At 34.3% G+C, this 65,412-nt stretch overlaps 6 protein-coding genes across 7 annotated transcripts; 3 read left to right on the forward strand and 3 right to left on the reverse strand.

The window, feature by feature from the left end:
• The first annotated feature begins 701 nt into the window (after positions 1-701).
• Positions 702-4,170, forward strand: LOC133284012 (F-box protein At1g67340-like). Of its 2 annotated transcripts, XM_061480962.1 has the most exons (4): positions 702-709; positions 2,636-2,782; positions 2,910-3,072; positions 3,159-4,170. In XM_061480962.1, exons 1-4 carry the CDS (start codon positions 702-704, stop codon positions 3,876-3,878), a joined length of 1,038 nt encoding a protein of 345 aa, XP_061336946.1. In that variant the 3' UTR covers positions 3,879-4,170. The 2 variants fall into 2 exon arrangements, with proteins under 2 accessions (XP_061336946.1, XP_061336945.1); XM_061480961.1 differs by lacking the exon at positions 702-709 and having other exon boundaries at positions 2,355-2,782; positions 3,159-4,169.
• A 4,487-nt stretch (positions 4,171-8,657) lies between these two features.
• On the forward strand, positions 8,658-9,763 carry LOC133284022 (protein ALP1-like). The gene is made up of 3 exons (XM_061480974.1): positions 8,658-8,873; positions 8,963-9,203; positions 9,309-9,763. The coding sequence occupies exons 1-3, from the start codon at positions 8,658-8,660 to the stop codon at positions 9,761-9,763; spliced, it is 912 nt and encodes a 303-aa protein (XP_061336958.1).
• A 307-nt stretch (positions 9,764-10,070) lies between these two features.
• Positions 10,071-11,136, forward strand: LOC133284024 (uncharacterized). Its single transcript, XM_061480975.1, has 2 exons — positions 10,071-10,415; positions 10,519-11,136. The coding sequence occupies exons 1-2, from the start codon at positions 10,071-10,073 to the stop codon at positions 11,134-11,136; spliced, it is 963 nt and encodes a 320-aa protein (XP_061336959.1).
• An 8,613-nt stretch (positions 11,137-19,749) lies between these two features.
• Positions 19,750-20,991, reverse strand: LOC133284025 (uncharacterized). Its single transcript, XM_061480976.1, has 2 exons — positions 20,643-20,991; positions 19,750-20,558 (listed from the first exon to the last, which is right to left on the reverse strand). Exons 1-2 carry the CDS (start codon positions 20,989-20,991, stop codon positions 19,750-19,752), a joined length of 1,158 nt encoding a protein of 385 aa, XP_061336960.1.
• Positions 20,992-27,528: 6,537 nt separating this feature from the next.
• LOC133284048 (FCS-Like Zinc finger 15) lies at positions 27,529-28,334 on the reverse strand. Its single transcript, XM_061481000.1, has 2 exons — positions 28,052-28,334; positions 27,529-27,812 (listed from the first exon to the last, which is right to left on the reverse strand). Exons 1-2 carry the CDS (start codon positions 28,276-28,278, stop codon positions 27,659-27,661), a joined length of 381 nt encoding a protein of 126 aa, XP_061336984.1. The 5' UTR covers positions 28,279-28,334; the 3' UTR covers positions 27,529-27,658.
• Positions 28,335-31,332: 2,998 nt separating this feature from the next.
• Positions 31,333-39,278, reverse strand: LOC133284026 (protein DETOXIFICATION 55-like). The gene is made up of 5 exons (XM_061480977.1): positions 39,231-39,278; positions 37,614-39,118; positions 32,448-32,901; positions 31,989-32,208; positions 31,333-31,772 (listed from the first exon to the last, which is right to left on the reverse strand). Exons 1-5 carry the CDS (start codon positions 39,276-39,278, stop codon positions 31,333-31,335), a joined length of 2,667 nt encoding a protein of 888 aa, XP_061336961.1.
• Positions 39,279-65,412: the final 26,134 nt, after the last annotated feature.

Here is a 65,412-nt window from a genome sequence, read left to right on the forward strand (position 1 = left end):
AGTTGAAACATGGCATAACTCGTGTGTGTATCATAAAAAATACAATTATTATTATATAAATTTTATTGAATCAAATAATAATTAATATAATAAATTATTTTTATTTTTCTATGCAAAAATCTTCCAAATAAATAAAAAATTAATTTATATCAATAAAAATAATTTTATTATTTTTCTTCGTTTTACTAAATAAATAATTTAAGTTGAATAAATGATATCATGATTTCTTAAATGGTATAGTTAACGGTGAAACAATTCATTTTTATGGTATTTTTTTTTACATAATCAATATAACATGCTAATGTTTTATTTTTAATACATTCAAAATGTGAGAAATTAAGAGAAATTTATGCTTAAATAGACAAAAAATTTGGTCACTTGAGATCATTATCAAAATCTACTTCTCTTACAACATAAGTTTCTTTTGGTTTCTCACACCTGGAATATATTAAAAATAAAACAATAGCAGGATATATTGATTCGTCAATAAAAAGATAGAAACATAACAAATAATCATAATGTTTCACAAATTAATTTATCATTCAAGAAATAATAAATTATTCACTCTCCTTCAATAAACTTAGCACTAATTTATAATAAAATATTACATGTGAATATTGAAATAGGAGGAAGGAGGATATGGGTGCGATGTGCGAAGCAGACTATATATTAGCATGTAACAATGGCAAGAAAGCTAGCGTATGAGCTGGTATGCTAGACCAATTTGCTTACATCATCTGACTTTTTTTTTTTTTTTTTTTCTAATCTCAATAACATTTCTATATATTGTACTTCGTGTGTTTTGCTCAGAAAAATCTCGTGTCCCTTTAGTCTTTTCGTGCAATTTATTCACATATCAAATAGTTTCTCCCATTGGTAATACTCTTTACTATCAATTACATATTATAATTCTTATGTTATAATCAATAATTAAATTAACTAAGAAAAAAACCGTCCTTGACACAGTAGCATCCGTACTCCACCGCTTAAAATAAAGATTGTTAGGTCAGCAATTGTTTTTTCTTTTATAGATCGGTTAGTAGAAGAGAATTTATTTTTTTTTGTCAAGAATCTCTATTTTAAAAAATATAATGAAAATATTCCGTTTACGATAATATTCGAAAATTAATAATTTAGAAAAATTCAGTTTTGCGAGAATCATGAAAAATACCTCCTACCAAACGGCCCCTAAGGTATGTCAACAATTGTCTCTCCGCGATATTTTTAGGGGAAGGATATACTTACCACCAAAAAAGTTTACCACTTTTACTATCAACTTAATCACCGTTGATTTCTGTTAATCTAACGGTTATAATTTATTGGATTGTATTTATTAATTAATTTTTAATTTTTAATAAATCCAATAAATTATAACTGTTAAATTGACAGAATTTATTAAATTAGTGGTAAATTTTTTTAATGCTAAGTATATTCTGCCCATATTTTTATATAAAAAATAAGCCTAATCGTAGAATAAAAATATATAAATAGAAGAAAAAAAAGAAACGGGAGGTAATTTTTCTTTTTATGATACTCGTTTAAAAAATATAAGTGTAAAAAATAATATTTATCTTATATAATGTAAAAAAAATATTACCCAAAATAATAATTACACGTTACTTTTTTATCTCACATTTCTTACAAAGAGGTGATAAAGTTAGAATAAAAATATATAAAATTGGGATGAGACCATAAAAACGCAAGTGAAACAGACGAGTATCGGAACCAGTTGCCAAATCGTAGTTTTGACCTTCAAACCAGTGCTCAGAACTCGGTACCTGAATTTACCCACTCTTATGCTACTGGCTGTTGGGTGGTTCACGCGCGAAAGCATATAAGTGGACCTCACGCGCACGCGAGAATCGCGTACGTTGTTTCAAACCTGGGGTTTAAATTCCAGAAATAAACGAAGTTAGTTGTTTTACTAGCAACAAATTTAACCGCTTTTGAAACAAACTCAAGCATATATTTAGAGAGGGTAGGTTACTTTACTCTCTCCCTTCTATACCTCCCTCTCATTCCCTCCTTTTTTCCTTAATAAAACAAACAAAAATAAAAAAGAGAGAGTGTTCAAAATCAAAAGCGTGCAGACAAGGGAGAAGCATTTGGTTGGCAGTACAAAAAAAGAGCCAATTCCATATTCACAGCATCGACAACTCAGGCACGACGACGGTGCGGATCTGGGTCAACGTCATTTGACCAATATAAACGACAACGTCAGGGCTGTTTCTGTAATTAAGTACTTCCCTGACCCACTTTAACATTTCCTGTGTTGTGTCTGGTTAAAACTGTATATATATATATTTTTAAGAGGTTTTTAAAACCTTCGGCTGTGTCGTTGCTGTTGTCGTGGTCTGGGGTCAAGGCCTTTGTTGGGTTGAGAGACTCACATCACCGATCTTATATATAACTCGTTGCTTTGGTTATTTTATTTTCCTCTTTATTTCTCAAGCTAGAGATAGAGAGAGAGAGAGAGAGAGAAAAAAAAGATAGAGCGGATTAGGGATATGAGAACGAGGAGAGGGGCGTGTTATCCTGGACCTGGAATAGTGACGAGGATGTGTTCCGATGTTGGGGTTGTGAAGAGAAAGAAGAATATAAACATGCATGTGACGACGGAAGACTCCTTTATTAGCCGGAAAAAGCAGAGGAAATGGCCGGAAAAAACCGCCGGAGAATACGATTTTTTCGAGTCTTTGCCGGATGACCTTGTAATCTCTATCTTCTGCAAGCTTAGCTCAACTGCAACTTCCCCTTCCGATTTTGTCAATGTTTTGATAACGTACGTTACTAAACAACACACTTGCTCCTCTCGCTTGTACATTTTTTTTTCCATTTTTTATTCTCTGTTCTGTAACGTTATTGGGGATTTGTTTGTTTGACAAGAGTTGTGGTTTTTTGTGGAACAGGTGTAAAAGATTAAACAGTTTAGCACTCAATTCTCTTGTATTATCCAAAGCCTCCCCAAGAACTTTCTCCATTAAAGCCAAAGATTGGTGTGATTCCGCACATCGCTTCCTTAAACAGTGTGCAGATGCAGGAAACATTGAGGCATGTTATACTTTGGGCATGGTTAGTACTAATTACTCTAAAATCGAAATATAATTTTTTTTTTTTATTTGTCAAAAAATTGAATGGAAAGTGTTTCTATTGTGCAGATTCGGTTCTACTGTTTGCAAAACAGAGGAAGCGGGGCTTCGTTTATGGCGAAGGCGGCGATAAGTTCTCACGCGCGGGCTCTGTACTCGCTTGCGGTTATTCAGTTCAACGGCAGCGGCGGTTCAAAAAGCGACAAGGACCTCCGTGCCGGTGTGGCTCTCTGCGCCAGATCAGCCTTCCTCGGCCACATCGACGCGCTGCGCGAGCTTGGCCACTGCTTGCAAGACGGTTACGGCGTTCGACAGAACATCGTCGAGGGCCGGCGTTTCCTCGTCCAGGCCAACGCACGGGAACTCGCCGCCGTGCTCTCTGCCGGCGGTGCCGCGCGCAACTTGCTGAAGTGGAACCACCGGCATCTCCGGCAACTTGCGGGGTCTGGGTGCCCGTTGCTTAGTGATTTCGGATGTAACGTGCCGGCGCCGGAGGCCCATCCAGCGTGCCGGTTCATGACGGAGTGGTTCGCGTCTCGGGGCGGGTCTCCGGGGCCGGGTCTCAGGCTCTGCTCGCATGCGGGCTGTGGTCGGCCAGAGACGAGGAAGCACGAGTTTCGCAGGTGTTCGGTGTGTGGCGCGGTGAATTACTGCTCACGCGCGTGCCAAGCGCTTGATTGGAAGTTCCGGCATAAGGCGGAGTGCTCCCCCGTGGAGCGGTGGCTCGATGAGGACGACGAAGACGCTGGCGACGAAAACGACGACGGCGATGTCGAGGTGGATAGTTAGACAATTTTTCGAACAGGTAATGGCCATTGTAACGGTAACGGGAACGGGAATCTGTTTGGACGGTTAGAAAAAATCTATTTTTGTTGAGGTGTATGAGAAATTAAATATGATTTATTCGGCCGTCTCAAAAGGTAGATAGCAAGGCTTCCTTTTTCTTTTTTCTTGTATAGTGGGAAAATTCTCTTGAAAAATGAAGGGGATTACTTGTGTTTTTTGTTCTCTTTTTTTGGTGCATTCATCACAGTTTAATGTTAATTAGAATTTAAATTATTGAGCATAATTTATTATCTCAAATTAATCTACTTGATACTAATTAATATTAAATAAGTGCTAACATTTATAATGTAGTGTCATATAAAAGCTTGACAGTTACACAAATCTACACTTTTTTGTTCTGTCATAACTTTTACCGAAGAAAATTGTTAACATCATAGAGTATATTTCTTTTTGCAAGTTTATCTACAATTTAAATTTACATAATTTGTTTTTCAATATTCCTTGTTTTGTTATGTTGATAAATATAATAAAATTTAAATGCAATTTGATTGATATTAGGGATTTGGTGAGCTGTACTGTATCTCTCTCTTGATCTAATGCGGCCCCATCAGATTTGTTTGAGAAACAAAGTAATCGACAATTTTTTCTTTCTAATAACAGACATCCTAAGGTCTACTACCGTTGATCTCTGTGATTCAACCATTTGTTAGTAGCTTCAAGAAAATTGATAAATGAAAAACAGTGTTAACAACTTCTGCTTAACCTAACATGCTTCTAATAAATTTTTAAATTCCTAAACTGCACTTAAAATACGTCTTTGGTTAAAATTCAAGAAACATTCTCCACCGAAAATTCATGTAAAAAATATCTCTTGTACTTTAAAATTCGCTAGCATGACTCCCATATAAATGTGTATTGACCCTATCGCAGCATGGTCGGAAAATCTGTTGATAGAATCAATCCGTTTCGTAAATGTATGATGTAGTATTAGTAAGCTAAATCGAGAGGTTTTGTGTCCATAATGGAAAGGACTTCCTCAATTTTAACCTACTTTATTATAACTCAAACAAAGTTGTACATAAAAGATATGCAAATGACGTGAAACCATTATATATCTACAAGTATTGCTCCTACAGAACACACTTTTATCTAGCTTTAATTATGGCCTCTCTTTTTTTATGGTCAAAAGTGATCAGATATATCTAGCGACTGACCAATATGCAACCAGAAAATATGCAAAATAAAGAAGCAGGCGAAACATGCAATTTGTAAATTGCAAGTTGGAGTATGTTGGTCTGCGATATGTGCATATCATATAGAGTGGTTTTGAACATGCTTACCTGGCTGGAGTTCTGGACATATAATAAGCCTAACATAAAAAATAAAAAAGATTCCATTTATGACATAAATTATTAATGTCAAATGGGGAAAACAAAATAATTTAATGGGTTTAGCCGTTTAGGAAGAAGGTGAGGAAATGGTGGGAGCGCATTCATTTCTTTCTGCAATGCTCATTATTTATTCCAGTTGCATTTAAACCCTACATAAGTGAATGGGTGGTCCAAGCCCAGTCCAATAAGTAGGCCCACTATCAGGAGTTCTAGTTGTTGAATTATTGACAGTAATTAAAAATAAATTCATAGATTGATCTTCTTAAATTAGAAATTTTAAACCTGTTCAACTAGACTTTGTTATGAACAAATAAAAATATGAAAGAGACTTAAGTTTTATCATTCAATTTTGACTCGGACAGCTTCAGAATTAAAACAAGAAATAACCTCACATTCCTGTGGGAGACCTAGCAAGACAAACGAAAATAATAATAATAATCAGATTGGGAGAACCGAGATGTTAGGTGGTGCAATGCTGCTAACTACCATTATTTTATTGATAGTGTCGACGATTTATTTAGAAGCTTCCACCAGGGGTAGAAGGCATTGATTTTTATTTTTTTAAAAGTGAGGGATTTGTTTTAGAGAACAAAATGTAGGATTGATATCGTTTTAGCCAAAAATTTACAGTTAAAATTTTAATAAAATACATGTAGATATATATCAAACAATAAAATTAATAAAATATTTTTTTAAAAAAATTAAATAACAAATAATTTACACTTTGTTTTTAAAATTTTCCCTCACTTTATTGAATTGCGAAAAACATAGTTCTGCCTTTGAATTGAGAATGAGTTTCCTTATTTTTTTAAATAAATGTCCTAAAACAGGTTATATGATAAAAGTATTTTTTTTTCTATCAAAGTTTATCCAAACACACAAAAAGAGGAGAAATTTGGCATTAAAGTCATGCTTAGATAAGTTTATTCTCAAACTTGTTTAAATTTCTTTTTCATTAGAATAAGTACTTTTGGAACCTTTGAAGCTTACATAAATAATTTTAGACTTGTAATATTTTATTCTATACTTTGACAATCCAGGTTGGAATCCTGAGCTAGTACAAAAGGAGATTAATCTATTACTTTGATCGGAAAAAAAATAAAATAATTGAGTTGATTTCTTAAAATGTTCGAGGAAAACAAAATAGTCTTTTCTGTATATAAGGTGGTGTTTGGTTGGGGAGAAGTTAAAACTTTGGTGGCAAAGTGGGAGTGGGATTCTTAGCCAACCACGTTTGGTTGAAGTTTTGTTGCCAATTTCCCCAGCAAAGAGGCTTCCCCTGCAATCGAAGAAGAAGAGTAAAAATTTGATATGGTCACTGTTGAAGAAGCCGATTGAAAAGGTGGTATTGGTTGAGGGAATCGGATAAGTGAAAAAGGTTGAAAATACAATGACAAATATACCCCTCTTTCCTAACCACACATTCACTGATATCCAGAACCATCTATCATTTGACAAACACACGAGCAAGGGTTGCAACATTTATCAGTCATCGCGTCAGGTTCGTTCGAAGTGAAGCTCTCGTCCCTCTACCACCGATTGCTCAGGTTGCTGTTATTTTGTCACTGCCTTGGTAACACTGTTCCGGTAAGATTTTTCGAAGTGGTTGGACTCATCCTCTGTTATTAAGTTGTGGGTCATTTTTTGCAAACACAAAATGGATGTCCTGGTCACCTTTAACTTTGTTTGGGTTGTTGGTCAAATTATGTGCATTACATATCCGAGGAAAAGGCTGTGGTTTATCTAGTTATACTGATTTAACAAAATGATAATGGGTCAGTTTCTATTCTACACTAACGGTCGAAGTTTTAGTTCACACTGATAGGGTATATAGTGAGATATAATTTTAATTTTTTTAAACAACTTGTAATTAGCATTAATATATCTGAATGGAGTGGTAAGTCCCATTGCGTTTTCATGCTGAAGCTAAGTAAAAAATAGGTGTCATCTTTTATTCTATTATCATTTTGTGATTTGTGATTTGTGATTCTGTCGTCATTTTGAAAAAAGATCCCTTAAAAATAGCATCACGATATAAATGAGCATTTTCTGTCCCATTGCCATTGCCATTGTAAACTTTGCCATTTTCTCATTTTCTGTCCCATTGTGATTCTGTCCCATTGCCATTTTCTCAATTTCTGATTTTGTGATTTCTCATTCTGTCATCATCTTTTTAATGGCCCACAAGCTGTTAGTTGGTATTGTAATCTGGAGTAACCACTACTTGGAATCTTTGGAAAAGTAGCATCACGATATAAAAATGGAGAAATTTTAAATGTTGGGCAAAAAGTCAGAGAAATATGGGATGGTTCTTTGTGTTGCCTACTCCATTCATTAATTTAAAGCACAGTAGGTGATCAGTTTAGTTATTTTCACCTCGGACAACAGAGTAAAGGGAGACAACAATAATGGGCCGAATCAAAGGGCTAGTGAGGGCCATATTTTTGATTGGGCATACCCCAAAAATTGAAAATTTTCATTGACTGTCGCACCCATCCCACAATCTTTGTTGCCATCAGAGAGTCCACCAAAAGGGCTAGTAAAAGGTCAGGTAGAACTTCCACTTTGAGTAGTTCATGTTGATGTAGGTCACCTCCAATATATCTAGTTTCTTTGTAGGGCTCCTCTAGGCTATTGGTTCAATGTCTTTCATTCAGATTCCACTCTCCTGCACTTTGTAGTTGCTTAATAAGAATGAGAAACCATGCACGTTACATAATTTAGTAATACAGGGTCTTAAGCACATGACTTTTGGGGTTTTCAGCATCAATTGATAGTCGTGATTGTTGGATATATCACCTATTAGGTTTCTATTTTTGCATGCAGCTGAATTGATGTTACACTGAAATTTCGCCTATTACAACTATTGTAGTTGTTACAATGTGTATTAGAAATACCTATTCGGTGAAAGTAATACGTATTTGTTTGGTTAAATGCTTTTAATGGTTATGCTCCACACTAGTATGTTATGCTTTATCTGAAATACAGCCCCCTGTTATGTCCATAGTTGATGGTACATGATATTTGTTATGATAAAATATAAGGTTTTTAATTTTTGTATTTTGTATGTTAGATTGTGGCAATGAACAATGGAATGGAAGTTAGTGTGGTTGTTGTACTGATTGCTCATCTGGAGTGTATGCAACAATTGATTTTGTTGTTATTTAGTATCTGTGCGATGTTATTACACCATAACGATATCAGGAGAAATAGAAGGAGGAGAGTATCATGGAACTTGTTTAATAGGGCTAGGGTTAGGGAAGTCAACTTCCATAGAATAGTCCATGCAAGTGACAGGGCTTGTATTGAGAATACAAGGATGGACAGAAGGGCTTTCCATAAACTGTGTTACTTGGTGAAAAGTGTTGGGGGGCTGCAGCCGACTAGACATATGGGTGTTGAAGAGATGGTATCAATTTTTCTACACATTCTAGCCCATGATGTGAAGAATAGGATAATTAAAAGACAGTTCATGCGATCTGGTGAAACCATAAGTAGACAGTTCTCCAAAGTGTTGCTATATGTCATACGGTGTCATACACTTTTATTTAAACGACCAGAACCAGTTCCAGAGAACTCGACTGATGAGAAGTGGAAGTCGTTCAAGGTCAGAAACATTTCTATACGTACTGTTACATTTAAACGTACATATGCTAATGTCCATTGTATTTGGAATTGTGGTCAATAATTTTTTAGTTGGTTAATTATCAGAATTGTTTGGGAGCACTAGATGGGACACACATCAAGGTCTATCCCTTGCAAGCCGAAAAGGCTAGATACCGGACTAGGAAGGGTGAGATAGCCACCAATGTGTTGGGGGTTTGTTCCCAAGATGGTCAGTTTATTTATGTTTTGCCTGGATGGGAGGGTTCAGCTGCAGACTCAAGGGTACTCAGGGATGCCATCTCTCGTCCGAACGGTTTAAGGGTCCTTAAAGGTAATATGCTTCCAGGTTTATGTTGTTGTAATGTATTGTAAGGTAATTAAAATTTTTTCAATCCCGATCATAGGATAATTTTTGGATGTTGTTTGAATGTTGTAGGATACTATTACTTGTGCGATGCTGGTTACATGAATGGTGAAGGTTTCCTCATTCCATACAGAGGTCCGAGATATCATCTGAGTGAATGGAGACACGGGGCACACCCAAGAACCGCACAAGAATTCTTTAATATGAAGCACTCTTCTGCAAGAAATGTCATAGAACGATGCTTTGGAATGCTGAAGGGTCGTTGGGCTATTGTGCGATCAAAGTCTTTCTATCCGGTTAAAACTCAATGCCGAATAATTATCGCATGTTGCTTGCTTCATAATCATATACGAAAAGAAATGGATGTGGATCCTCTTGATGATGAAGAAGTGGATCAAACACACGAAGTAGATGCTGATCTTGGAGGAAATGACTTCATCACTCACATTGAGTCTTCTAATGCATGGACTGTTTCAAAGGATCAAATGGCGAATCACATGTTCAATACATGGAGGAATCGCGTTTGATTTCCAATTTTAGAGCAGACTTTGAAAATGATATGACTTTATGTGTACTAAGTGTCATTTGTGGACATCAAAACTGAAACAGTAAAATGTGTTTATGTTGTAATGTTATGTAATAGACTGCTTATTTTAATATGTCGTATTGAAAGCATGGAAAATGCTATGTTGCTATATTTATGTGAACCCTTAATTTAAGTGTCCAACAGTGTTGTACAGTATTTTGCTGAAATGGTTCCCACTTTATTCATGAATTTAGTTTACTATGTTTTTTCATGTTTCACAGATATAATCCAATAAAGAACCAGGCACCATGGCTGCAGACAGCCAACAGTCAACTAAACGCATTAATCATCAATGGACTGCAGAAGAGGATAAAGTCCTCGTAGAGTGTCTTAGTGATTTAGGTTTATGTTGGAAAGGAGACAACGACTTTAAGGCAGGTTATTCCAATGTCGTAGAAAAGATGATGCACAATAAGATACCAGGATGCAACTTGCGAGCTAGCCCACACATCACTTCTAGGGTGAAACTGTTGAAGAAACAATATAATGCCATCGCTGAAATGGTCGGTCATAATGGTGAGAGCGGCTTCGGCTGGAACGATACCAAGAAAATGATAGATGTTGAGAGGCAAATATTTGATGACTGGGCGAAGGTAAAGAAATCTCCATTATTATTTATTCTTTCATTACATATCTTAATGCATTTGTAATTGACACTGAAATGTTTGTAATAAATGTTGTGTGTAATTTGTGTAGTCTCATCCCAGTGCTAAGGGTCTTTACAACAAGCCTTTCCCGCACTATGACATTTTGGGAACTATCTTTGGTAAGGATGTTGCAACGGGATCTCATTCAGTGGGTGCAGACGATGTAATACGCGAAATGGAACGAGATCCTGCCATGTATGATGACAGTGGGACCCCTTTCGATGATTACCTAGACATCAGTGGTGACTATATTCCCACTCATTTAGAAGATCCTCCTATGCCTGACATCCCAGCTGAAGAGGTAGTGCAGCCAAGTAGTCCGGTTTCAACTGCATCTGCCAGAAAGGGTAAGAAAAGGAAAAAGAGTGAAGATCCTTTCTCTGTTGAAATGGTTGATGTCATGAAAGATCTAACTCAGGTATACCGCAAATCAACTGACAACATTGACAAATTGGTGTCATGCTTTCAACACCAAGCTGATGGAAGTAATAGACGAATGTCAATTATGGATGAGATTGAGAAATTTGATTATTTGCCTAGCCCTCAGATGGTTCACATAGGTGTGCAGTTTGGTAGGGACAGAGACTTGACAGACATCTTCATGCAATGCAGTGAGGAGAAAAAAAAGCAAATACTGGCAGGGATGTTGGATAACTTTGATAAATAGCTGGTTTGGTGTGACTGTTCTACTTTTTGGGTATTTTGTTGTGGCTGTGATTGTGTTTTGGTGTGACTGTATGTTATGTCAAAAGTTTTTTGTGTGACTATATGTTGTGTCAATATTTTTTGGTGTGACTGTATGTTGTGTCAATATTTTTTGGTGTGACTGTAGGTCCTTGTTGGATTATGTAAATACCACCATGTTAATGTAGGTTAAGAAGCAGCTATAAGGTCATCATATTTGCATAACATCGTAATTGGGCACACTTTTTTTGTTGGCTGATGCTGTCATGTTGTTGCCTAATGTCTGCAAACTGGTTTAACTATGCTCTTTGTGAGAGACAAAATCTGCAGGAATGGAGTCAGTATGCGCAAATATCAGGTATTACTTCTAATAAATGAGTGAGTTTGTATTATGACATAGTAGTTATCTAAGTGTTGAATTTATGTGAATATGCAGGTGTAGGGTTGTTGGATTGATATACATCGTATGACATTGGCATCTCAGTAAAGGCAGTCTTTGTTGTGGCATCAAAGCTCTGTGTCCTACAATCCAATGAAGGTCTCACATCCAGCATTGTGTTGTTCACTACATTACTTGCATCCATGTGAAGAATTAGGGAGCAGAACCCCCAGAAGATTGTGATGAACACAAGTCTCCCATTTACAAGACATACATGAATAGGCTTAATCTGTTAACCTGATATGTATAGTATAGGGATTATGTTATTACGTTTAACTGTTGATGTGTAATGGTGGGATATATACATACAAGGTGACTATATAACTTTCTGAGTAATCATGTATTGAACTAGCACAGTTAATGAATCAGTCTATGAAGCACAATCATTCTTTATTAATCTAGATTTCTTCTTGAATGTATTTAATTCAGGAAGTAGAATTCAGTAACCCAAACCAGTATTTAAATCAGTCACTATATAGCAGTTCCCTTAATTTAAATTGGAACATGCTGGTTACAAGTTTGGATGTTGCATAGAAAGAAATTGAGTTTGGTCATCTGCAAATCATGCAGTTGAACTATGACAGGCCCTCATTCAGTGAACTATCACAGGCCCCAAGAATAAATTGTTGAACAACCTGATGTCATACACGTGTGAAGCATTAGAAAGGAAATAAATTAATTATGTTCATGCATTTTGTCAATACCTAGTAAACTATTACCATCATCTGACTATCTTACAATTTCTGTTAAGAGATAAAGAAAGAAGTTGTTAATTTCTTGAAATTGTGTTGTATTTGGTATAATGAAAGTGTGTAGCCCATGATACCAATTTTTTTATCAATATAGAGTGATGACAGCAATTTAAGTAATCCACTCAGGTAGACATTGTCATGTTACAAACTAAATCATGATTCTTTTTTAAAAAAACTATGTAATTGTAACAATTATTGTTGTTCAACCCCTTCCCAAAGGTTCACAAGGTTACTAACTTGTATACATTGACTTTCAGATTTATGGTACTACAGATTGGTAAGTACCATGGAATATACAGCAATACTATGCAATTTGAAGTCATCTCATTTCAAATCTTAAACTTTCATTACCATTTACATTGTACATCAAAAGGTTTGCTACTAACAAAGGGTACAAATAGAAGTTTAAAAGGTACAACACAGCTATACTAATACAAAATGATAAATGAAACAGGTCTTTCCATCAGTACATAACTTTACAGGTACAAGAACCTATTGAATTACTACTATGCTAATGCAAACCGTGGAACCCCATTTTCCTAAACAACTTAATGATATATTACAAATGCCGTCAGAATAATCCCAAATGTTATAATAGTAATCATTTGGGAAACGGCTAATAAATTAACAAGCTTCTCGTTCTTCTTGTTAATCGTACATGTAAGGCACGACGGTTCCGCAAACCATTCGAAAAAATGGCAGTCCTCTGAGGTTCGGAAGTTACGACAGCCAAAAAATTGTCTTCCTGGATTCCTTGGCGTGGTGGACGTACGCAAAGCAGCCGGGATACCACAGTAGCACATCTTCACTATCGATGAGGATAGCGATGACGAATGCCTGGAGATCATGCTATCATTGCCCCCTGCTCCAGACCCACAGCCACCCATACTTCCTCCGTAGTCAAAGTTTGGTATGTTTCCAATAAGCCTCTCACACTTTTAGACTGCCTTGTGGGTTACTGAAACAGAGACAGAATTTAATACGATTAATAGTTCACATTGTGGTCATATAAGGATAAATAAGATAAGAAATAAAGATATACCCCATAAAGTTACAGTACTAATACTTAAAGAAAATATAAGAGAGCATAAATTGAGATAAAAAAAAGTTTGTTATTGGTCATATATATACCAATTGATTATTCTTATTATTAATAATACTTCCATTATCTATTCTTGTCTCCATTTAGGATTCATCCATTGTCAACCACCTCTGATGTAAGATAAAGATGATATTGATGTTGGTGATTGTCTTTACATGAAACACCAATTTTATTATACACTGACATATTATCTCAAGCAATATCAACTAATTGAGATGTAGGAAAAGGCAACCATGACTGTAATACCAGCAACAGATTCATAGAGTCAAGGGGACATCCCTGGAAAAGCTTGCTTCAGGCAGAGAAATTATCAACCTACTAGTTCGTGGCAGCATCCATCTAATCATACACAATCATAATTTAATATTCAACTAGATAACAAATGGGTATGTTGCCCATTTATTCAAGAATAAAGTCTTCAACTTCAATGTTCATTATTTTCAGAGAAAAGGAAAATGGACACAACTATAAGGTTTTCTTTCTTTACATAGAGCAGAGAAGTAAAATTGATAATTAACTTGACTTCTCAAATTCAAATATTATTTCACGGAGATGATTAAGCGACTGGTAACTAAATACTTAATGGATTAGTTACCTTGCGGACAACTTTTGCAGCAGCAGCTACCCCTTTGTCAATGAAGTAACCCAAACAAGGCTGCATCAGCAACTCCAACCTGTTTCACATGTCCTGGTCAGTTCATGTTTTAAATAAGAAGTAACCAGTAAAACTGACTAATTCAAGCATCAAAGAGGGAACAAACCTAGCATTCACATAGCAATTACATCTTCACAGGCTCTAAAATTACTGAGTTTATCCACCCAGCATCCTAAACACATAATTACATATGCGCTTTACAATAAATAATTATAAAATCCCTATTACATACTATTCAATTGGTCTCAAATTAGGCCTCTATTGGGTATACTGAAAAAATAAAAAAACAGAACTCAAGAGGAGGTCCCAAAAAGATAAATTTATCACCAGCCCGTGCAATTCATGGTGAACCAAATGGTAGTAATGTTCAGAAGATTGCTCAATCCAGATAAGGAACACCAATAAAACGACAACCTAAGCAACAGTACCACCACATACTATTATTTAACTTAAAATAATTATTCTATATTCCTTACAGCACTTCGAAGCTTGTTTGGTATCTAAAATTGAATATTTATATGCCATTTCACACGATCCTCTTACATGGTTCAGTCAATCATAATCTAATCAGTTATCCATTAGGATGATGTTATGGGTGAATAAAATAACTAAGAAGCTAAACATTACCAACTAGCTTAAGGGAAGCAACTATCGTATAACAAAATGACAATCTTTTGATAAGGAAAATAAATGGTGAACGCAAAATGGTGAACCAAAACCGTACCTTTGGAAAGAAGAAGAAGAACCACTTCAAGAAAGAAGAAATCAGAAGACAAGAACAAGGAGTCGAACAACCTTTGTGAAGAAGAAGTACTCAGAGAGGAAGAAGAAGAAGAAATGTCGTCATGGAAGTCGAAGCCCTAATATATGCGACAACATAAACAATGCGGACCAACCGCGTCATCTCCAACCTTGGGGTTTTCTCAAATGTCCCAGCGATTGGAACCACAATCGGATCACAGAGGTGAAAATGGAACCACAGAGACGGTGACAAAGTGGGACAGATACAGGGATACCAAACATAAACAGAGATGTGAAGATGTGGATATTGTCGTTGGCTCAATGAACTTGTTGAATAAAAGGTTATTTCAAAAAAGGGTTATTTTGTAATTTTTTTAAATTTACCCACCAATATTTTATCTTCAACCAAACACACTTTCAAAAATTATAATCAATTTTCCCGGTAAAATCTTGTCCAACCAAACAACTTTTTTTTAACTTTCCTACCAAACTCACTTTCCAACATCTTTCCTACCAAAGACAACTACCCACTTTAAAAAAATTTCTCCCCAACCAAACACCACCTAAGAAAATCTTTGAACCCCTTTCTAGCCAATTCATGCTCACCTTTGAAACTATACAAGTGAGCCTTCAACTGTGACCATTCTAACTCCATCTGTTCGAGCTCAATTACATAGTCCATAACCCAAATTGCCTGTCGATTTTTCGAGCTCTGACTTTAACCTCGACGAGGGACCTAGGAGCTTCGGCTTCAACGAGATTGTTTCACAATTACTCTTCTATTGCCCTCTCGTTTTCTTCATTTTGAAAGATTCTCTGTTGCGACGAACTTCGCTAGCCGCAGGCAGCACGAGGGTGGTGGCGGCGACGGGCTTGAGCTGAAGGCGCATGAAGAAGAATGCAGTTGTGGCTATGGCGATGCAGGTTGGTTCGACGAGAGGTGAGAAAAAAAGGTTTAGGGTTTGGACAAGGTGGGTTAAGGGTTTTGGGGTTTGTGAAAAGTACGGTGTTTGGGTAACGGTGACAGTGAGGCTCTGGTGGATGATAATTGGAAAGATGAAGAAGAATCGGAAGAAAGGGGATAGAAGAAGAAGATGATATAAGGCAAAAAAATTAATTTATTACTTTTTTAATAAAAAATTACGAATAAGTTGTCATTTTGCAAAAAATTACGAATCTATAGCACTCAAACACACCCACATGGGGCGTGTTCTGATGGAGAGAGACACGCCCATGTGGGGCGTGAGCTTGTGAAGGAAATACGCCCAACGTAGGGTGTGTGCGGCAGGAGAGAGACACGCCCAATATAGGGCGTGAGCTTCTGAACAAGACACGGCCAAAGTAGGGCGTGTTCTAGGAGAGAGACACGCCCACGATAGGGCGTGTTCTCCGCGGTGTATATAAATCCGTTTTTCACTTTTTACCTCATTTCCACCCTCCCATCCTCTCTCTAAACCTCATCCTCCTCCTTCTCTCTAAATTTCTTTTGGAGGGTTTTGCGCAGCGAAGCTCTGTCTTTCTCTCATGTAAGTCCCTATTTATTGTTTATTTTTTTATTAACAACAATTAATATATGATAGTTATTAGCGACTTAGATAATTGTTAGGGGGTTAGAAAAATATTTGTGACTTTATTTAATTGTTAGGGGGTTAGAAAAATATTAGTGACCTATGTAAGAGAATTGTGATGTGACTTATATATTATATGGACTTGCAAATTAATTAGTTACTTCTAAATTGGTATATGTTGGTTTTATGACTTATTTACACACGTAGAAATTAGTTTGTGACAATTAATATTTTTTTATGAATGACACTTGCAAACATATTGACCTTTCAATTAACCACATTATAATTAGGGTTAAAGACGAATGAATAACGTATGCAATATTAATTTAAATTGAATTTGAATTAATATTTGTATTGAAATATATTGATATAGAATAATGTAATGTTAAATGAATTAATTGTCAATGATGTTAATTTAATTGAAATTAATATAACAATTGAAGTTATTAGTTAAATGCTATTTAATTAAGTGCAATTAAATTTTATTTAGTGTAAATTAATATAATATCAATAGTAATTTGGGTACATCTTTATCATCTGTAGTAGTATTCTATTATGGCCCATTCGTCTTCATCAGAGTCCTCACGCTCTGGATCCGATGGTGATCTTGAGCCATCTGATCCTTGTACGCATGTACTTCCTGGTCCATATAGGTGGGAGGTACTCCGTAAGAGGACACAGCGCAGTCACGTTTCACAAGTTGTGTGGAACGAGGATACGGTAAGGGGGTTAAAGACGAGGCGAGGGAAACTTCAGGGGGGACCCCATCACGATGATATACCAGACGTTGTCGCTGACTATTTGACACAGGCTGGGTTCATACACGTGGCACGTATGAGTCATGTTCAGGTATGTTATGTTTAAATAGCTTAATTAAATTACCGTATGTGGACTTTGTATAATTGTTGTTTTTCCTTCAGATCGATACCCCATTGATCTCTGCTTTGCTTGAGCGTTGGAGACCGGAGACATATACATTTCACATGACGCAGGGAGAGATGACCGTTACATTACAGGACGTGGCTGGTATACTTGGTTTGCCTACTGACGGGAAGGCAGTTACCGGATCTACAGCGTTGGATTGGATTGCTATGTGTGAGCAGGTTTTTGGGACTGCCCCAGTTACGGGCACAGACATTCACGGAGGCGATCTACGTATTTCTTACTTAGACAAGATATATGTTGATTGGTTTACAGTAGCACACAATCCAGAGGAGGTGAGGCGTTACACCAAGGCACACATTTTGCGGCTATTAGGCTCATGGTTAGTGTGTGACATATCAGGTGGCAGCAAAATTGCTTGTCGTTACGTTCCACTGCTTGCAGGGGACTTTACGGACATTGGCAGATACAGTTGGGGGTCTGCGGTTCTCGCCCATCTCTTTAGACATTTATGTGTGGCAACAAACCCGCGCACTGTAAATCTGGGTGGTTGTCACGTATTACTGTAGATATGGGCTTGGATTAGATTCCCCCTCATTGCACCACCTATCCCGCAGCCTACCCACCCGAAGTGGCATTTTGGTCACAGGTATATTTTATTAACTCATATTGACTAATTTATTACATGTTCATTTGTCGAATGAGTATGATAATGATTTACACATTCCCTTACAGGTTTAATTCCCTACCTCCCTTTAAGCCACATGAGCAGACTTGGTATCGGGCAAACCTTGACACGCTTTATAGAGACGAGGTTTGTGATATTTATTATTAATTGTTTTTCATTTATTTACATATTATAGTTGGTGGTAATTGTGTTTTCTGAATTACTAATTTTTTTATATGTAGGTTGTGTGGCAGCCATACGGAGAATACCATACAACATTGTTTGTATCTGATCATGAGCGGTACTTATGGTTGGTCATTACTCCTATCATTTGCTTCCACACAGTTGAGTACGCTCAACCGGATCGATGTATGCGACAATTTGGTTTTGATCAGCCCATACCGCGGAGACCAAGAAAGCTTAAGGGTGTTCATGATCTAACTCTGCGAGGGAAGAAGGATGATAATTGGGAGCGTAAGTTGAGGCCCTTCATACATCGATGGACGATCAGGGATACGTCCATATGTATTCCCCCTGCATTGGTCGGGTTGATGTCCCCGAACCATGAGTACCTACACTGGTACAGACAGCGAGGGAAACGGTTTTTCGCCAGGAAAGCTGCCAGGGTTGGACGAGCAGTAAGTTTTGACACTTCAATTATGAATATGATTCTGTGTTTATAAATTTTTAATTATATCATGTTGTTTCATTTCTTTATAGATTGATGGGTTGGAGATGCTATATTTTGCGACTACTGCGGATCAGTTCCCTGCCTTTGGCTTAGAGTGGGTCCATGACGAGATTGGTCGCATTATTACCATATTCAGAGAGTCGACACGAGTAGAGGAGCCAGGGACAGAGGCTTCACCTACGCAGACTGTTGAGGAGCCGATGTTGACCATTGAGGTTCCCAGTGGCAGGCAGGAGGGGCGTGGACTAGGATGACAGCGTCAATCGGTTCGAGCGATACCCGATCCTATTATTGCTCCTAGACCGCGCACTGATATGCAGATAACTTAGACCGCCAGTGCTGAGCCAACGAGGCGGGCCAGAGCCTATGTACCATGGTCCTCCTCCGCCGCAGTATTATGATAGCCAGCCAGGTCCATTGTATGGCCAAGGGTTTACACAGAGTGAGCAGGTTTATCAGGCTAGCCCCATGGCATGCGCATCTGGTGGGGTACCGGTCTCTCAGGATCCTTCCTGTGGTACAGAGTATCAAGAGTGGAATATGGAAGACGTTACAGAGTGGTGCCAGACCTTGGACTTGACCACAAACGGAGTAGGCGATTGGCCTACACATGTTAGTGCACAACATGATTTTATACCATCTGCGAGCGGTGGATATGTTGCTTCTACACCTGGCATAGCTTGCACGACTCCACCAGCTCATGTTCCAGAGGCGGTTGGCAACGAGGAGCCGTGTCTTGACGCATTTGCACAGGCTATAGAGGCTCAGTCTAGGCGTCGATTACCCCCACGTCAGGCACGTGATAGGCCATGGCCTCGTTGGTCGTAGTTTTATTTCATGTATTGACTGATGTATTGACTGTTTTTTTGTTTAGTTACATGGACTGATGTATTGACTGGTTTTTTGGGACTGTTGTAATTGTTTACTGGTTTTCTATTAGCATGCAAGGAGTAAACAAATCAGTTTTATGTATGCGATGTTATACGTAATATGCAAGCAAACCACACAATCACCGTAAAAGCTAATTTTAAAAAAACAGAGCGATACATTGTAATTGGCAAATTAATTGTTCATAAGTGACAAACACCCACAATTCATATCATGCATTATTGCCACGGTTAGGACACGACCTACGATTGTGCCCGTGTTGCTTACAAAGACCACATAACCTACGTGATGAAATAGTTTCAACCTCATCCATCTCGTTTCGTATTCTTGTAGACTTTGGACGACCCTTTGCCCGCAACATATTGTTATTTGGTATTACCACAGGACCTGCATTGTTGGGTGGAATTGCTTGCTCATTACCGATTGGTTGCCATGGAAATGAGTATGCCTTTACCAAGTTTGACGTCTTGAATACATCATCTATATATTGTCGATAATTTCGACGAATGGATAACGCTGCAGCAACGGCGTGACTACAAGGATATTTAAATGCTTTAAATTGTCCACATTGGCATGTACGAGCAGCAAGGTTAACAGCATATGTCCTTTCAAACCCTGCATCCACCTCAAAAACGGTTTCATCAACATTATATGTACGCACAATATGCATTGTTGCCACAGATTCATTATGTGTCAAAGATTCAATCACATTTTTGCAATAACTATGACCAGATTCAAGTTGTCTACAAGCCGATTGACCTCTTTCCACGCAATATTGAACCAATCTACTGTATGTAAATTTTACCAGACCAGTAATGGGCATGTTTCTTGCTCCCTTTAACACTCTGTTTATGGATTCTGCCAAGTTTGTTGTCATATGCCCAAATCTTCGTCCATCAAGGTCATGTGCACGCGACCACTTTTCCTTAGGGATGGCATCAATCCATTCCGCTACCTGCCTGCTTGTGTCTCGAAATCGTGCTAGCGACCTCTCAAAATCCACCATGCAAGGAGTATATCCTGCGAACAATGTAAAAAACACACAGTTGAATTTCGACGAAAAACTACAATTATTTAATTCACCAATCATAGTCTGCAACATACCTATATTCATCAGGCTAGCCTTCAATTTGTCATTTCTAAATCGTTGATTAAAATTGCTTGCAATATGTCGCAGACAAAACACATGAAATGCATGGGGTGGTTGCCATAGGGGATTATTTTCAACAGCCGATAATATGCTCACATGTCGGTCTGAAATTAGACATATATTATGCGTTTGAGTGACGTGCTGACGAAGATTGGCAAGGAAGTATGACCAAGCCTCCAATGTCTCACCCTCAACAACGACAAATGCAAGTGGCACACATTCATTATTACCATCTTGAGTTGTGGCAATCAATAACTTTCCCTTATATTTTTCGTATAGATGAGTGCCATCAATTTGTATCATTGGTTTGCAAAATTTAAATGCCTCGCAACATTGTCTGAAAGTCCAGAAACAACGAACAAATACACGTTTTTCGATAACCAATTGCCCCCCAACAAAACAATCCTTTGTTTGAATATTGTGAAAGGAACCTGGTGAAAAACGAAGCATATATTCACACCAGTTGGGTAAAAATGCATAGGACTCCTCCTAATCACCATATAACATTGCCATTGCTTTCTGCTTCGCATACCATGCCTTTCGATATGAAACTTTGAATCCATATGAATGTGTTATCCTCTCCTGAACGAGCGAAATGGCCACTGAAGGTTCCTTTTTTATCATCTCTGAATTACAAAAACTGGATATAAACATTAACAAAACAACAGGTATATCAACTGCAATTTTAATTTGAAATTACGTACCTACTACAAGTGCTGCAATAACGTCAGAATCAAGTTGTCGATGATCTTGAGAAATATGGTCATTCAAGCAATTGTGCTTCCCACCCCATTTCGTTACCTTCCAATTTTCACCATACGTTGGTTTAATTACCTTGACCCTCCACGGGCAACCTTGAACGTGTGCACAACATTTCATGCTTAATTTTGTGGGAGTGCTCTCAACCACAATTGCTTCTTGATGCTCCTTCATGAGGTAGCGCTTGATTGTCATCTGAGCCTCTTTTTTGGATGTAAATTGTTGGTTAACAAACAACTTTTCTCCCAATTGCCAAGGACCCTGGATTGAACCCGAACTCTGCGTCCATGATTGTGCCTCACTCAGATAATCCCAATCAATATATGTGTAATGTGGAATTTCTGACCAAAAAGGATCAACAGGTGCATCACCTACATGTACTACGTAATAATAATAATAGAATTGAATTATTTTCTTAATCAAAAATTGCAACAACCAAACTGTCAGTATATTAATTGATAGCATACCTTCAGGATGTTCTGGTACTTGACTCGATGTTGTGCCATGGTGTACAACGATACGAGACTCCCCCAAATCATGCAATGGTTGAAGTTCAGTACCAGACCTGCCACATTCTTCGTCATTGTCCGATGCACTCGCATCCTCTAAAAGAAGACGATCCTCTATTGCAATATTTTCCTCATCATCTTCGTCATACTCCTCATCCATAACCCAAGTAGGGTCATGTTCATCTTCCTCAGACATGTTAACAGCAGGAACAGCAGATGATGATGCATTAAGAGGAGAAGTAGACCTAACTGACCTCATTGGTATGACAACTTCCTCCGCGGTTGTAGTATCCACATACAACTCTAAGAAATCCTTTCTACACTGGTTCAAGAACTCTTCCATTACCATATCGATGTCTTCGTCATCGACCACTTGCAAGCTAATGTATTGTTCACATTGCCATAACCTTGCCGTGACAAGAGTGATCAATTGGTTGTCTTGAAGACATAATTTTTGACGTATTTTCTGATGCAGCTCAGCAACCGTTGAGTTTCGTTTAATACGTGATGGCCTTTTCTCCCCTACAAAAATAACACCACGACGACCTTCTTCTTTCCTATCGTTAAAATATAGAACAACACGAATAGTATCAGAATTCGCACTCATTTTTAAAATCAAAATTTTAAAAGATAAAACAAAATATGAGTAAACAAGTGCAAACTATCAGAGAGTTTAGCATAACAATGACAGAATTGTGAAGAGTGTGTAGGGGGTGGGTGTTTAAATAGCAGTTAGTTTAGTCACTCACGCCCATATTTGGGCGTGTCTACCCACTGAACACGCCTTATATTAGGCGTGACCACACACGCCCTACGTTGGGCGTGTTTCCTTCACAAGCTCACGCCCCACATGGGCGTGTCTCTCTCCATCAGAACACGCCCCATGAGGACGTGTTTGGGTGCTGTAGATTCGTAATTTTTTGCAAAACGACAATTTATTCGTAATTTTTTATTAAAAAAGTAATAAATTAATTTTTTTGCCAATGATAGAAAGGTTACAATGGGGAAGATAAAAGTGAGATGGGACTAACTTAATACATCATTCTCTTATCAGGTCTAATCCCGCCTCCATAGACCTGATTATATTATACATCAATTATTTTGATGTATAAGCTTATACTATACGATGGTAACACTAAACAATTAAAAATATCATAAATGTATAATATAAGCTTAGACTATCAGACCTTATACATCACATCAAACATGCCCTAAGTGAGTACACCTAAAATGGTCCTTCGAAGTTGATGTTTTGTGAAAAATTTCCAAGCAGTACATGTAGTTTAAATTGGATCAAAAACTTCTTCGTATTATACAATGAAATTATAGTTATAATATATTTTAGAGAAATAATTATCTCATGTTGCATGAGATAATTATCTCATGCAACATGAGATAAAATATATAGTATCTCATGCAACATGAGATAAATAGATCTATATATTTAAAGGGATAAATAAATCTCATGTCATAGGAATAAAGTTCATCTCATGTTAGTGAGAGCTCGATTTTCGTGTTAATATTTTTTCTTTTTCTTTTTCTTTTTAAAATTAATGGACCCACTTGATTGTATGTGTAGGAAAAAAACTTCTCTCATGTTGCATAAGAAAATGCAACCCCATATTTAAAATCTAAAACAATTTGTACCAAAAACATTAATATTTTCATGAATTTCAGGCATAATTATGACTTTTAGTACAATCGAAACATCAAGATTTAGACATTTTAGCTAACATTAATAATGTACTTATATTCTTCAACACACCGCAACAGTTATAACTTTCTCAAAGACTACACAAAGTAAAAAAACAAAAGGCATTCAACTACTTGTCCTCTTTCTAATTCATGAAAATGACTATTAGTTTAGGACTGAATGTGACGGTCGTTTTCTCCCTTTAATGAAATATTAATACATCGAAAGTTGAAGAATTATTCAATATCAGTATATTATAATCTCTTATAGTTCTATATATTATCAGGATTTTATAAGAGTTATGTTGTAGGAAAAGTGATTGTGTTATGTTATAGAGATTCGTTTTGCGTGCCAGAGTTTTTTTTTTTTTTTTGCTGCGGGCCCCACAAAATGTTGTGTGTGTAGGAAAATTTTTGTGGTCATGTTAAATGATAGATGATAAACCCATATTATCATTGACATAAATTGATGCAATCACGGTTAGGGCATTGCATATGGTTTAACCATTGGTTCAAGAAACTCGGAATCAACTGGAATTATGGCTCAATAAATATGATTTAATTGTTAAAAGAAGTAGTAATTTGAAAATATAACAAATTACGATCAAATTTAAGTTCAAAGGAAGAAACATATATGATTGTGATTTGTTTGGCAACACATTTGACATGATTTGAGATCTAAGAGACGTGTTTTGAATGATTTAAATTTAATTATTTATTTGTTTTTAGAAATTAATTATTATTATATTTATTTTTAGGAGTTTTCCTTATTTTTAGGATTTTAGATTTTGAATTTTGAATCAATTTGTAATTAGTCTATAAAAGGTCGCTTATAACCCTTATTGTGGGAGTTGAATTTTGTTATTTTGATAATTAGAAATTGAGCACCAAAGAATTACTCTTTTATGAAATATTAACTTTATGTTTAACCACATTTTTTATGCGCTTTCAGCATCAATTGATATTAGAGCACTAGGTTGCCTTCAACCAATGGCTGAACAAAATCGTAAAGGTCATGGATGGCGAGTCGTGAAGGCTAGAGACGTGGATTCGTTCCTAAAGAAGATGGACAACCGCGTTAGATAGACTTTCGAAACATAGAAAATGATGAGCTCAGAAGGCGGATCCAGGATTTGAAGCGACAACTTGAGTATGCTGGACAATAAAATCCAAGTTTTGGAGCAACTACTTGTGCTGGCGCAGAGCAAGAAAATTCAAGATTTCGAGCAACAACTCGTGCGAGCACATAGCAAGAAAATCCAAGTTTTGAAATAACAACCTGTGGAGGCGCAGAGCATGAAAATCCAAGATTCAGAGCGGCGACTTGCGAGAGCAAAATTGGACCTTCAATCCGAAGAAGGAAACGAATCAAAGGGTGCATCTGATAACGAAGAGGAAGACGTTAATCCTTTAAGGATTTAAACCATATACGAAATTGGGAAGTACAACCTAGAAACCAGTTCTCTTTTCAAGATATCAAGATGCAAATCAACATTCCTGACTTTGAAGAGTATGATCATAACACACTTTATGATGATTATCCGATTTATGATGATTATCCCTTTTATGATGATTACCCATCGTATAATGAAAATTCAGTTTATGATGATAATCCAGTCTATAATAAATCTGAAGGAGAATCTGATGATGAAGATCTAATAGAGGAAGAATTATCAATTGAATTTTTACCTAAAGAGATTGATATTAGTGAAGATGAAGAAGATTCGATAACGAATCTTTTTCTATCAGGGGAGAATGATGCGCTTACGGTTGGTCATTGCACATGGCCCAACCATTGGTTCAAGAAGCTCGAAGTCAACTGAAATTATGGCCCAATAACTATGGCGTAACTATTAAAAGAAGCTGTAATTTGAAATATAATAAATTACGATCAAATCCAAGTTCAAAGGAAGCATTATATATGATTGTGATTTGTTTGGTAAGAAAAGAAGGAAAGCAACACATTTGACATGATTTGAAATCTAAGATTTGAGACATATTTTGAATGATTAAATGATAATTATTTATATATTTTTAGAAATTAATTATCGTTATATTTATTTTTAAGAATTTTCCTTATTTTTAGGATTTTAGATTTTGAATTTTTGAATCAATTTATAATTAGTCGAACCAAATAATTACTCTTTTACAAAATCTTAACTTTCTGTTTAGCTATATTTTCTATGCACTTTCGGCATCATAAATTTCACACAAGAGTTACAGATCCATAAATGTCACGGAGAATTTCAACAAAAATACTCTTGTAACTTTCATCTATATGGCAAGATCGTTTCATCTTTCTAAGTCCCACAGGTTGCTCCAAATATCCAACTTGAGTGGAAACAAAATGTTCTCTTGACACTTGGCAGTATTATAGCAATCTAATGGACAAGCAAAACATGGCATTGCAAATTTGCCATTCAGAGTTAGGCACTGAAACCAACACACACCCATATATAAAATGAAAATGAAACGCTCTTCGGTGGCACAAACCACAATCCCCAAAAGGCCAAGGGAGGATGAGTGCACTAACTAGTAAGAACCACCATCACAAACCCCCCTCCTAAATATTAACGGTCATAACAAATAGAAACCATAATCATAATTTATATAGCCTATACCGGTGGTAATAATCAATGTTATTAAAATCGATTTTGCCATTCACCGGTTAAGATATCATGTCACTGGTTCACACAGTAATTATATATAAATTTATAATTTATATTAAAAAATCATAAACATACTTATATTAAATAGCTGAAAAAAATATAAATTCTAAATATTTAATATAAAAAAATATAAATTCTAAATATTTAATATAAAAAAATATAAACTCTAAATATTTAATATAAAAATATAAATTACACATTATTATCTAATAAAAAATTAAATAAACATATAATGTTTGTGATAATGATGTTTCAGATTCAGTAAACGACATGTTTAACAATAAATCAAATCAAAATTCTCTGCATAGTGCATAACTAAGATAATATTAATATTATAGGTACATAATCTATGTAAGTCAATAAATAACAGATCATTCAAATATGTCAATTATGACTTTTATTTTTTTAAACTTTTTGTTTTTAGAAAAAAAAATTTAAATAATCTGGACCGGATCACCGATTTTCATCAAAACTGGCCGGATCACACCCGAGTTTATTGCATGTCTGATTCGCTGCTTCATTCGAACCGAATATTTAACTGATTTATCGATTTTCGTATCAATCCAACCACGTGTCCCTTATAAATTATGAAGCACTGACACTTCAAAAACCCTGACGTGTCGTGTCCGACACTTTCGGACACTCGGACACTCCTCAACACTCCAACACGCATTATATAAATCCAAAAAAAAGTTCAAAGATTAAATTGCGTTGAGTTTTTAGTTCCAACTATTAGATTCATTGGATTATGATTACTATTTTATTGAATTTAATATAAATATTCGAAATATCTTATGTTTCTTTACAAAATTTATGAATATTATAAGTTTAGATATTTTTTTTTTTAAGTTATTGAATATTAAATATAATATATACTACATAAATTAAAAATATTATTTAATATTAAAATGTGTCCTAACGTGTCGAAATCTAACATTTTTAAAAATTAACGTGTTGGAGTGTCGTATCGTATCGTGTCACGTGTTCCTGTCACATATCCCGTGTCAGTACGGTGTTACTTAGTCCATGAACAAAAACTTACCCTACTCGTATTGGATAATCTAACCCGCAAATCAAACCTTAACACGAATATGAAAGGTTTAACACATTTTATCTCAACATTCACACGGTTATAACCAACAGGTTGGAGAATAGAGCCGCATAAAATAAAAGTTGAAAGGACATTTTGGCTTCATATTAGGTAGCAAAAAGACAAAAACTTCGAGGCTATGACAACATAAAGCATGGCAAAACTAGAACATAGCAGGAAAAAAAAATTCCCCCCATTTTTGGTGTTCCAGTCTTTTGTCTCTAGTGTAGGCTGGTTCCTCTCTTTATGTATCAGTAAGCTGAGGAAGAAGAAGAAGAAGAAGAAGAAGAGGATGAAGGTCTTATAGCAGCGAAGGAACAGTACTTCTCCTTCTGAATAGTCTCTTCCTCGTCCATGAAAATCTGCTTGCACCTGCACTCCTCGCTACAGAAGGCCCTGTCCCCTCTTCACGTATTCATGTTTCAAAACACCAAAAAATAATAACAAAATAAAGAACCCAAAGAAACTTCCTTAACATATCAATAAATATATAAACCATAAAAGATCTTAGCTTTTGTCAGAAACCAGATCAGTCAAATGAAGAAGGAACAAACAAAGCATTATTATAAATGGACTAAAAGTAAGATCTGGGTTTCAAGAGAAAGTGCAAAGTGTCAGAGAAGAAAACACTGCAAGAGACTCACTTGTACATGTAGATGTCTTTCCCTGGCAACAACCTCTTCTTGCAGAGATAGCATAGGTCTAGAAACGTTGGTTCCTTGAAAGAAGAGTGATGTGAATTCAAGGATACTGCAGAAGGAGATTGTTTGTTGTTGTTGCTGCTGAGAATCATGGTTTTGTTTATCACTTGGGGAGTTTTCTTGTTAACACCACCTTTCTGAGCTTCGAGTACTACACTCAGACCCACCATCTTTCATTCTATGCTTTCTCACTCTTCTTTTTTTCCTCCCTTCTCTGTGGTCTAAGTTGGTGGTGAATGGAAAATGTTTTGATGAAATCACAAAGGTAGCAATGAGAAATAAAGAGAAGAAAAGTGGGTCCCTTGGAGCAGTAATAAAGAACGATAAACGATTTGATTGCTTTTGCTATTCAACTGCCACGTAGCAACTTTGTAGTTTGCATTTCATTTTTGGGTCTGAAAGTTTTTGAAGGTCTTGTCTGTTTGTATTAATGTGTTTGGTAGCAGCATTTTGGCTTGGTGTATCACTGTATCCATCTACTAATCTTTTCATGGTTGATAAATTAAAAGAAAAAAATTATTTTAGAGATGAGACAAGTTTTTTTTCTTATATACTCTTTGATAATTGTGTCATTTTTTTTTTTTTTTTTAGGTGGTGGAGCCCACTAATTTGTCTCTATGACATGAGATAATTATCTCCTTTAACATAAAATTAATAAAACCCAAATTAAAAACTACTTTTTAATTAAACTCGACTAATAAGTATAAGGTGAGGATAATTTTTTATATAATTTATTTTTACAAATAATTATAAAGAAATTATTTTTTAAATTTAAATTTGTGACCTTTAAAAAAAAAAGAGTAAACACCCTTTTTAGTCCCTGTCAATATCTACGAAGTCTTTTTTAATCCCTGGCAATAAAAAAGGACCAAATTGGTCCCTGAAATTACAAAAAAAGGGCCATGTTAGTCTTTATGCATATGTCAACTCTCAAATATGTAGAGTAGCCCTTTTCTTATACTTTCAGGGACCAATTTGGTCCTTTTTTATTGCCAGGGACTGAAAAAGACTTCGTAGATATTGCCAGGGATTAAAAAGAGTGTTTACTCAAAAAAAAAAAAAATTTACCATCAAAAATAAAATAAAATGAATGACCCAATACACAGTTGCATTTAACTTTGGTGTGACCTTTTAGGTGAAGCAGTACTACTGCATCATGAGTTGTTTTGTGTTGTGTAATTGAACGTTTCAAGATAAGCACTTTTGGTTGGGTTTGTTTGTCCTTTTGCTAAATAGACTTTTTACCATGGAGGAATAATGACAATTGACAACACATAGAGCATCATCCACGTCTCTTTTCAAATGCTATGTTGTGAAGGATTAAGTTTAGGATACAAGTTAAAGAATTAAAATCAAACAAATATTTTAAGACATTAAAAATAATTTATTTTTTCATGGAATAATTGAAATAATTTATTTATTAAATAATATAGTTAAGGAAAATATTAAATTGCTTTAATTAGAGTACTTAGGGTACTAGTTCATAAATACCTTTTTAATTAGTGTATTTAGAAACTAAATGACTACATTGAATTAATAAAGTACGATCCAATTGGTAGATGACTGAGTTCCAAATGAGATTTGATTCAAAAATATTTTGTTGGTAGAAAAAAAATCTATCTCGATAATCTTTACGATTTGAAAAAATTAATCTATCGGTTGCGGCTACTAAGTACTAACTAAAAAAACGGCTGCATTGGAATATATGACTGGACTTCTGCCGGGTGATTCTTTTATTTTATCACAGATAATCATTGGATTTTCTATTTAAAATTTAGGGTTTTATAAGAGTTATGTGGTAGGAAAAGTGATTGTGTAATGTTATAGAGATTCGTTTTGCGTGCTTTAATTTTATTTTTATTTTTTTGTTTTAAAAAATGCGAATCTCACAAAATATTATGTGTAGGAAACTTTTTTGTATCATGTAACAAGATAGATACAAATCCCTTAAATTTATATCATTGGGTAAGAGAACTACTATTTAAAAATGTGATAGAATTTTTAATTTTTTATTTATTTTGATTAAGTTCCTTTTGTTATATCGCATTTGTTTGTTTGTTTTTTTTTTTACCGGAAGGGCCAAAATAACAGTGGTATGATTTTTGTAGTACACTGTTGGATTTGCAGTACAGCAGTAACTGGATTGGGACTTGGGTGGGACCAACATTTCTTGTTTGTATAATATTGGACAAATGCTGCAATAAATTAGGAAGCAGAAATTGATTGTTGAACTCGTGACCTGTTTGTTTTTTTTTTTTTTTTTTTTTTTTTTAATACAATGAGCTGGTTTTTACACTCATCCCACTAGTCATGTATAAACAGAAGCATAATTCATGATTCACCTGTTTATGTATACATACATATATACAATCACATTGGAAGTACAGACATGTTTAGGTATCATAAAAAAAGAATAATAAAACTCGAAAAGATAATCATGATTATGTATTGAAGAGTAAGCTCAAAAGAGGAAAGGAAAGACATTACAACTTGTCCATTTAGACGCATGCATTTTTATTTTTATTTTTTTTTGGAAAGAATATACGCATTATCATAGAGGTAATAGTAATTTGCTATCCATCTCAGCATCAGCCTATAACAAAGCAACACAAACAATCCGTAGTAGACCGGGAGAGGCAAAAATTAGATAATATAATCATATGCTCAATACATTTGGCATTTACCTATTAATCACGCATATATGCTTTCATTTTCATGCTTGTCAATAATTGTTTTGCATTATCTTTATGATTATCTTTTCCATTGACCTGGTGTCGGATATTTTTTTTTTTAGTTTTTCTTTTTTTGTAAGCAGAAGTTAGGCCAAATAAATTTTTACAATTTTTTTTTATAATAACAAGAACTCTTTTATATAATAAAGAAAAAAATTAAAAGCCAAAAGTTCCTAGAAATAGCTTTTTTTTAAACTCTTATAAATTTTTCTTGAAATGATGTATAAAAAAAAAAAAATTCTTGAAATGAGATTTGAACTTTTAAGTAACTTATTAGAAAAAAAAGAAAGAGTACTGAATATCCTTCATTGTCCATATCAGATAGTACAGAGATGATGTCATATATACACACGTGAGGAAGGATCTAGATCCTTTAGCCTAACAGAAAGTGGAAAAAATAACAAACTCTGCAAAAGAGCAAAAATAAACTTTTTACAACAGAATTCCTATTCCTCAATTTACAATTGTATCCTACAATTCTAACACTTCCCCTCAAGGTGGGAAGTAGATATTTATAATTCCAATCTTGACAAGAAGTTGAGTAAAGTGTGCAGGATATAGAGGCTTTGTCAGCAAGTCTACTAATTGATTCTGTGAGCCAATGTGCAATGGTTTGACTTCACCTTTGAGAATCTTTTCCCTAACCAAATGACAATCAATCTCTATATGCTTTGTTCTTTCATGAAACACTGAATTTTCTGCAATATGAATGGCTGCCTGGTTATCACAAAATAATAAAGCTGGACCATCATTCTTTATGCACAAATCACGTAACAAAGACTTTATCCAAACCAATTCACAACAAACATTAGCCATTGCCTTATATTCTGCCTCTGCAGAGGATATTGACATAGTATTCTGTTTCTTTGATTTCCATGACACAAGTGATTCTCCAATAAAAACACAAAAACCAGTAATTGACCTTCTTGTATCTACACATGATGCCCAATCAAAATATGCAAAAGCTTTTAATTTCACACTGTTATTTTCTACATAAAATAAACCTTGACCAACAGTCCCTTTAATATATTGAAGCAATATATGTGCTGCCTACATATGAGGTTCTCTAGGATGAGTAAGAAATTGGCTTAATTTATTTACTGCATAGGACAAATCTGGTCTAGTAATGTTAAGGTATAACAATCTACCAATTAGCCTCCTATAAGAAGTAGGGTCATCAAGTAACTTTCCTTCTTCTAAGGATAATTTAACATTCGGTTCCATAGGACAAGTTTTTGGTTTACATCCCAAAAAACCAGAATCTGCCAAAATCTGAAGAGCATACTCTCTTTGACTTAAGGCAATGCCTTTTTTACTACGGGTTACTTCAATACCAAGAAAATACTTTAGATCTCCAAGGTCTTTAAGCTTGAAATGTTTATTCAAGAAAAGTTTCAAACAGTAACTCTTGAAGAGTCATTACTAGCCACAATTATATCATCAACATATACCAAAAGAGTTAAAAAAATTCCCTCAATTTTGATAAAAAGAGAACAATATGCACCTGATTGTTTGAAGGAAGCAACTATTAAGGTAGAAGAAAACTTAAGGAACCATTGTCTAGATGCATGTTTCAAACCATATAAGGATTTGTGTAATTTTCAAACAAGGTTAGTAGGTAAACACTCCCCCTCATGGTGATAGTCAGGAGGAGGAAGCATGTAAACTTCCTCAGATAAGTCACCGTGCAAAAAAGCATTATTGATATCAGTCAAGGACCAACCAGAAATAAAGGCCAATGCCAACAAGATGCGAACTGAACTAATTTTAGCAACCAGGAAAAAAGTGTCAAAATAATCAATACCCTCTTGTTGAGAAAAACTTTGAGCAACCAATCTTGCCTTATACCTTTCTAGAGAACCATTAGAATTCAGCTTACATTTATACACCCATTTACAGCCTATAGGACGCTTACCAGGAGGAAAGGGTACCACAGACCAAGTCCCATTGGACTTCAAGGCATCCAATTCCAACTTCATGGCCTGCTGCAAGCGGGGGTCTTTGGTGGCTTCATAGAAAGAGGAAGGCTCAATGTGACAAGAAGCTGAATTAACAAAGGCCCTGAAGGAAGGGGATAAATGAATATATAACAAAACAGATGATAGAGGATAGGGGCAGGGTGTACAACTAGAAAATATAAAATCCTGCAAGTGGGGGGGGGGGGGGGGGGAGGTTTGGTTTGACGGATGGCCTGGAAGAAGAGATAGGATGTTGAGTGGGAAGGATGGAATCAGAAAAATTTGAAGAATTGAGGGAAGGCTGAGTAAGAAAAGGAAAAACAGTTTCATGAAAAACAATGTCACGAGTAATAAGAATTCGATTGGTAGTGAGATCAAGGACTTTATATGCCTTGTAGCTAGGGGCTAGCCAAGAAAAACAACGGGTAGAGCCCTTGGAGAAAATTTGTGCCTATCACGGGGTAAAGTAGAGACAGCCAAAAGATCAAAGATGAGAATAGGAAAGAGGCTTGCCACGTAGAATCCGATACCATATTAGAAAAAAAGAAAGAGTACTGAATATCCTTCGTTTGTCCAAATCAGATAGTATAGAGATGGTGTCATATATATACACCTATGAGGAAGGATCTAGATCCTTTAGCCTAACAGAAAGGGGAAAAATAACAAACTTTGTAAAAGAGCAAAAACAAACTTTTTACAACAGAATTCCTATTCCTCAATTTACAATTGTACCCTACAATTCTAACATAACTTTTAAACTATAAATTTTATGTAATTACCAAATAATTTTTAATTTTTTTTAAACTTTTTTTTTAGCTTTAACTTAAAAATAACTTTTAGTTTAAAAAAGAAAGAATCCAAATAAACTCCTAATTATCCATTTTGAAACGTGATATCTAAAAAAAATGGATCCGATCTTTATTTATAATTTAATCACGCAACTGAACACCATATTTTGATCGGAATATTAGCATAACTATTTTATACAAAAATAAAAGAATTTAATTAATAATAATGATAACAAAATTCAATGAAAATATTTTAGACTTGCTACATTTCGCTTTATTTATTAGACATCCTAAACTTATAAAATAGAAGTTGAAGAGTGACAAGTGGTGAAATAAATCGTGAAATCTAGAATAATATAAAATTAAATTAGAAATTTAAAGAAAAAACACAAAACAAAAAAACACAAAACATAATGACTACAATTTTCAAACTTTTTACCAAATTATATTTATTCAAAATTCTTCTGAACAATTACGTACATTGATAATATAATCTATTTAGTTTAAATATATAATTAACTACAACATCTTCAATATATTTTATAAATTCGTCTAGAGCTTTCCGTGGCGCCATAACGCAAAGGAATCCAGGAATTGGATCGAAAGAATAATACAATATTATCCTTAAATATGTGAATCAACTGATATGAGTTTGTTCTAAATTAACCTGATCTCAAGTTCGAATATTGAGTAACTGTGTTAAATTTTTTGGCAAATGAGAGCTATATTGTCTGTGTGGTCATGTTCGGTTTTATCGGATTAGTCGAATAATTGATAAATTGATATATAAATTTAAAAAATAATAATAATAGAATATTAGATCGAAGAAGAATTGAGGAGGGTATGTTTTAAGGGTATAATTCTCACCATCCAGAAGCTTAGAGAATAGACACTTGGGGGCGATAAAGAAAGAGTACCCGCTTTAAGGGTAAGTTTGCTTGCAACAAAGGGCAGTGACCGTAGTGAAAAATTGAAAATGAAACGACATAGCGTGGACGGGCTCCTTTTATTTATTTTTCTAATAAATAAACAACACCTTAACACATAGTCACAATGGGTTAAACTGGAAAGGTGAACCTTGAGAGATTAGGGCCTAGAGGTAAATGTTTTGGGCTCAAACGACAAAAATGTTCTTGGGCTATTTGTGATGGCTAATATGAACAACAAAAATTTCTGATGCCTAAAACCATATGCTTTTTTTTTTTAATTTAATTTAAAGATGTATTCTATATCAATTAATGTTTTTTAATTTTAAGAAGCTAATTTTAGTCCTAATTTTTTTTAATTTTTTAAATATTTCCTTACTTATTTTAGTAATTATTTATAGAGATTAATTTTTTTGACAAATATTTTATTTCTTAAATTTTAGGGACAAACTATTTTTATTTAAATAAAGTTAAAAACTTTATTTTCTTAAAAATTGGGCCTTAGTTACTCTTTTAAATATTGGAAAATGATTTAAGAACCTCATGACAAAGAAATAAATTAACAAACTAATTTATTCAAATCCAAAGATATATTTAAAATTTAGAGGGTGTTACAATATGCATATTTTTTAAATCTGATTATGTTAATTAGCTTGTATAGACAACAAACACCATTCCCTTACAAAAGACAACTATATCCTTATTTCTTTGAGCCTGTGCTTACAGAATGTTGCACTTACCCTTTAAATAGGAACTTCACTGCCTGTGAGTCCAAAGCCATGCTGCCATTTAATTTCTTATTTTGCTATGAATTTTTGCACTTACCAATTGATTCATAATTAGGGAACTACTACAGTCATGGATAGTTATTTGAGAAATGCGGTTGCTTTCAAATAAGTAAACATTTCTGCCAAATTTGGTCGCTTATGTCTAATGTCCAGTCTATTCGAATGGAAGTGATGTGTCATTAGATTTGGGAGTTAGATCAAAGAGTATACGTATTTCTTTCTTTCTTTTTTGACTCTCCTTTATTATTTTATATAATTGTATAGGAGAAAATATGTTTTTTTTAATGTTATATGAGACAATCATTTCATTTTTTACTACGCTTAAAATTTAAACTCAAAATTTTCTTTGTTTTGTATACCCGCAATCATTTCATTCTTGACTATGCTTAAAATTTTCTTTGATATTGTATACCCTCAATCATTTCATTCTTGACTACGCTTAATTACGTATTCAGAAAACAAAAGGAAAGATATTATCTCACGAAAACGTACATATGAATGACACAAGACAATGATGTTTTCGTTTGTTCACAAGCGCATTCACCGTATTGTCCCTTTTTTAAATATAATATATTTAAATGTTATGGAATCAATTTTTTTAAACTGTTGTTACAGTATCATAATCGTTGAGGTAGTCAGTTACTATGAACTGGACACGTGTCATATCTTCAACAGCTAGAAACGCAACTCATTTAATCCAAAATCACAATACAAGGTAGCTATTTTAGTGCAACTAGGCCTGTAAATCGCTAAGAACGTGACACATGTTCCATCTATATAATTAACTGACTACCTCAGCAACTATATATATAGTGTCGTGGCAGTTTAATTTTTTTTTTCGATTCTATAACATTGAGGTATATTATATTTAAAAAAAGGGCATTACGATCCATGTCCTTATTCGTAAATGAAAGTACCATAATATTTCTTGTCATGTGTTCGTGCACATGCATGCATGTTTCTTTGTGGCTACAAAACATGCTATCGCATGCTTAAGCCTTCATAAAATAGGTAATCCAGCCTTAACAAGTCATGTATATCCATCAATCAAAAAAGAAAAGCGTCATGTATATCCCACTCGTTTTCAACGTGGTCTAAATTTAGAATTTTGTAATTTGACTTATATTCAACAATTAGAATATCTTTTTATCTTCAACTATATTGGAATATACTATAATTAATCATGTTTAATTTCTTTTATTTTTTACAGATTCCTTCAGTTGAGCTCAAGATTTTACACACGTGACTTGCTTAATATATTTTTGTTAATAAGTATTGTATAAAAAAAATTGACATGATGATTTATTTAATATTTAATAGTATTCCTATGATTATTGTGATAAAGTAATAATAGACAGAATTAATATTTACAAATAATTGCGGTAGCTAATTTAACTTCTCTTATAATTTTAGTTCAAAACAATGTTGTGGAGTCGGGGAAGCGTTACGATGCGATCGGTACCCTTCAAAATGTATACAATCTTTAAGAGTTAAGTATTATATATTTATACCTGATTTTTTTATCATAATCAATGATCGCCTCCTCTCAAAACTTAAAAAAAACCCTTTAATTACTATTATTATTTTAATTTTTTATAATTTAAATAGTTGTAATTTTAAAGAAAAATATAGGTTATAATTGGTCTCATAATTTTTTTTTCAGACTGCCACTGTTTCATAATCTTATGTTAAAATATAAGATTATTATAAAAAATATTGACTACAAAATTTGATTTGCTGGTGACAAACTTATGATATTTAACCAAGTGGATGAAAGTCAGATGAAAACACAAATTGAATAAATGGGGAGAGAATTTGGGTTTAATTACTGTCAAATACATATTTGGAGAAGAGAGAAGAGCTTTAACTGTGACTATGCTCTAACTTTGAATTAATCTCATAGAGAGCTCAAAGAGTTGAAGCTTATGTATATAATTGTAATTACATTTTCTACGCCACTAACACGTGGTTAAAATATAAATTGATCAATTTGTTTGCTCATCCAGTTATATGAGTTTCGGAATAGAAAATTTAATTGTATATATGATCTAATACAAATCAGTAATCAGATAACTCTACTATTACAGTTTGTAGACAATGGCACCAACTTGCATGTAGCCAGCAAGGAAAAAAAAATACCAAAAAAACAAAAAATGGGTTATGCAAATGCATATACATAAGCATAATCACAACAAAAATAAGTAAGTACAGTCATTTGATCTTTCATGTGTCTTGGAGAAACGCCATGATTTTCGGAGTATATATATATATATATCCTTCCCAATTCAAGCAATCAATTCGGTGCAACATCACTTTTCGAAGTTGTTCTCATTGAGGAAGACAATACCTTCTTCACATTTGAATGTTTGGTCTCCATGTGCTAAAGTGCCATTACATGAACTCTTTCCAACCAAGCTTTTTGCCTTCAAAGACTCTCTTTCCCAATCTGTGTTGTATACCACAACTAGAATTGAGACCACACATGCTATCTGCGCTGCAAGCAGCCCATAACATAGACCCACCAACCCTAGTCTCCAAAAAAATGCCAACACTATGGCCACTGGTGCTCCCACCAAGTAAAATGAGTAAAAATTTATCCCTGCCCCAACACCAGGTCTTGCACTTCCTCTAAGTATTCCACAGCTTGTTGTTTGTGGACAATTTGCTAGCTCACACACTCCAATTATTGGTAACACAGCCATGGTCAATTCTAACACCTCTTTGTCACTTGTGAACACTCTTCCCCATTTTTCCCTCCCTAATGTGGTCCACAACAAACCCAATATTGAGCTTGCAAGGGCCATTCCTATTGCTACTATAGTTGACAACCTTGCCCTTTCGGGTTGACCCGCCCCGAGTTCGTTCCCTACTCTAGTTGACACTGATGCACTTAGTGCTGTTGGCAATGTGTACATAAGTGAAGTGGTTTGTATCACTATGCCAGCAGTGGCTAGAGCAACACGAGGGTTATAAAGGTAACCTGCTAGAATTGTCATGAACTCGTACCACCACCACTCCAAGCACACACCTAGACAACTTTGTATAGAGAACCTAATTAGCATACCCCATTCTTTGCCTAGTGTTGTAGTAGTAGTAGTGGTATTATTATTATTAACACTAGTTGAATTTTGTGGTTGTGACAAGGGGCATGATATCAATAATGGCATAGACAGTGACTCTTTTGATGAGACGTGCATATAGAACATGTATGATAGAAGGAAGAAAAGGGTGTTGAAGTTTGCAACAAAAGATGAAATAGCAATCCCGGGTACACTAAGGTGAAGTTTGAAGGTCAAAAAAGTAACGAGTGGGATGTGTATAAGAGTGGAAAGTAAAGTGCACAACATTAGTGGCCAAGTTGTCCCTTTGCCACGTAAATAGATTCGAATTGGGTGAAGGAAGCTATTGGCAATGAGGTCAGGGATTGAGAAACGACAATAGAGGCTTGCCACTCGGGTTATATCAGGGTCTTGATGAAGACATAGCATGAAAGGTTCAAGCTTGAGCCACAAGAGACAAATGGGTAGTGAAGCTAGCAATAACATGAAAATTGTCCTTTGTAATGTGAGAGAGACCAAGGATAAGTTTCGTGAACCAAAAGCTTGGGTGCAAAGAGGGTCCATGCCCATGGCTAAACCTGATAGGACAGAGTAACCGGTTATGTTGGTGAATCCTATGGCTAAAGCACCACCAGCTAACTCGAGACTTCCCAACCTTCCCATGCACGCAACTAAGATCATGTTTTTAAGGTAACCCACAAGACTCATGGTTGCTATTGGGAAACCTATGTCTGCCATTCTCTTTATCTCGTCCACTACCTATCAAACAAAAAGCGTTAGTATATTATATATAAGTGGTGAACAAGTGATCAAAAAAAGAAAATCATGGGAAGAGTGGAAGGTTATGAAAGGGATTTGTAAGGTCTTGTACCTCAGCAGTTGTCGGGTATGTCTTTTGAGGTTTCTCCTCCGCAAGCATCTTTAAACGTTTAGTTTTGCTTTTCTTGTTTCCGTGTGTGGTTTGAGATATATATAACAAGGAGAAACACAATGAGAGAGTGAATGAGATAGTGGTGTGTGTTTTCTTCTACACAAAACACTCCTCCAAGTACAAAGGGAGAGGGGACCAGGAAGGAAGGAGAGAGAGGAGAGGGAAACAACAAAAGTGGGTGTGAGACTTGGAAGCAAGCAGAGAGACCTTTATATAAGGTTTGGAGGTGGTGGGGTACGTTTATATATGCGTTTGTTAGCATTGTTGGGCTTCTTTGAAAGTTGAAAAGCTATATTACACTATTAGTACAAGAATGATTCCAAAAGCCTAAACCAACGCCTTTGAAGTATACAGCTCTACGCACTGAGTTAAAGGGGCTACTTTTGATTCAATTCCTAAATCAGAAACCAGTCAATAGGAGTCTAGTACATAGACTTGTTATTGCATATACTTAATGATATAGTTATGTTATTTGAATTTATCTAGTACAATAATGTTAAGAATTATCTCAAAAGTTTATACTTAGAGAAGAAGGTCCAAGAACAATCATTATTAGTATTTCTAACATGGGAGAGAGGTCATGAAGAAATGGATTCAAATCCTTTTATATTACTCATCAATTAACACGTGACAATGTGATTTAACGAGAGAGAAAAACACAAAAACAAAATTAATAGATCCTATATAAATATTGATGGATCTTATAATTTTTTTTGTCTTTAGTTATCATGGCAAGATATTATTAATATATGGGAATTAATTTTCTCATTTTACATGAGAAAATTTTCTCATACTATTCACTCAATACATAAGTGGAGTTCACAAAAAAGTAAAAAACACAAAAAAATAAATATGGAATCTACCTTTTAATTGTGTGTGTAATATGAGAATCTTTTCTCATGTAAAATAAGAAAAGATTAACCCTTAATATATTAGTAAGTAATATGAGAGAATTCAAACCATCAAATTACATGATAACTATAACACATAATTAAACTGTGCGCCAATATTTTCAGCAGTGGACATACGTGAAACCCTTTTCTTTGGTAATGGTATTACTATGGAGCCTGCACATGTCACCTCATTCGAACTCAAGAATTGATATTCTCTTCTAATTAACCAATTTGTAAAAAACAATCTCAATCCAAAAGCTTAAGACGTTGTGTGAGTTTATATTAATAATTTTATATATCTTTAACACAAGTCCTTAATTAGAACATATTTGTCACTAGAATTGGGTAAGAAATAAGGAGCATTAAGAGATTGCATGTGGTTTTAAGTTTTAATTTATTTTTTTTGTAAAGGGAAAAAAATTAGTGTCATTATCTTTTGAAAAAAAAAAAAAAACTCAAAAAAAAATTAATCCATTTGAGTGGAGTATATATAAATGCGGAGTTCAAGCAAACAAAAATAACGAGTTACTCATTGATACGTATAACTCAAAACAGAATCTAAAAAATATATACCTAAGGGATATATATGAAAACTCTAGAATGTGCACTAGTGCTGCAAGAGTTAAAACTCAAATCCCTTATTTAAACCGTGCGATATATGTATTCATCAACTGATTCTCGAAACCCTCTTCTATACTTATCCTACTTTATCACTTTCCCAAATATGTAGAAGCATAGGCACCTTCTCTGCCCCGTAAGAAATGCATGTGTGTTGTATTACCAGAAATTTCATCTTCACGTTTAAAAAGAAGCTATAATTGTGCATGTGAGCCAGAACATTGCTATTATAGCCCTACTGAGGTCATGGTTGACGTATTTTGGGTCCTGATACAGTCCTCTGTGTATTTTGGGAAATAACACGTCTGGCTTCTTGCTATGTATAATTAATAGTGCTTTATTATTTGTTAAAAAACAAAAATAGTGCTTTATTATAATTTTTTTATATGTTTGTATTTACATTGATAAAAAAATCTCACATAGCATAACATGTGTTGAAGTCTATCTTTAAAGGAGGTTTTCTATATATATATATATATATATATATATATATATATATATATATATATATATATAGAGGTAAGATCTTTTGATACCAGTGTCAAATTTTAAATTTGACACCTCATCTGAGAGCCGTTAGATCAAAAAAGATCAACGACTCTGATTTGTAAGTATGTGACACCATTGATCTTTTTTGATCTAATGGCTATCAGATGAGTTGTCAAATTTGAAATTTGATACTGGTGTCAAAAATTTCTACCTTATATATATGTATATCAGCAAGTTATTCTTATATCGACGTAAGAATAAATAAATTTATACTTAATCTTGATTATTGATTTACTTATATCCCATAACTCGTGTAACAAAAAATTAGAATCGTCAAATATAAGTGAAATCAACCGCCAAGATTAAAGGTATAACTTACACACTCACACTGACACACACACACATATATATATAGAGTGAGAATCATTTTACACCTATGTAAATGATATTTTCAATCTTGACAGTTAATTTTGCTATATCTAATAAATTTAATTTTTTTAGTTATGTGAAATATTTAATACAAGTGGATTAATTAATGACAAGAAATAAGTATAAAATGTTTCCAAAAAAAAAAAAGGCATAAAACTTTTTATTCTTATAATATTATAAATATAACAAGATATATATATATGGAAAAATATTTCTCCGACAACTTGAGATAAGTTTATCTCCGGTCACCCCAAAACAACGTCGTTTTATTTAATTATTTTCTTATATTAATTGATTCACCTTTGAATAGTCATGATTCCTTTTTTCTCTCTCTTCTTTTATCACCATTGATCCATCTTTGTACGGTTATGATTTAGTAGCCGGAGATAAAATTATCTCAAGTAGCTTGAAAAACCATAAGCTCATATATATATATATATATATAGAAAAATATTACTCTCATGCACTCACAAATCAAGGGTGGAGCCCATTCTTTATTTATTCTCTCTCCTCTCTCTTCTAAGTTATGAGTGTACAAGAAAAGAATTATTTCATGTCACGTAAAAGTAATATTTCTATATATATATATATATATATATATATATATATATATATATATATAAATAAAGAGAGAGGGTGCTGGGAGTTTCGGAGAATCTTTCTATTAATGGCTTTTTATAATTTGCTAGTATAAGGTCACTTCAGTGAGTCATCGCGAGTAGGGCCTGCGAAACAAACAGCATTAGGGTTTTGGGGCCTTCGGTCCGCATCAGAAAACAGATTCTAATAAAATTAGATTGTATCGGAAGCAAAAAATTGCCTTTAATCACATGTATGCACCAAGATATTTTTGATATGAATCCAAAATCACAGAACTGCTCAAACCTCACTACCACCTTTCCGATTGGAGCACGCACCTTGTCCAAAAAAGTTACTACACCCAGCTTGTAATTTGTATATGTTAATATTGTCCCCCCCACACCCCTCGAGGGTTCTCCCCTTAGCTCCTCCATTTACGTGGTACGCTAGTATATACTTTTTATTGCAAAAAATTAAAATAAGCACTTTCTGTTCCATGCTGATCCTTTACACACATATTCCTTACGATTCAATACGACAGGTAAAGGTGGTTTTACACTAGTAAATCCATTATAGAACTTGGGCGGTTAGTGGAAATGTCAAGCATTTGATACACAAATATATTATATAGTTTAACTAAAGCATGTCATGCCTATTATAAGCTGCATGGCTAGCCACGTTTGCATCTTTTTTCACCTTTTATGACTATTTTGTTGAATGGTAACAAATTCGCTTGAAATTAGGCGTGCAAATGTGCTTTCAAACTTCATGACCACCGAATTAGAAGGCTCCTTTAGACCATCAACCCCCTTTGAAGACTCTTAACACTTTTATCATTCAATGTTACCCGTTACCACCCAAAAAGTGCTGGTCATCTTTGTCAAATATTGCGCCAAGACTTTTACCGATTACAAACACTAAATTTTATGCCCCTTCCAATAAGCCTTCCCTTTTTCTGAAAGAATTTTCCTTTTTCTATGTGACAGTTGTTTAGCTTCTTTTATTTCCTGTGCTAGCTATACGAATAGGATCTTTTATAGACTCCTTTATTAGAAATTAGTTCACATTAATGTGTAACTTGTTCATATATCTTGGTACATTGAGAAGTCTCATAACTACTTTCTAGATTGCTATTTAAATTTCTACTTACCTAACCATCCAAATACATTCAGATAATGGTGCCTTTCTCTTTGTCTCCGTGCTATGCTTAACATAAATCCTTAAATCATATAAGTCACTCAAATCCATTTATATTTGTATATATTATCCTCTTTATTAATTATGTCTTGAATTTATAAAAGAGAAGCAAAATGTGATGATGCGCATGTAAACAATTATTTCAACTCAAAAGCTTAACCTAATGAGTGATTGGGCACCTTTAATGCTAACACATCCACTCACGAAAATGCCCTTTAAGCTTGAAGCGTGAATATTGCACATACTTATTTTTTTTATTTTACCTTATGCTGACTTAATTCGACTAAAAAATAAGAGATAATAAAAATCGAACTCAGTGATCAAATTGTGCTAAACTTCTTATTTGTGCTTGGCTTTATATTTAACATCTACTGATATTCTTTCTCTGTATGTTTGTGCCTTGCGTGTTGTGTTAAATAGTGTGTGTGCGTTTATATCACTTAATTTACCGGATGAATTAATATTACATACTAACTGTTACTTGTTGTCACACTTAAATGGAACCGTGCATGTGCAATCTAGCTAGTTGCACCAAATGCCCATGGGAACCATCCTTATGATCCCCACACTAAATAATATTGTCGGCAGTTTTCATGTCTGTCAACTTTTATCTATAATATCAAATTAAGATGGGATTTAATACCTTCCTATAAGCCAATCTGATGTTAACATTTATTATGCAGTGTGGTTGTTAAGAAGGAATGATAACGTATCCAAATGTCACATCCCTCATGTTGTTGAATATAAAGTTGTACTGAATGGGTTAACCTTCGGTCCCAAATTCTCAGTCATTGTATCAAAAAATTCGAACAACCGACACGTTTCTGTTTTCTTCCCGCCATGAATGACAAGGAGTGCATATTTCATCCATCACTTCAAGATTTAGTAAAGAGAGAGATATGTCTATCTCACCCGTAACCAATTACATTATATATGGGCCTATCCCATTACCTCAATCTGACGATAAGATCTTAATCCACTAATACCTAGCACCATTAATTGTTGTTTGTTATATATAGATGCTACCTGCCCATGCTCCACTTGCTTGTTAATTGCTTTTAGGATTCTCTTGAAAAATATTTTTAGTGTTACCGGCCTATTGGGTAAATATGGCAAAATATAATCTATTTATAATATTCTGTCTTTATGATTATATCATCTGTATTCCATTTTCTCCCTTTTTAGTAATTAGGGAATATGTATTTCCATAGCACTGAAAACATGCTCCTTATGTTGGTTTGGTTTTAAAAAGTGAAACGTGTGTCCGAACCTACCTAACAAATGTTTGATAACTCTCTAAGTTAAGAGATTAAGCACTCTAGAGCTAATGTTCGTAATTGGTTATGAAATCATGATAAATTTTATTAAAATATCTTATGCTTTATTGACTAATTATTAAATTTTGTATTGAGGTTCATATAAAAAAGATATTTTCCATTAAATTTTGACTAACGAGTATAGACGATCTTATCAGCCTGCAATAATATAATAATTAAAAACAATTTGAACTAGATTTATACTATAACAAAAAAGTACTACGTAGTTGTACTTTTTTTCCCACACCGCTATCACAAGTCAAACCCAAGAGATTTTGAGGATCTTGTGGTAATAATCTAGTGAGGGTCCACGAGTTTGACATTTATTACTAGATATATCACTAATTCCCTCTTTGTTCCGTCAAGTCAAAATGCTAATAATCAGTGTAAATATCATTTTTGCTTTCTAACAAAAAAAAATACGATTTTTATTTTAGTTTCTTACAAAAATAAATTAGTTAGTTAGTTCTTAATAAATTCAAAGTGGACCCATTTAGTTGAAATCGTGATCCTTCACAAATTCAAAAAAGACCCATATTAGTCCCTCAGAAGGACTAAAATGGGTCCACTTTGAATTTGTTATGGACTAACTAACTAATTTATTTTTGTAAGAGACTAAAGTAAGAACCGTATTTTTAATTAAGAACCCAAAAATGTATTTACTCTAATAATTATTTGCAAAACAAGCTACGAAGGTAGCTGTACTCTAAGATGGGAATACATAGTGGAGGCAATATCCTTCACATATCATCCACATTGTTCGTCCCTTCTGTTATCTTCAGGTACCATAAAATTGTATAGAGGAGCCAGCGACCCTTTTGCCGAAATTTACAGGATTGTCAGGGTATGAATTTTTATTTTTGTCAAAATGTCGCATCCCCTAATTTGCTGCACTATATAGTGAGATTATGTGGCCCCATATTAACAAGTTTAAGGTCACGTAGTTTTACTGCACTAAGATCACATGGTAGATAACACGTTGCCCAAGTCGTTGCATTGTGGAGCGTATTATACGACGTCAGTAACAATTTGACGTGTGAATTGAGAGGACCAGTCGTTGGATAATGCAAAGATTATAGTGCAACGTGACATGTGCAAATGGAGTGTCCATGAAAAAACAATAAAGACTCTTTAATATTCAATAAAGGGGAAAGATATTGTAACAACCAAGTTGTGTTACTACCAAGTTACTACCAATCAATCTCACCGTTAAATCGATTATGTTGATCCAACGGTTATATTTATTTCTATCTTTGTATGGTTATGATTCTCAATATTTTGATCATGGGAAGAATCCTGGCAAATCAAGTGAAGAACTTGACATTCTTCAAAGAAGTAATAAGAGGAATAAAGGTGAGGGAGATCAGTTTTCAAATGATGTATCTATGGTACCTAGACATGAAGGTTGGATGGAAGATGAGAATGGCCAACGTTCAACCTGGAGGGAAATTCTGATGCGTCATAATGGAGAAGATGATGAATGGGAAGGAGAGGCGTCTGCCGAGGAAGACTTAGATGGGGAGGAACCTGCTGAGGAAGAGGATGTCAACCATGGAGGAATTAAGATGTGGGAGGAAGATGATGGGCGTACTTATTTTAGTTGCACCAAAAGAGCAAGGAAGAGAATGAGGAAACCTTGGGAGAAAGCTCTGATTGTTAAACTCCTTGGGAAGAAAATTGGGGTGGAGTTTATGAAGAAAAAAATAAATGTCTTATGGGCTAGAAAAGGCAAAATCAATGTCACTGATATTGGTAATGACTTTTTCGTAGTCCAGTTTAGTGAGAAGGATGATCTCAATTTTGCGTTGAACGGTGGTCCATGGATTGTTTTGGGTCATTATTTATCGTTGAGGAAGTGGGAACCAACTTTCAGACCTAATAGTGCTGGAATTGCTAAGATTGCTGCTTGGATTCGTCTACCGGATATTCCCATTGAATTCTATGATGAAGCTTTTTTTAGAAGGATTGGAAACTGGTTAGGCAAGATGATCAAGGTAGACAGCAATACAAATGCTCATGTAAGAGGACGGTTTGCAAGAATATGTGTGGAACTGGACCTATCTCAGCCATTAAAGGGTGATTATGTGCTGGAAGGATTTACCAAACAAATTGAGTATGAAGGATTAGGGCTCATTTGTTTTGGTTGTGGGAAATATGGACATAGCACCGAGAATTGTTCAGCTGCTCCAAAGCAACGCAGTTCATCCGATATTCATAACGATCAAATTCATCAAGAGGAACCTGGCAACTCAGAATTCCATCGAAGCAAAGGATTGGGACCTTGGATGGTTGTTAACCGTCAACGCAGGAGCCGGCAACCTCCTCAGACGGCCGGTGCAGTCCAGCCAGGCGCTGGTTCAAAAACGTTACAAAGGAATAATGATAAGGGAGTTATGACCAGCGATAATCATGGAGATAATCATGGTGATAAGAGAGTTATGACCAGCGATAATCATGATAATCATGGTAATCATGGTAATAAGGGAGTTATGACCAGCGATAATCATGGAGATAATCATGGTGATAAGGAGGAAATTACGCAATCACGGTTTGCAATCTTAACAGCTGGACCTATTAATGAGGAGGATCATAATCAAATAATTAATTCTGTTACTCCTCATATGGGGGCCCCTCAGTTTGAAATTCCTCAGAAAATATGGACTAAATCCAAAAAGTCCAAAGATACCCCTAGGACTAATTCAACGGTTCCTACTATGCATGCGGCTCCTTCTTCAAGCACGGGTAAGAGGTGTCCAGTCCAGAGTGAAAATCGTGAAGATCATGCTCCCGTTCCACCATCTCCATCAATTGCTACTCCCATGGCGGTTAGTCCTATGCAAGCAAATCAACATGATCAGGAAAATGGGATGAAAGCAGATAGCACTTTGAACCAGAATCAAGAGCAGTTATATGGCACATTTCATAAAACTGGTCCTGATATATCAGTTGACAACAGCAGCGACATCCAAAATCCTGAAACCTCAACCATCTCTACGTGCATGGAGGTGGACAGAGTTCACCAGGAAGATATTTCAAGAATGAAGGATGCAAGAACCTTGGAGTCTTGCGTTCAACATAGTTTTTAATGAATTTATTCTTCTGGAACTGTAGGGGAGCAGTGAAACCCCAGTTTCAAAAATCGCTTTTTCTGTTTACTAGGAAATATAAGCCTAGTATTGTAGTGATTCTAGAACCTCGGTGTAGTGGTCAAAAAGCTTCTGACATTATCCGAAAATCTGGGTTTAAGCATGCTTTTGTTCAAGAGGCAGAAGGTTACTCAGGGGGTATTTGGATCCTCTGGAATGATGAGACTGGTCTCGTTGAAATTGTTAATCACACAAAACAGTTTGTTCATTTTAAAGTTCAGAATTTTCATGTTCCTTCCTTTTCTTGCACGGCAGTTTATGCGAGTCCTAGGGAAGAAAATAGAAAGGAGCTATGGGATGATCTGTTAAACATTAGTCTCCATTGTAATGGGCCGTGGTTGGTGGCTGGGGATTTTAATGAAATAGCAAATCGTGATGAGAAGGAAGGTGGCTGTAGAGTTAACTTAAACAGATGTTCCAATTTTGCAAATGTTCTTCATAATTGCAAGCTGCTGGATCTTGGAGGATCGGGTCCTTGGTTTACATGGAAGGGTCCGAAGTTTCTTCATCTTGATCGTGTTTTTAAGAGGCTGGACCGAGCCTGTGCTAATGCAAGTTGGAAGACTACCTTTACTGATGCTGGCGTTAAGGTACTTCCACGGATTTATTCTGATCATAGTCCCATTTTGGTCTACTTGACTAACTTGGACACAGGTTGGAAAAATCGTCCCTTTCGCTTTGAGATTGCTTGGATGGAGCATTATAACTTTACTCAGTTTCTGGCTAGGAGCTGGAATGTTGTGAAAGACACTAGAACGAATCTGCATGATCTGACTCCAAATTTAAAAAGATGGAACAAGGTAGTCTTTGGCAACATTTTCAACAGGAAGACTAACCTATTGCATAGTATTGCAGAAATTCAGAATCATGTTGATTATCATACCAACTTATCTCTCCAATCTAGAGAAAAGGAGGTTAGGAAGGACCTTGATGCGGTTCTCATACAAGAGGAGATCTTATGGTTTCAAAAAGCCAGGGTGAAATGGATAAATGATGGGGATAGAAACACCAAATTCTATCACATTAAAACAGCTACTCGAAGAAGTTCGAATAGGATCCTTGAGTTAAAAAATTCTGATGGGATTTGGGTGAAGGAAGCTAGACAACTTCATCAATTGGTAACAGATTTCTATAGTAACTTGTTTAGTGAGGAAGTCCTTAATCGTGATTGGGTGAAAACAAAGACTACTTGGCCCCTTCTGCACGATGATCTGCTATCTAATCTGACTCGTAATCTTTCGGATGACGAAATTTCAAAAGCTGTTTTTAGTATCAATGGGTCAAAAGCTCCAGGGGAAGATGGTTTTCCAGCTGCCTTTTTTCATAAGAATTGGAGTCTTATTAAGACTAATGTTATTAAGGATGTTAACATGATGTTTCAGAATCCCAATCTGATTCACCTTGTGAACTCGACTCTTCTGGTCCTCATTCCAAAAGTAAAGAGACCTGAAAGTGCTAAGCAGCTCAGACCAATCTCTTTGTGCAATGTCATTTATAAAATCCTCAGTAAAATTCTGGTTAACAGAATGAAGCCCCTAATGGAAGAGATGGTGTCTCCCTTCCAAGCTAGTTTTGTTCCTAAACGACATATCCAGGACAACATCATCATCACCCAAGAGCTGATCCATTCAATGCGTAGAATGAGAGGAAGAAAATGTTTCATGGCAATTAAAATCGACTTGGAAAAGGCTTATGATATGTTAAATTGGGAGTTTGTTCGTAAAGTTTTGGATGAAATTCAAATCCCACACTGGTTCACAAATATTATCATGAATTGTATCAACTCTGATAAGGTCTCAGTACTTTGGAATGGAGCCATTGCAGGTGACTTCCTTCCTTCAAGAGGAGTTCGTCAGGGTGATCCTTTATCTCCCTACATTTTTGTTCTAGCCATGGAAAAATTGTCTCATCTCATTCAAGATGCGGTTGACAATAAGAGATGGAAGCCAATCTCCGTGGGATCAAAAGGTCCTAAGATAGCCCATCTGATGTTTGCTGATGATTTGATGCTGTTTGCAGAAGCTTCTCTAGATCAAATCAAAGTTATAGTGGATTGCTTGGAGACTTTTAGTTCAATGTCTGGCCTAAAGGTTAGTATTCCGAAATCTAGTATTTTTTTCTCGAAAAATACAGATGCTCACATTGCAGATGATATCACAAATGTGTGTGGCTTCAAGCAAACTCACAATATAGGGAGATATCTTGGGTCCATGATGAAACATGGTCGAGTAACCAAAGACCATTATGCTGATGTTGTTGCAAGAATTAGGCACAAGTTATCTGGTTGGAGTAACCAGGTCTTATCTTTTGCCGGTCGAATTACTCTTTCCAACTCCGTTATTTCAGCAACTCCTATATTTCAAATGCAACACAGTCTGCTTCCTGTAGCCATTTGTGATGAAATAGAGAAGTTGCAGCGTGCCTTTATTTGGGGTGATAAAAATGGTCAAAGGAGATCTCATTTGGTTGCATGGGATAATATTTGCAAGCCTAAGAGCATGGGTGGCTTAGGGGTGATTAACCTTCGTGTCCAAAATATGGCTTTCTTTCATAAGCTTGCATGGACGATTCTTACTTCGCCCGATTCATTGTGGGTTCGAGTTGTAACAAGTAAATATAAGAGAGGTTTGGATCTTCGGAGGGAAGTAAATCATAAAGCATATGACTCATACTTCTGGAAAAATCTGTGTAGTGTTTGGCCATCTTTTCTTCAAGCAATGCAATGGGAGATTGGAGACGGTAATGATGCATTATTTTGGACAGACAATTGGTTGGGTTTAACTGAGTGTCTTGCCTCTCTGGCTACTCGTACTCCAACAGGTTTGGAGTTGAATCTCCCTGTTAGTGCCTTCGTGAACAGCAATACTGGTCAATGGAACTTTCCCTATATTCGTCAATATCTCAATGATCAAGCTGTTGCAAGGATCCAAGCTGCTCTCATTCCTAGCGCATCGGATGGAAATGACCGCATTATTTGGAGAAATCAAAAGGTTGGCTGCTCTTTAGTTAAAACCGTGTATTATAACATGCTTGGTTTCCCTCTCATGCCGTTGAAAAATTCTTGGACTACCATATGGAAATGGCATGGGCCTCAACGTGTTAAATCTTGTATGTGGATCATAATGCATGGCCGCCTTCTTACTAAAGACCGTACATCTAGATGGAGTGGGGAATCTGGTCATTGTAAAATGTGTCCTGGTGAGTTGGAAACAAATCTCCATGTTCTAAGAGATTGTAAGCATGCTAGAAGTGTTTGGAATTCTCTGGTTTCAGCTAATCGGCAAAGCTTATTCTACAGCTTGGATCTTAGAGATTGGGTTGAAAATAATAACTCAAAAGCTTGGAATCAAAGTAATTCAGATGATTGGCGTGATGTCTTTTTTATCTCTTGCTGGTTCATTTGGGGATGGAGGAACAAAAGTGTCCATGATACTAACTTCAAGCACCCAACCCATGGAACGCACATAATTGCTATGTATATAGAGGAAGTTCGTAACTGCATGGGTAGGAAGGCTATGGCTACTACTAGCATTCATCCAACTCGTATGAGTTTATGGAAACCTCCAAGGCTGAATTGGGTGAAGATTAATATTGATGGGGCAGTTGAAAGGAATACTGAGGTGGCTGCTTGTGGTGGGATTATCAGATCTGATGATGGCTCTTGGTTGGGAGGCTTTGAGTATCATATTGGTGCTTGCACTCCTTTAATGGCGGAGCTTTGGGGAACTCTAAAAGATCTGGAATTGGTTTGGCAACTGGGATTTAAGAAGGTGGAACTAGAAGGAGATGCTTCTGAAGTATTCTCTTTGCTTGCTGATTGCAATGCAGCTTGTCAGCCTCGTATAGTGGCTAAGATACAAGCACTCATCGATCAGGATTGGGAGGTAACGCTTTCTCATATTCCAAGAGAAGCTAATTCCTGTGCAGATTGGTTAGCCAAGTCTGCTCTTCACAAAGATACTGGATTCTGGAGTCATAGAATTATGCCGTTTCACCTTGCTCAGTTATTTGATCACGATCTTCAGGGAATCTCCTCTTGTAGGGATATAGACCCTGGATAGTTATTTTTTGTTTCTGGTTGTTTGTTTGGGGCTTCGCCCCTTAATGTTATCAAAAAAAAAAAAAAGAGAGAGTAGGAAGTTAGGAACAACTCTTGCTGTTGATCCATGGGCTTAGTGGTGGAATATATATCTTCTTTTTTACAATAAATATATGGATTTATTTTTTTCTAAAGTTACTTTAGATAACTTTGTCTAATATTTATCAAAACGATATTATTTTGGAACAGAAATCATGATGTATTTATAATTTTAATTTATTTCAGGGTTATAATAGTATTTATCATTCTAATTTTTTAATTTTTTAACCCTAAAATAATATTATTTTAGTGAACATTAGACAAGATTATCTAAAATAACATTTAGATACTTTTCCCCTAAATATATTGCCTCAACTCTAACATTAAAAATAATTAACATAAAAGACAATAATGACATATATAATTGACTTAATACTATTAACTATTAAGTGATACCTGATACGAGATTCTTTACTCTACAAGCAACTACAGATATCGGATATAATTACTTGCACCTTACACCTCTTCGTTTTGAAGCGACATAAGTTTAGTCATTGATGTGGCTTTTTCTTTTTTCTTTTTAATATGGCACCGAGGTTTGCACATATAACTTCATGCAAACTACAAATAATCTATCATACCACTACTATTATAAAACGAATGAATATATATATATATATATATATATATATATATATATATATATATATATATAATGTTATTTAGTCAATATAAATGAACCTACTATGTACTAGTTGAGGACTTGAATTTGTAAAAGTTTGTATTCATTTTTAATTTATTACCCAAATATAATTTAAAAAATAGAAATAACGCATGAACAATGTGCTGATTAAAAGGTTATTTAAATAAAGTCAATTTTTTAATAAATAAATGAAGCCAATCAATGCTGAGTTCCAAACTTCAAATTTAGTACTCTAAAAGAGGTACCTATTCGTAATCGGTTTCATTGGTGCATTAATTACCCCAAAAATTGCCTTATATCTAAAATTAATAATGACGTGTCTTCTCATGTGATCAAAGAACTTCTAAATTGATAAACGTCCCCAAAGGCATCAAGTCCAAATTACCTTATTTCATGGACAAAAAATTGTGGACAAAAACGAGGGCTCCACCCAATGAGAGAGGGACACCAAATGCTTTAAAGTTTAAATTGAAAAGTGATGGATGGTGCCTACGGCATTGGCACAAGTTAACTAAGGTCCAAGGGTGGGAGCGAACAACATTAGGAGACTGATGGCATTGGCAAGCGTGTCTTTATCATGAAAAGGAAGCGTGTCTTTTATGTTGGGTTCACAACCCATGAAGCTTCGTTTTTTTTTTAACCCATGAAGCTTTAGAGCCACTTGTTTTGCGCTCGTTTTAAAAATCGGATTCGATCCGTCGATCCAACTCGGATTTTGGTGATCTAGTATATTTTTCGATTGGAGCAGCCATTTGATCTTGACATGGAACTAATTAAGTTTGGATCAGTTGATTCAGCCGAATCTTGGTGAGTTATACAAAATCCGATTTGGTCCGATTCCCGCAGTCATTTTTTTTCAGCTTTGCAAATTTGTGTTTTCAACATGTTCCAGCAGCCATATATGTGTTTTTTTTTTGTCCTTATATTTTTAGTTCACAAGTTATAAATCTTGGCGCACTCTGTTTTAGTTCGTGTGAAGTTATTACTTGTTTTTTTTTTTTAATTTGATGATAAGGAGTTTAACATTTTTGTTGTTGGTTGAAAATGGCTGTTTCTGATAGTTATAAGGGTGTTATGGGACATTTTCTTTTTTATTAATACGGTGCACCTCATCATTTGTTTGAAAACATACAACACGCACTAGTGATTAGATAAATTTCTACATAAACTTTGACCTTAAGCAATGAAAACTATAATCCTTTTTGCAATGTAGCAGTGTAACCCAATAAGTTTGAAAAATGATTTCTTGTGATGTGAGTATCATTTGCTTGCTGGATAATAGATTGTCACTTTTTTCTATGAATTCTTAATATAAATAATATATTTATATTTTTTTTTTAATATGTAAACAGTTTAAACCAATAATCCAATACAAATTTTAAACTATTGCTTAGAAGTATAAAGTTTGATAAAGAATTCTCGGGCCATATGAATATTCACAACCATGGCTCCTTCTAAGCACCTAAAGGCTAAGGCTTTGACCAATGGGACAAAAGGATATTTACTTTTAAGGCATATTTCTTTCTATAAGGTGTTCTATAAGGTGGGTCATGCATTCACAAACCATTTAATTGTTAGACATATAATGGTTGTATTAGTTGGGCTTTCCAGAGTGTTTTAGTAAGAATGTCGGGATATTCAAGTGTGATGAGTCTCACATTGGTCGGTAATGAGCTAAGTGAAGAGTATATAAATGGAAGGACTCATGAACCCAATGCTTTAAGGTTTTGGGTTGAGACATGGTGTCGGATCTACTTGCTACGGTTGGTGTAACCTTAGCTCATTGGTGGTGGTCCCCCGTCACGGGCTTCTCACTGGACCCGCCTGACATTGGTATCAGAGCCAGGTTGGGCTCCTGCTAGCCATGTGATTGGCTAGGAGACGGGTTGAGTACTTGGACCCCGTACTCGGTTGATGGGGAACATATCAATGTTGAGTTTCACACTTGAGGGGGAGATTATTGGGATATTCAAGTATGATGAGTCCCGCATTGGTTGGTAATGAACTAAGTGAAGAGTATATAAATGGAAGGACCCATGAACCCAATGCCTTAAGATTTTGGGTTGAGACATGGTGTCGGATCTTGCTACGATGGCTATAACTTTAGCTCATTGATGGTGACCTCAGCCACGGACTTCCCCTAGACTCACAAGAAGAATCACCTTGTAAACTCAAAGTTTGATGCTCATTGATGCAATTTACGCTTTTCTTTCTTCTTCTTTTTCTACTCCTTAAGGTGTACTTATTCAATTTTGTCTTTTATCAAAAAATTTCCATGCTGTAAAGAGCACGATGATACACGTATTTCTCAATTTTTCTCTGAAACACTGTGATGTTGCAGGACTAAGGGATGCTTACGAATTACGGTAGTTCATTTCTATAAATTCAAAATTAAAAAAGTATAATATTTTTAAACATGAAGCTACATTATAAGGATGATATATTATTCAAGTTACTAAAAATTTCTTAAGTATGCTGCATATTAATAACTTAAAAAAAAAAAACTATTCAAGCATAATATTCAAGGCACTAATAATTTTTTTAATATTAAAAAATATTTATGAAAAAATAATTTTAAAAGATAAATATTGGATTATAGTTTACTAAATCTTTTTCAGTTTCAAGTGGTACTTTTACTTGTCAAATTAATTAATTCAAATATCCTTTCACAATATTTTGGGATGAGTTTTTTGGGTCAGTTTAGCAGTGATCCAAAGACCCCAAGTCCACATTAAAGAATCAGCCCCAAAGCTTGGACCCAGTTATTCCTTTTCGGGCTAGATGCAATATATATGCTACGGTGATTGATAACACATAATTGAGACCAGCTAGCCCATTCCTAATTGTTAAAATCTTATCTCAAAAATGGATTAGGCTTAGTAAAGAATTGGGCATGTGCACCATCTTAAATTAAGGTACATGTGTTCCGGATGGCCAAACGACATAATAGCCCAAAGGTCTAAGCCCAAACCCTTATTCACGTCAGCCCTACCAACTCTTAGCTTCACTGTCCCCAAAACGATTATGCTTTCTAGGTGAGACACCAAAATATCTTATCTTGAGATTATAACTCCCAAGGAGACCGCCCCAGGGGCCATAAGAGGTAACTGCCATTTGTCACATGCTGACATCGCCAGGCACAGGGGGTGCATCACTGCTATCATAGCAGCGCCTGCCACCCTTAGCAAATCTCAAGGAGGGTTGACCCCCTCCTCACCAACTCATACAAGATCAACATCATCTTTCCCTATAAATACCCCTATCCATACAAGAGAAGATGCATCTTATGTATCGTTATTCTGTCCATTTATCTTGAGTCACATACACACACACCCAAACCCCCATTTATCATCGGATTAGCTTCATACTTGGAACTATATCTTCTAGCTTGGTATCTACCTGTACTGGAGGTATAACTCATACAATGACTCCATTTCAGAAGGGAATATAGTGGGCTTATAGTCCTCAAACGGTACAACATGTATGCATCTTGTGTTAATTAGCCATTTAGCGACGTTACTTCTAAATCAAGGGCTATAAAGCATGATTTGAAATATGTTTTAGCCACCAACTACATGGTTCGATTGATAGGAGCTTATTTCAACTTTCTCAATAGTATGGAGTTTGAGTTTTGAATATACGACTGTGTTAAAAATTGAGTAAGAAGAGTTTTGTTGCTTATATAATTCTCTGCCTGATTCGACCGGATTAGTTTATTACTCGATGAATTGATAAATAAATCTTAAAAAAAAAAAAAAGGTTAACAGGGTGAGGTTAGGTATAAAAGTAAATATTGATACAATATACCTATAATTAATGGAAATTGTTAAAATAAATAAAAGCCAAGACCCTTTTTCCTCTTTTGCAATCGCCAACATCTTGAGAGACACTTCACCAAGCACTAGCATGGTGTCCGACTGGGCGGTTATGTTCAAATGACAGCTAAATAGTTGGCTATAAATCTCATCTCAATTATCACAGAAGTATAAATATTCCATCCAATGTCATTTGATTTTTTTTTTTATTTATGTTAGCTCAATTTTTTTTTTTTTTATGTTAGCTCAATTTTTATTTTATTTTTAAAAGTATTACAAGATTTCTGGGTAAGTACCAGATTCCTCTGAAAATGGAATATAAAGTTATATATTACTCCAAAAAGTTTGTGTCCAGATTAAGTAAGTGAAGAAAATCACATGAACGCTTCAAAATAGAAATTTTATCTGTGTCAGGCATGTGTTCGTGTCAGTACTTCTTAGGCACATTAAACACTGTTATTAACTGCGTTTAAAAAAAATCACTTTTATTTTTAGAACTTCTATATCAATATGAATGGGATTATTGCAATAATTAAATAAACTGTATCATTTTATTATGTTTATAACGAGTCATACTAGCTTTTAAAATATCAAAATATATTAGTTATATAAAACTAGTAAATTACCCGTGCGATGCCCGGAGAAAAATAAAATAAAATCGTTGCCGCCATCGTTGGTTAATCATCGCACCGAAAAATCTAACACTTTCATCTTGCTATCAAGCTCTGAACGGTACTATGGTAGAGGTATAAACAGAAGGAACAAAAAATAAAAAAACAAACTTATGAATTGAGAATTATCTGAAATAAAAAAGAATTGTCTTGCTATTTTTGAACTTTAAAAGGCTACAACATTCACACAAAACTTTGTAAATATCAACCACAAACAAAATTTGGCAATTCAAAGGCATTGATTATTATGCAAATCAAATATAGTTATTTACTCAATAATTCAGTTTTCAAATATCAATGAGCCTTCTACTTATTATTATTATTCAGATTTAGGAATTTTATTATAAAAGAAGAAGGATGAAATTTTAATTTAATTATAAAAAGGTGTTGGTGGGCCGGCCCTCCGGGCCGAGCCCAGTTTGCCACCTCTAACTATTAGCATGCAATAGATTTTTATATTTATCCACAAAAAAAGGTTCTTATAGTCACATTTAAATTTTTATATTTTATCTCAGAGATGGACTTTCATTTATTACAATCAGATTAATAAAAATAATAATAAATAATTATTTTTTGCAAGAATTTGTGTCGTTTGTATTTGTATTTACAAAAATCAAAATCAAATTTAGGAATTTAATTATAAAAGAAGAAGGATGAAATTTTAATTTAATTATAAAAATGTGTTGGTGGGCTCGGATCGGAGTTTGCCACCTCTAACTATTAACATGGAATAGGCTTTTTATATTTATCCACAAAAAAGGCTCTTATAGTTGCGTCTAGGTTTTTATATTTTATCTCATAGATGAACTTTTATTTATTACAATTAGATTTACAAAATAATAATAAATAATTTTTCTGCAAAGATTTGTGTCGTTATTATTTGAAATTTTTTAAATTTGTATTTACAAAAATTGAAATCTGAATTAGCAATTTAGTTATAAAAAAAGAATAGTCGAATTTTAATTTAATTATAAAAATGTGTTGGCGGACGGGGCGGGCAGGCCCTTTGGGCCAAGCCCAGTTTACAACCTTTAACTATCAACATTTTATGTAAATAATTATTATTTTCAAGGATTTGTGTCATTAGTATTTTGAATTTTACAAAAATTGAAATTAGATTTAGGAATTTATTTATAAAAGAAGAATGATGAAATTATAAAAATTAGTTGGTGGGCTCGCCCTCCGAGCCAAGTCTAGTTTGTCACCTTTAAATGTCAGCATTTTATATCAGCGTGTAATATATTTTTATATTTATCCACGCAAAATTGTTCTTATAGTTACATCTAGATTACTATATATCTATATTTTTTATAGTTGTCTTTCAATCGACTCTTTGTGGTCTGTGTATTTGTGACATATATAAGAGATAAAGAGTTGGAAAATATTTGAGTTCATACGTTTAATATTCTATCAAACACTTTACAGTTGAAGTTGAATAAGGTAATATCAAAAGATCATTCATTAGTTTAATTATATAATAATAAATATCATTAATAGGCTTAAAAAATATTATTCATAGGCTTAAAAATTTTCGATGCAGAAAGTAGTGAGATATTAGTATAGCTGTTTAACATCCAATTTTAAACATTATTTTTCCACCTATGAAGTTTAAATTTTAAATTTAAATTATTTTTTATCAACTATAAATATATTTTTATAATTTTAAATAGATTTTTTGTTTAATCTATAATTTTATATTAAATTTAATTTTATTATATATAATTTTTTCCAATACAGAAACATTAATGCAGAATTCTTTTCCCACCTATCGAGTTAAAAATTCAAATTTAAAAAATTTGAATTTGAATTTTGAAATATTAAATATTTTCCAACCCAATAGACATAATAACAAATATTATTAATATATTTAACAATTTCTCATACTAAAAGTAGTGGGAAACACGCATAGAAAGTTGTGTATATTCTCCATGAAATGATGAGTTTTTCATTTTCAAGTAACATTGGTAATGCACCTTCCATCTTCCAATAAAATAATTAAAAACCTTACAATTCCAATATAGAAATGATAGTGGGTCATTAATTTGATGTCTGCCACTAACACTTTAATTTTGAAATTTAATTTACTTAAAACTTAATTTTTAGTTATTTATTTATTTTTAAAATTGGCAAGCAAGTGAGAACACACAGGAGGTAGAAAATTAAGCGTATGAATGATTTGAGGTCATAAGAAAATATCAAATGATGAGTTTTCTATTTTCAAGTAACATTAGTAAAGAACCTTCTATCTTCCATTACAACAATTAAAAACCTTACAGGTTCCAATGTAAAAATGATAGTGGATCATTAATTAGATGTCTCACACTAATTTCTTAATTTCGATTTTTGATTTAATTAAAAACTTATTATGTAATTTTTTTTTAAATTGACATTCAAGTGTGAACACAAAGCTGAAACTACATAAGAACTTGACACATCAGTTTTTTTGGTTCTCTTTTTAAGTATATAATAGATGAAAATTTAATACAGTTGTCTCATGCTAAAAGATGTTAAACCCTTTTTCCTACCTATATCAATTTCAAATTTTGAATTTAAAAAAAGAAGTAGGATAATAATACACTTGTTTGGCACTAATTAATGCTAAACTCTTTTCGCACTAACTATTTAGTTTAAATATTTTAAAATTCAAATTAAAATGAAATATTTTTCATTCATCTATGATTTTAAATTTTATATCTCGTATAATTATTTTTCATTTTCCATCTTATCATTATGAACATTGGCAACTCTCATCTTTATGAGGATTCCATTCATATCTCATTCATCTTAGGATTAACGATTTCTCATTTTTATTCATCGAATTGGCAACTCATTATTAGCATCAGCAATTACAACAATTACACAGTAAATGACTTATTCCTAATAGGTATATTAATTATTATTATTTTCTTTAACTGTTAAAGGACTCCTCGTAATATAATTACTTTGTGTCTGAAAATGTCTACGGTGACCTTTGAAATTTTCCACGCAATCAGAATTATAATAGGAATTCCTTGAAATTTTCGAGACATTCAGGTTTGCACAATTTCAAAAGTTATTTTCTTTTATTATGAGATGTTTAATTTTTGAATTTTAATATTTTATTTACATTTTCCGGAGAAAAAAAGAAAATAAAAAGGATAAACAAAAGATACATCATAAAAGTCATACAGAAAATAAAAAAAATTCATTATTTTTTTAGATATATAAAATATATTAGTAATTATGTTCGGTGAAGAGAATTAACTAAAAAAAACTGAATTTATAAGTATAATTAACTAAAAACAAACATGAAACAAAACGGTTAGCCAAAAGAAAAAGTGTATGTTTGGCACTTTATTTATAAGTAATATATTAAGAAAATCAGCTGAATTTTATATAAATATGATTTTAAGTTTTAAGTATATAATTTGAGTACAGAAACTTATTTTATAATTGCATGAAACAATAGTTTACCAATTATAATTAAAAAGAACATGCGAGTAATCCTGTGCTTTTAGAAGGAATTGTAATTTTTTAACGCGTCTTATTTGAATATATATATATATATATATATAAATATAAAAAAATATAACAATCAGCTATAGACCGCTTAGCGTTGAAAGATTTATAATAAACTTTTATAATTTTTTAAATTCAAATTTTAGACTTGATAGATAAAAATAATCCAACATTTTTTGGTGATAAATAACTGTATTAGTATCTCACTACTTTTTGCATAGATAATTGTTAAGCTCATTAATAATAATTATTATATCTGTGGGACATAATTATTATACCTATTAATAATCCAAAAGTAAAACTGTTTCTAATACATATCCTTTAATGTTTACATGCTCCTTACGGTTTTTTAATACACAACGCGTCTCTTTGTAATTCATTTCATAAATTAAGTTTTTCACATGATATGAGAATATGAGATCCATTCCTTGGTTGAGGTGGTCAACATTAATTAAGTCGATGTTAACTTATAAACTGATGCTACTTTTATCATATTTAATGTTAAATTTAATTAGTATTAAATGTTACTTTTGGATTTAGTGCAGTTTGAAAGCCAGCCAAGCATCCCAATGTTCTCGAATTAAAGAGAAATGAATTCCAATATCCATTATTCCTTTTAAATATTTCCATTTTTCAACAAATCTTTGCATTGAAAATTAAGACAATTATCATTTCCAAGATGCGGGGAATGGTGTTGAGTTAAATCCGTAATGTTGTATATAAGAGGATGACTTTCATGTTACTTTATAAGATTAAGAGACTAAGTTGATGTCACTTAAAATATGATTTATCCTAACAGAAAAGTATTTTTTTTATTTCCACTTAAAATCTATATTTTAAGATCCAAAATTATATTTAAACACAAGTTAATCTCGATTTTTGGCCAATAAGCACTTATCCCACCTGTTCATTTAAGATTAATATATGAATATCTCAAAAAGAAATTTAAAAAAATATATAAACATAAAATTAATGTTAATAATTAATTTTAATTGGTAGTATTGTTTGTAATAATCTCTTTTAAAAGGTTTATTAAATTTTCCATCCAAATTCATTTTATTTATCGTAAAAGTTATTTATCAATCATGGGTGTTGAACTATACATGTATTACATACTAAATTCATTTTTCGAACTCATTATTTTTATATATTTTTTTTAAATCTTCTAACAATTAATAGGATCAACAATTTCCCATGCAAAAAGTAGTGGAAACAATTAATAGGCTTAACAATTATCCATGCAGAAATTAGTGTCAAGGGTTAACAATTACCCATTTTTTTATACATCCAACATCCACAAATCACATATAGTAGCATGCATGAAGCCAATCCACCATAGCTGACCAACTCCCAATGCTTATTCATTGTTGTAAATTTGTAATTTAACAACTGCTGATTATGCTGCATAAAAAATTTGTAATTTAAACTTTGTTTGAATTCCCTACATTGATATTTTAACCACCGATATTACAACTGTTTGTATTCACCAGTAAAAATTGTTTTACATCTTTTTCGAAATAGATGCTACAATAATTTGACTCAGGTTGTTTAAAAGCCAATTGTTTTGAACATCAAATGATGTGCAACCATAAACAGAAAGCATACGTTTACTTGAAGTTGTTTGAAATTTACAATTCGTCGGGAAAGAAAAATCCATCACCATTGGCATTTACACCTCCACTATTATTCCTTATACAATGACATTAACATTCACCACCATCTTAAGCATTTATTCCATCATTTACTATTCAATTTTTGTATCGGGAGCCAAAAACTTTAATAAAATGATAACCTTGTTCATTTACACATCAAAAAGCAATTTAGAAATATCAATTTGATATCGTGAATCAAGACAAATACAACGTGAGAAGTTGAAATAATTATTATTATCTGGGTACAGAAAGTAAGAACCCCAATCACAACACAACGACGAAACAATTTTTAACAAAATATCAAATTAATCCATGAGATGCAATCGTTACAAAGAAGATATAAACCCAAAACCTCAAAAGCAAAGTGCATCCTTGTATAACACGAAAACCCAAAGCTTCAAAGGCTCATATATCTTCACTAGTGGGGAAAAAGAAGATATAAACCCATACTCAGCAGCCTTCATTGGAGATTGGTTTCATATTCAAAACGCATGAGTTCTTCAAGATATATTGCTCCAAAAGATAACCCTACAAAATGATGTAATCAGCAAGATGCGATAAAAAAGATGTCATCAGAAATTTAATAACAACACACAAACTCAATAACGTAACACACAAACAATCACACAAACCCAATTGAATTGTTGCAAGCATAAATAAATCGAACCATTAACAGCAGCCAACAAAATCTCCCTCGAACAGCATGAAAGACGCTGAGTACGTAAATAACCATTCACAGTAGCATCAAACCTTCCACCCTAGAAAACGAAAAAAAGAGAATCAGTATACAAAAAATGAAAACGAATTCACAACATTTGTTTATAAAGTAACAAAAAATAATAACAATACAACAACCCCTACACACACGAATGAAGAAAAAAAATGTAGGCAAGCCAAAAAAGAAGAAACGACACTTTCCTATTTATACAAAAACTCAATGTGCTATTTAAGAAGCACCACTCAATGGATTAAAGATATTTCTTGAAAACAACCAACTCTAGTTGGCCTGAAATTATCACTATTCAACCCAATTCCAAAATTTATTATAAAATAGACATCCCCTTCGCAAATTTTTTTACGGACATTCAAAGATCCTTTGACAGTAGTATGTATCCTTCCACCCTACAAAACAGATACATTCACATCAGGGCTGTAAAAAAAAAAAGAACGAAACGAAAAAAAACGTAACAGAACGCAAAGTATTACCTTCTCGTCTAATAGAACCATGTCCAGATTGTCTTCAAAATCTTTTTGCTGAAAATTAGGAACATTCCAAGTCCTAACCACCCTCACCTTAATCCTCCGCTCCTCCTTCGACGGATTAAGATCCTTACTGAAATCACACCTCGAGTACATACTTGGTACCAAAAAAGATTGAGCAGATGAAGATGCAACAAAAAACAAAAGAGAACAGGACAAGGAGGGGAAGAATTACAAAAGGCGAAAAACCAAAGGAAAGAACCAAGTAACACATGATATATATACACAACTTCCAAAATGGACTTGAAAAGTCTCTGAACTTCTTTAAAGAAACATTTTAATATTAAATGCGCATAACAATTACCCATGTATAAAATAGTGGAACTTTAATCCAGCTTGACCTCACAAAGATAAGGATTCCCTTTTTCTCCACTAATTAATATTAATTTTTGATTAAAAAAATTCTAAAAGAAGAAACTTTTCAAACTTTCTCAAGTGTGAACACATTGGTGAAATTGAAGGAGGGAGTGACACATCATCAAACTTTCCAATGATGTTTATTCCCTTAGTATATATAATGATAATGATATCAAACTGTAGCATTATCATGGATGCATCATTAAACATATCACCATCCACTGCAACACTTACATAGTTTACATTAACCGCGCATCCTAGGTCTTCAATTATTATTTGGTGGATCAATAAAATTGGCTTCTTTTTTTTTTTTGGATAACTAACGAACATTAAAAAGAAAAAAAGATTGTTATCCAAAAAAAAAAAAAAAAAAAAAGACAAAGCAAAGTGACGCTGCTAGGTTGCAGCACAGTCTTGGAAGAGCAACTCCAATCAAGTCCTTCTACAGACGCTCAATGCAACCCAAGGGAGGCTCTTCAAAAAAATTGGTTTTTGTTTCTGAAAATTGTTTAATGTTTCTTTATCAATTTTGTGGGTTTAGATCATCCGACCCAGTTTCATCCAGTTGCAGGCATATGAACTTCGCCGATTTTTTGCGCTCTCCTCTTGTTCTCTTCGTCGTCCCTTGCCGTGTCGGAGAACTTCGCCAGCGGATCCTTCCAATTCAACGCGTAGTACAACAACGACGAGGTTAAAGTCCACAGCCAAGTCGAATCGTTGTCGACGTAGCAGAAGCATTTGCTATAGGTTTCCTCCGATGGCCCCACCGTTTATTTTTCTATTTGGCAGGAAAGAAAACTACAATTTTCTAGAAAAATATGCATGAAGAACACGAAACGATTGAAGAGCACAAGAAAAAAACAAAGATTATAGAAGAATGGGTGAGATGGTGTTTTGAAGAACACCAGAAACGGTTGAAGAATGCCAGGAAAAAAAATGGTGTTTTGAAGAACACCAGAAACGATTGAAGAACACCCGAAAAAAACGAAAAAAATGGTGTTTTGACTTTTGATGCAGAGAGATTATCCATTAGCATAGGGTTATTTTTGTCAGTTTATTTGTATTAAATTTTTCCATACGATGGGAATCAAAGAATATCATCCCATGGGTGAAATTTTTCGGTTAGATTTTTGTTTCATTTTTACACTGAAAACAAAATCCCTAAAAAATTACATTTTTGGAAAAAATTTCTTCTAGGAAGACCACCTCATTTTCTTAGGCATCTGAAAATAATCCTCTTAGTCATTTAGATATGAAGAACAATGAGTCAAAAATTTGCTAAAAGGTGATTTTGAATTCTGAGCAGAAGATGCTTCTTCCCTTTCTCCTCTGCAACTTTCTCTCAAATGACTCTCTCTCTCTCTTTGTATTGGTTGATCTCTCTTCTCTCTTCTCTTGTCTTTAAAAAAAAATGACTGGAC

This window comes from Gastrolobium bilobum, unplaced genomic scaffold, assembly GCF_033153095.1.
Source record: "Gastrolobium bilobum isolate Gb01-03AN ecotype WA unplaced genomic scaffold, APGP_CSIRO_Gbil_v1 utg7102, whole genome shotgun sequence".
NCBI lineage: Eukaryota > Viridiplantae > Streptophyta > Magnoliopsida > Fabales > Fabaceae > Gastrolobium > Gastrolobium bilobum.

Excerpts from the sequence above, each read along its gene's own strand:
- LOC133284012 (XM_061480961.1), top strand. The coding sequence starts at position 2,508 with ATGAGAACGAGGAGAGGGGCGTGTTATCCTGGACCTGGAATAGTGACG. Across the intron at positions 2,783-2,909 it reads TTTGTCAATGTTTTGATAAC|GTGTAAAAGATTAAACAGTT; the intron begins GTACGTTACTAA and ends TTTGTGGAACAG. Across the intron at positions 3,073-3,158 it reads CATGTTATACTTTGGGCATG|ATTCGGTTCTACTGTTTGCA; the intron begins GTTAGTACTAAT and ends TCTATTGTGCAG.
- LOC133284022 (XM_061480974.1), top strand. The coding sequence starts at position 8,658 with ATGGGTGTTGAAGAGATGGTATCAATTTTTCTACACATTCTAGCCCAT. Across the intron at positions 8,874-8,962 it reads AGAAGTGGAAGTCGTTCAAG|TTGGTTAATTATCAGAATTG; the intron begins GTCAGAAACATT and ends ATAATTTTTTAG. Across the intron at positions 9,204-9,308 it reads CGGTTTAAGGGTCCTTAAAG|GATACTATTACTTGTGCGAT; the intron begins GTAATATGCTTC and ends TGAATGTTGTAG.
- LOC133284024 (XM_061480975.1), top strand. The coding sequence starts at position 10,071 with ATGGCTGCAGACAGCCAACAGTCAACTAAACGCATTAATCATCAATGG. Across the intron at positions 10,416-10,518 it reads TATTTGATGACTGGGCGAAG|TCTCATCCCAGTGCTAAGGG; the intron begins GTAAAGAAATCT and ends TAATTTGTGTAG.
- LOC133284025 (XM_061480976.1), bottom strand. The coding sequence starts at position 20,991 with ATGATACAAATTGATGGCACTCATCTATACGAAAAATATAAGGGAAAG. Across the intron at positions 20,559-20,642 it reads GGCTAGCCTGATGAATATAG|GATATACTCCTTGCATGGTG; the intron begins GTATGTTGCAGA and ends CATTGTTCGCAG.
- LOC133284048 (XM_061481000.1), bottom strand. The coding sequence starts at position 28,278 with ATGGTGGGTCTGAGTGTAGTACTCGAAGCTCAGAAAGGTGGTGTTAAC. Across the intron at positions 27,813-28,051 it reads AAAGACATCTACATGTACAA|AGGGGACAGGGCCTTCTGTA; the intron begins GTGAGTCTCTTG and ends GAATACGTGAAG.
- LOC133284026 (XM_061480977.1), bottom strand. The coding sequence starts at position 39,278 with ATGCTTGCGGAGGAGAAACCTCAAAAGACATACCCGACAACTGCTGAG. Across the intron at positions 32,209-32,447 it reads AGTGTTTACCTACTAACCTT|CTTAAAGACCTTGGAGATCT; the intron begins GTTTGAAAATTA and ends AAACATTTCAAG. Across the intron at positions 31,773-31,988 it reads TTCTTATAGGAGGCTAATTG|ATACAAGAAGGTCAATTACT; the intron begins GTAGATTGTTAT and ends CATCATGTGTAG.